This window comes from Helianthus annuus, chromosome 16, assembly GCF_002127325.2.
Source record: "Helianthus annuus cultivar XRQ/B chromosome 16, HanXRQr2.0-SUNRISE, whole genome shotgun sequence".
In the NCBI taxonomy this organism is placed as follows: domain Eukaryota; kingdom Viridiplantae; phylum Streptophyta; class Magnoliopsida; order Asterales; family Asteraceae; genus Helianthus; species Helianthus annuus.
This window is the reverse complement of record NC_035448.2, coordinates 26,275,388-26,347,476: the sequence shown is the minus strand read 5'-3', so window position 1 is coordinate 26,347,476 and position 72,089 is coordinate 26,275,388. Positions and strand designations below refer to the sequence as shown.

At 38.3% G+C, this 72,089-nt stretch overlaps 2 protein-coding genes across 2 annotated transcripts; both read right to left on the bottom strand.

Moving 5' to 3' along the window:
- Window positions 1–32,027: 32,027 nt before the first annotated feature.
- Window positions 32,028–35,171, bottom strand: LOC110919139. The gene is made up of 4 exons (XM_022163419.1): window positions 34,066–35,171; window positions 33,129–33,883; window positions 32,777–33,046; window positions 32,028–32,731 (listed from the first exon to the last, which is right to left on the bottom strand). Exons 1-4 carry the CDS (start codon window positions 35,169–35,171, stop codon window positions 32,028–32,030), a joined length of 2,835 nt encoding a protein of 944 aa, XP_022019111.1.
- A 33,978-nt stretch (window positions 35,172–69,149) lies between these two features.
- On the bottom strand, window positions 69,150–69,718 carry LOC110917110 (defensin-like protein 19). The gene is made up of 2 exons (XM_022161730.2): window positions 69,625–69,718; window positions 69,150–69,535 (listed from the first exon to the last, which is right to left on the bottom strand). The coding sequence occupies exons 1-2, from the start codon at window positions 69,683–69,685 to the stop codon at window positions 69,288–69,290; spliced, it is 309 nt and encodes a 102-aa protein (XP_022017422.1). The 5' UTR covers window positions 69,686–69,718; the 3' UTR covers window positions 69,150–69,287.
- Window positions 69,719–72,089: the final 2,371 nt, after the last annotated feature.

The following is a 72,089-nucleotide window of genomic DNA, read 5'->3' as shown; positions in this document are numbered from 1 at the left end:
TCAACAATGGTGGAAAATTTGCATCATCCATTGCTAAACCTGAATTCTCCTTTTTTACCTCAACCAAAAGCTCCTCTGGTTTTAACGAACCAGAATCATTGCCTGAAGGTGGCTTGTCCGACTTTGATCTGTCAGATTCATCGCCGACCTTCTCCTTTTTCTTCTTTTCCTCTTTAGTCCTCAGATTTGTATCTGATGAATCTGTCTTGCAAGACTTTGCAATCGAGGAAATTGATTCATCAGAACTTTTACTCTTTCTCTTTGGTGAACCCGAGGACAAAATCTTCTCGAGATATTCTCTCGCTTTCTTTCTTTTCTTCCTCAGTCGGTCTTTCTGCCCCTGTGATAGTTTAACTTTCTTTTCCTGAATTGACTGCACTGGAACTTTAGGTTTCAGAACCTTTTGCTCCTGGGGCTTGACTTTGACTGGAATTTTTGCCATTTTCTGAGAATTAGCCCTCAATCTTTCATTCGATTTCCTCGGGCAATCTCTGGCAATGTGACCTTTGATGTTGCAATTAAAGCACCTCATGGTCTCATATCTCCAGTACCGGCAGTTAACAGCAATGTGTCCATGAGAGCCGCAGCTGTAGCACATTCTGTTATCGTACCTATCACCATTTTTAGTCCAAACACTCAGATCAAAACATTGTTTGGCTTGGTGATACTCCTTCCTCAACCTTGCTGGATTTGACTTTGAAGCACTGTGATCTGTCCTGCACCCAACAATTTTTGACTTTTCATTTTTTAAGTCTTTTGATTTCTGATTGTGATTGGATGATTTAACTGATGAGTTTTTTCTTTCATTTTTAAATTTTTGTTTCTGTTTTACAATCTTCTTCACAGGTTTCTGCTTAGAGCATTCTCCCTTTTCAGTCGAGTGTAAAACAGTTTTCTGAAATTTTTCTTTTAATTTCAAAAATTTCTCCTTTTTCTTAATTTCAGCATCAGATTCTGTCTCAGACTCATCTGCTGAATAAAATTCCTCATTTTCATCATCAGTTTTCTCATCACAATCTTCAACTCTTTCACTTATCGGCATAGAATTGATTGGTTTTGGACAAGGAAAATTCAAACCATCAGATTTAGTCACAAAACCTTTCAATTTCTTCTCAAGTTCATCAATTTTGTTCCTCGAATTCTCAGCTTCACTTTCAAGCTGAGATATTCTCCCAAAATGAGACTTGATAGTTTTCTCATTCTCAATCTTCAAATTTTCAAGAACAGATTTTTCATCCATCAAAACTTTTATCTGTTCCTGAAATTTTGATTCATTCGCTTTCAGGTTTTTGTTTTCTAACTTGATCCAGAAATCTTCATCTTCTGATGATTTCTGTTTGCTTTCAAGTTCTTTTTCCAACTTTTTGATTTTCATTTGAGCGTACTCACCTTCTTTTTCAAGTTTAATGATTTTCTGAAGATGGGAATTTAACACTTTCTGTTTTTCAATGTTTTTTTTACTAAACACATTTCTCCCATCTTCAAGAATTTTCATTTGATTTTGAAAATCTTTCTCAATTTTTGATTTTTCAATTTCAAAATTCTTAATTTTCTCTCCAAAAAACTTTTCTTTTTCTTTCAATTTCTTATTTTCAAAAGTCAAACTGTTCAAACCATCCAACAGTTTGTCATTTTCAGCTTTCAGTTTCTCACAAATACTCTGAACCATAAGAATCTGTTTTTCAGCAGCATGCTTCTCGTGTTTCAACTTTTTGACTTCAGATGCCAAACTTTCTGTGTCTCTCATAAGTTTGTCATTGTTTGTCTTCAAGTTGTCACATTTAGAGCATCCTAACGTAGAACTTAAAGATCCAGACTTTACAGATTCTTTGATTTCTGAAGCTTCCTCTTTCCTTTCATCGTTAATTTTCATCTGTTCTTCAATTTTTCCAATGAGTTGACTAATTGTCAGACTATAAAACTCTTCAGAACGTTTTAATTTTGAGATGTAATTTTCCCATTCCTCTTGAGGTAAATCACTGGCAAATTATTCGACCCATTCTTCTGATGCTTTGGTTAAACCAACTATGGACATTGAATGAACAAGATGTTTGTATCTCTCAATTACACATCTTGTGCTTTCTCCTGGAAAACCTGAAAATGAATCAAACTCTTTCGTTAGTACTCTTCTTCTATCACATTCTTCTTGAGTCATGTTAAAGATATTGAACCCCATGATTTGGTTAAGCAAAACTGCACGATATACACTTGGATCAGACTTTGACTGATAAGCGGTCCAGATCAGCGGTTCACACTTAGTCCAAATAAGCGATTCAGAAAAGGTGTTCAAATAAGCGATCCAAATAAGCGATCCACCAAATGTCCGAATAAGCGGTTCAGTATCGGTCCAGATAAGCGGTTCGAGAAGTTGTCCGGATGAGCGGTGCAAGAGCAATCCGACCGAATGAGCGGTCCTTAACACGTACGAATAAGCGGTTCAGGATTGGTCCAATAAGCGATCCGGAGTAATTTCCGAAGAGCGATTCAACTTCGGACAATGATTCGACCCACTATTTCTTTGACTTTCAACCCCAAACTTTCAAGGGTTTGTCATGGTACTATTTTGCACAATCTGTGAGAATTTGAATGAATTCCGACCGTGAAATCTTTCCGAATCAGAAAAAGAAGGTGTAGAAGTAAGAAAAAGTGACAAAATCCAGCTAATTTCTGCAGAGAACCTCCTCCTGAGCTCTGATACCACTTGTAGGATCGTATGCTGACCTGAACGAGTCGTTCAGAGGCTTTCTCCTTGGTTTCAGGTGCGGAATAACAAGAAACTAAGGTAGAAACAGCAGGCAAATCACTTTAACTACTTGTTTTACTGATTTCAAACGTTTACAGCTCAAATCTCGCACCGGCAGAACTTCGGCACGATTTCTACGCAACTGTTACAAATGGAATCGCTCATCAGGCTATTTATAGATATTGGGAACCGCTTATTGGACAGGCCCAATAAGCGGCCCATACATGTTACTCGAGCGGTTCTAACATCTTGTCATAAAAGCGGTCCAGAACACGACCATTCGAGCGGTCCATGTATCTAACTGACTAATGAGCGGCCCAACTATCTAATTTGACTCTAAAAGCGGCCCAACTTCTAAAACCTATACATTTCACTATTTCTCGTATTTCGAGCCCAGATCTAACGTTCTAAGACAATGACTCGATACAAGACGTAATCAGCAGATGTAGTGCACCAACACTTTTCCTCGTGAATTCCCTCCGGCTTGTCCGCTAGATGAACCGGACTCTTTGCCTAGAAAATTCAGTTTTTACAACATGTTTAGAACTCTTTTTATGACCACAATCACATCATTATGGACCATTATCAAATCTGCGTTTTTATCCAAATTTCACATTTAAATCCCCACTTAGGCATTTCTACAAACACCTAGTGGGTCAGATTTTTCTACCTTCATAAACAAGTTCATGACTTTGCGATTCAACATCAAATTTCACTATAATAGTAATTTTTGTATACATCTTAGTATCAATATCGCAGGAGTTACCTCCTATAATGAAATTTATACTAGGATTACATTCAAAATCCTAATGTTCATCATCAACATATAAAACCCATAACCTAGCTTCCATGGATTCATGGAATTTTCCTGAATTGGAGCATGATTTCATATATAGTTGTCTAGGCTTTACTCCTAGACACTATATCATCTTTAATCTAACTAATTACTGTCATGCATCAACAAAATTTCAGATTTGCTTAAATTCATGAGGATTTCAAGTAGTGAATTCTCATAAAATTTTACATACCTCTTAATCCTCTTTCGATGAGGATCACAATTCTAAGCTCGGATTTCGTTTTGGTTAGGATTTGAACCCCCAATTGCAAGAAATTGTGAACTTTAGGGTTTTGGAAGATGGGGGTCGCCCCTTTCTTGCTTCTGTCGACCAGACACACCAATTTGGTGTGTTTGGTTTGGTTTTGTCACATTTAGAATTCAACTTTCGATTTTTGGCATGTTTAGTCCCTTAACTACCATTTTCTCTAAGTTTAAGTATTTTAACCATATTATAAGGTATTTCAAGACTAATTTTAACTAGGTTAAGTTCCTAGTTGGTAAATTCTTGTTTATTAACTCTTTGAATTTTCTAATATGAGGATTTATATTTTCGGGTGTTACACAACTGGATCTGGATCTTAATAGTTTTTATCCTTGATAAAACCAAAGAATTCTGTCTTTGTTGTTGATTCTGGATGTTTTCTATGATATCTGGCCAATACTTTCAAAGTTTCATTATCCATGTGGAACAACGCCAACAAATCATTATGTTCATCTTTCTCAAGATCTGGATAAGCATGATCCAGTATCATCTGTACAAATCTTGGATAAATCCATGTTTTGCTTTTTGATGTAATATTCTCCTTCATGTAATGAAATATAATTCTTGAAAAATTATACTTCTTGTTTAACACAAGTGCCATCACCATGTTCATCTGATAATCGTGCATCACGTCATAACCACCCTTCCTGTGACTCAGTGCATGAACAATTGAATGAATAAAGAACTTGTAAGGCTTTGAAAAATTTGCTTTCAAATAGTTAGCACTATTCAGTGGTCCACTATATCCCATCCTTAGCATACAACCCTTCACCATCCTTTCTGGAAACTTTGTTGGCGAGTTTTCATCGTCAGGAAAGTCCAACACTTCTCGAACAAGTTGTTCTGTAATGATGATCGGTTTATCTTTACCATCCAAGCTCACAATCGAAGTTATTGTTTTGCTTTCTTCGTCATAATTTGCATTCTTCTAGAAATGCTCAATGTGAGGTTGAAAAACAAGATGCTGATTAGTTAAGGCTTTCTGAATAGGTAATCTCTTCATGAAATCCAGAATTCCCTTGAATGCCGCCATCTTTGGTAGCTCCTCATCATACACACAGTAGATGTTGTGTAGTGGATCAAATTGAACATTCGACGCCTGAAAAACAACAACAAACATTCAAGTTAAACATTTTGAAAAAAAAAATCAACACATTGATCATTCATGCGAAATAGTTTCAAACAAAGTATCATTTCAAACGAAATAGTACATTCAAGCGAAATGATCAGGTCAAACGAAATGATTCATTCAAGCGGAATGACTGTTCAAACGGAATAGCCTGATTTCAAACGAAATCAACTTCAAACGGAATAGTCATTTCGTTTGAATTTGATACATTTATCAATATGCTATTTCGTACGAAATAGCTTATCATTTCGTTTGAAGACAGTGAAATTTCAGTTGAACAAAACATGAACAGATGATGAAATTGATTCTCAGTGTTTGTTCTATGATGAATTCCGAGCACATGGGTGAGTTTTATTCTCATTTTAGTCCACAAAACCACCTAGATCTAAGTTCGAAGATCTGGGTATCGGAGTTCAACCAAATCAAGAATTTCTGAAACAAATTGAAACCCTAGATCTAGTTTATAACATATTCCGAGTACACAGACATGATTATCGTTCATTTAGGTTCACTAACAAGCCCTAGATCTAAGTTAGATGTCCTGTTCAACGCCGTTCATATGAAAACAAACAGAAATAGTTCAAATCAGTCACAAATCTCACCTTTCCCATTATCTAAGTTGAGCAAACCAACTTAAATATGGATTACGAGCAATAAACAGGCAAGATTACAGCTTAAATCGATGAACACAGGGATTTCGTGTGAAATCGCCTTTGACAGTGAGTTGAAGCGGAATGAAGACAATGAATGGTTCAAGTGAAATGAGTCTGCTATTTATAGACAGTCTCATTTCATGCGAAATGAGCTAAAAGGCAGTTTGAAATGGAATCAATGTTTCAAGCGAAATCACCAGTTGAAACGAAATGGCTATTTCATGCGAAATAGTCATTTCGTTTGAAATTACAGATTTTCAAACTTTTTCAAAATTTTAACTTTTTGAATTTTTACCATCACACCCAGTTAACCAAGTCCAAGTTAATGACCTTGGTCAACTGTTTAGCCTGCCAAGTCCAAGTCCATGTTAATGACCTTGGCTGACCAAATTATGAAGTTGCTGATTTTCTGACACTAATTTAAGTTCAAATTAATGAACTTTTAAACTTTTCAAGTAATTACCAACACTTTTCCATAAACTTTTGATTATCCAGCCCTCATGATCCAAACTTGTTCAGCACATAAGACTTTGATCATCAGATCCCCAACGTCCGTTGTCGAAAATAAGATGAAAATCAAATCTTTTTGGATTTTAATTTTGCTAAACAAACAACAATCTTTTTGGATTTTTGATAAACAATAAACTGTACAAACAATATTTTTGGTGAGCGTGTTAGGAGATCATATTAGCTGCTGACTAGACACAAGTACCGTTAAGCTTTGATTTCATACTAAGCATTAAACAATTTGCTTTGATTGTCGATATACTGATCCTCTTAAATTTTCACACAACTTCAATCTGTTCAGGATACGAATTTAGTGTTTTAAAGTCTTAACTTTTACGCATGTACCACCTCAGAATATACTCCCGTATCCAGACCACTATATTCAGTCTTATAGGTGAGTGCACACTAATGATATCTGTAATAGGTGAATGCGAGACCATGAGAGCTCAGGCTAGAACTTCCGTTCAATCAGAGAGATGATGGCTCGACTTTCGGTGGGTTCCCTTTGGGAATCTTTTTTACAACAGCACATGATTAGCATTATACAATGTTTCATATTTTTTATGCTAAGGGGAGGCTTTATGAATAAAGTTGTGCAGAGTATTATACGAGGACTAGGCTATTGCTTCCGCAAAATCAGAAGTCCTGGCATAATACCCCAGATATCATCACGTACAAAGACCTAGTATTTCAGAAATAGGATCTGTCAAACAGGATTTCAGGGGTTACCTATATATCCGAGAGATGTTCCCCACGTAAAAGCAAGTTATGATTTATGTTTATATCCTAAACAAACTTACTAAATGTGTAAAAACCTATCGGCACATCATCAGCGAGACTGTTTAACACATTTTTAACTATACAATTCTTTAGCGTACTGCATCTGTCTAGCTGATGTACTATCATTTCCCCTTTTTACACAAACTCTTTTTTACTTTTTCAATGTTTTTGGATTTTGAAATTTTATCATGTTTTTGAATTTTTTGCAAACTTTCTCCCCCTAAAAACAAAAACATATTTTTGTGTTTTTGGTTTTATCAAAAGCAGAAAATAAACTGTACAAAAACTTGACAACACAACGTGGATCACTTCAGATCGCTGTCCTCTTCAGCTTCACACTCAATTACCCTCCCAGAAAACAAATTTTTCAAACCATTTAATTTTAAAAGATAGTTAAATCTCGCTCTATCAAACGGTTTTGTGTAAAAATCAGCCCTCTGATCATCGGTGTGTATATGTTCAATTCGAATCAATTTCTTCTCGTGACAATCACTGATGAAATGATGTCGAATTTCAATATGTTTCGTTTTAGAGTAGTGTACCGGGTTTTTTGTTATATTAATTGCTGCCTCATTGTCCACAAATATAGGTGTGTCCAAGAACTGCAAACCAAAGTCCCTCATCTGCTGCTGGATCCAGAGGATCTGAGAGCAACAGCTCGAGGCCGAAACGTATTCAGCCTCGCACGTAGAGAGAGCGACTGAGGTTTGTTTCTTGCACTGCCAGGTGACTAGTCCAGTTCCAAAGAACTGACAGCCTGCAGTGGTGGACTTTGCATTTTGCTTGCAGCTTCCAAAATCAGAATCAGCATAACCGGTAAGAGAAAAGTCACCAGACTTAGGATACCACAAGCCGGTGCTTCGGCAGCCTTTAAGATACCGTAAAATGTGTTTCACAATTGTCAGATGTGACTGTCTCGGGCTGGACTAATATCTGGTGCATAGACAAGTTGGATACATGATGTCCGGTCTGGACGCAGTCAGATACATCAAAGATCCAATGATCGACCAGTAATACGTCTCATCCACTTTTTCTCCACTCTCATCCGGACAAATCCCATGATTCTGAGCGAGGGGGTTGATGTTGGAGTAGATTCAGACATGTTGAACTTTTCCAGAACATTGTTTACGTATTTTGTTTGGTGAATGAAGACCCCTTTGGGCATTTACACAACCTGTAGCCCTAGGAAGAACTTCATCTCCTCCATCGAACTCATCTCAAACTTATTCTTCATAACGTTCTCAAACTCTTTGCATAGTTTATCATTTGTCGAACCAAAGATTATGTCATCAACGTAGATCTACACGATTAATAGATGCCCTCCAACCTCTTTTGTAAACAAAGTACTATTAACCATCCCTCTAATGAACCCGTTGGCCACCAGATGTTGGCAAAGCGTCTCGTACCAGGCTCTCGGGGCCCGGTGTATTCCGTAAAGCGCTTTGTCGAGAAGATAGACTTTGTTTTTGTGCACTGGATCAGTGAACCCCGGCGGTTGACCAACGTACACTTCTTCTTTGATTTTGCCATAAAGGAATGCAGATTTCACATCTAATTGGTAGACTTTGAATCCTTTCCAGGATGCGAATGCCAGGAAGATTCTTATTGCCTCGAGTATAGTAACAGGTGCAAACACTTCCGTAAAGTCAATGCCTTCTTGCTGACTGAAACCCTGTACTACCAAACGTGCTTTATTTCTCACAATCACTCCTCTATCATCCCTTTTGCACATAAAGACCCACTTGGTCTTTATCAGCTTCTGATTTTCAGGAAGATCCACCAATCTCCATACTCCTAGCTTCTCAAACTGCTGCAGCTCTTCCTGCATAGCATTAACCCAGCTTTCTTCAATTAAAGCTTCTTTATACGTTCTTGGTTTAACCTGCGAGATGAAACATTTTAGTGAGAAATCAACTTGTAAAGGAGCGATAGTTGTATAAAAACATGTAAGAGCTTTGTTGATCTGATCCTGCGTTTTTACTTCACTCTGAAGATCACCAATTATCTGCTCTGAAGGATGATAAGACAAAGTTCTCGGCATTACAGTGTCAGGCACGTTCACTTCCGATTGCAAGTTTGTGATGTCCTGATCACCGGTGTGATCAACAACTTCTGTCATTGCAGTATTTGGTTCCTCGTCAAAAATCGGATCGTCTTCCAATTCTGAGTCGTCGGAGTGATCAAATACTGGAGCTGGTTCTTTTGGGGTTTCGTGTGTCGTTCCACTTGGACCTGCCTTGTGATCATTTGTACCCATGGCGGGTTGCGAAACTACCAACGGTTTTGGCACTTGATCTTGTGACATAGATTGTTGATGTTGGTATAATAAAACAAGTTCCTCTACACTTGGCTCAGTCGGCAGTTGGAAAGACTCCCAGAGTTTGTCGTAGTCGAACAACAATCTTTTTCCGGGAAGTTGTGGTGGAGCAGTATGCTTCTGACAATCAACATGCTAAACTTGAATTATCTTCCCCAAGCATGGAATGAATACCCTCTTAGTGGACTCGCATAACCTACAAAGAAACCCTCGTTACTTTTTGCACCAAACTTACCATCTGGATCAATGAAAGTACAAGGTGATCCAAACGGTTCTAAAAATTTTAAATTTGGCTTATAACGATGAAGAAGTTCGAAACAGGTTTTCTTGTATTTCTTCACTGTGAGAACACGATTCAACGTATAACAAGCTACTGCAACTTGTTGATGTCAGGAACTGTGTAGCTAACGCTATCCAAAGACCAAAAGAACACAAGATGTTTGAAGATAAAGTTACACTATGAAGCTATTGTCAAGGGGGAGTTTGTTGGTGCATATTCTGTGACAACAGCTTAATAGTTGGATTATTTAGTCTTTGGATATTTTGTATTGGGCTTAGCATTATTGGTTAGGGAGTTAAATAGTGCTATGGGCTTGGAAAATGGCCTGGCCCAGACCAAAGCCCATGTGCAAGGCTTGTCCTATATAAACAAGGCTTGGCATTAGGGTTTAGGTTAGACATTTGAGACACTTAGAGGAAGAGAGAGTTAGAGAGAAATCTACAGAGAGTGGCTGAGAGATTTCTTGTGGGTCTCGAGTTGATTGTAAACCTAGTGTTGGATAATCAATAGAAGACCCGATTGAAAGTGATTGTTTCGTGTTCGTCATAATTATTCTTGTTTCTGTTTGTTCGAATGATCAAGGGGATTCCGCACCCTTGATTGATTATCAATCTCGTTACGATCCACACGGATAGGGACCTACAATTGGTATCAGAGCTTTTGTTCTTAGTTGTTTGGTTCGAGATTGATACGGATTCAAGATCTTCGAAGAAAATATTTTTTCCTTGGATTTGCGTTTTTCGAAAGTTAAAGAGTTGTGTAATTGATTTTTATATACATAGTTTGCTAACTTCACTTGTGTTTGCAGATTGTTAAGAAAAAATTTTTTTCGAAATCTTCAAGAAGTTCATCGTGTTCTTCGGGTTTTCAAGTCACAGTTCATCAAGAATTCAAAAATTTTTAATAACTTACTATTCAGATCTTGGTGAAAAGTGTTACAAGATATTTGCAAATTAAAAAAAAGGAAAAAGGAAAGGGATTTACTATAACTTGATTTTTTCCAAAACTGCCGAAATCACAGAATTGTCGGGATATCGTGTTTGACTTTTAAAACAAAATATTTCTTTTGAATTTTAAATTATAGAAAACCTGTCTCTGTCATCGCTAGTTTCCAATTTAAGTTGCAGGTTTCTATTTCTGAGAACTTCATCACGGTTTCGAGTTGCAACGAGTGTTTGAGGTCTCGAGTCATCAACATTCTCAAGGTCTCGAGTCATCAATTCACAGCGGTGTCGAGTCATCATCATTCTGCGGTCTCGAGTCATCAATCTTCACGGTTTTGAGTCTCTCACTTAAAAGGTTTCGAGTCCAACGTCTCGAGTTATCAAGGTCTCGACTCCACGGTCTCGACTCATCATCCTCTACGGTCTCGACTCATCACAGTTCCGAGTCGCAACTGAGATCTAGAGTCTTCAACTTAAATAGTCTCGAGTCGCAAAGGTTTCGTTTTCGAGTCACCGGGTTTTCGTTCTTTGTTCCGAGTCGCAATCATCTGTCACGGTATTGAGTTCTCGACTTCACGGTTTCGAGTCATTCTTCTCGAGTCGCAACCGTTCTGGTCTCGAGTCACAGCCTGGTCTCGGGTCATCTTCTTCCCGGGGCAGTCTCGAGTCGGAACCGCAACGGCATCTACAGTTCCGACTCCACCATACTTCTGATCACTCATCGTTCAACCTCCATAACCACCATCATCATCTTTCTCATCGTGTCATCACCTTCATTTTCAACGTCGACAACCGAACACCATTGGCTATTACCATCTCCGTCGTCCTACCCTGGTCATCTCCATTATCACCGGTCATTGGCGGCTGTCTTTTATTTTGAAATTAGGTTTGGTGGGTTGTTGATCAAAGAAGAAGACAGTGACAAATAGGTTTTCGGTGACTGTTATACGAAGAAGAAGACAGAGAACAGACAAAGTGATTTGAAATTGAATTTTAGTATTTTATTAATATAATATAAATAATCATTACACAATCATTAAACAATCATTAAATAATAATAATAATAATAATAATAATAATAATAATAATAATAATAATAATAATAATAATAATAATAATAATAATAATAATAATAATAATAATAATAATAATAATAATAAATATAAATTAAAAAAAGGTTTGTTTGGTTTGTGGTAAAAGATTTGACAGGTGTTTGACGTGTGGTTCGGAAGCTGGTTCGTGTGTGTTGCAAAGAGATTGAGTCAGCGGAATTTTTGTACGATATTATCAGTACGGTGTAACACCTCGAATTTTTGTGTCCAATGATGTGTTAACACGTGTCATTTGATCACACGTGGCATTGATATTAAATAAAGGACCAATTTTGACAAACCTTGAATGTATGTAAATTCGAGGGTTATAGATGTCAAGCAAGGGTAAATATACTGTATGGTAACCCTAAATGGTGCTTGTACCTTCAAACGAATGAATCATTGATCGTACGGAAGCGAAACGCGGAAGAAAGTGACAGATTACAAGCTACAGGGGTTAACTGTGTCAACATGTTTAATTATACCTCTGAGTGACCCTTTAACGCTCCCGAGGCTTTGTAACAGTATTATACGCTCACTAGAATATACTGTATAAATTCCGCGAAGTTCCGTTTTAAAACGAGAAAGTTATGATCGAATTCGTATGAGAAGGGTTAAAAGCGTCAACAATGAAAGTTAAGGCTTTCAGAATAATTAATAAACTAACCAGGGACTTAACTAAGCGGGTAAATAACACGAGGTCCTTAGTTGTAATTAACCGAGGGCCAAACCGCAAAGTTACCCCTTCAAACCCGAAAGGTCAGGTTAATAATTACGAAAGATTTCGTTATTAATTACCAGGATTTCGTAATGATTATAAAAGATTTTAAAAACCTGAAAATCAAGCCTCTCGCGACCCGCGTTGTGTTTTGGGTTAAGTGGAGGCGGGCCGCGAGCCTTCTAATTGTACGCGCCTGAATTTGAACTTCAGGCGACCCGCATTAAAACATGCATGGAACTCCCATGCGGGCCGCATAAGACGCCCAGATGCAGAATGTTTGGACAGACTTGCCTTTTGAACTTGTGAACGATCATTTGGACAATTAGTGCAGCATGGGTGCCCCCTACTCGACCCATAACCCTCTAGGACACATGCCAACCATCCATGATCAGTTATAGGGTGTTGTGTGATGATCTTGGACCTTGACTTTGGCTATAAATAGCATACTTGTGTTCATAACTTTCATCACAACACAACAACACTTCTCTGGTCATTCTAAAGGCTCTCAAGTGTTCTTCATTGCTCTCTAAGCAAGTCTTAACTTCTGTAAGTTCATTAGATCCTTGGTAGTTCAATTTATGTCTAGAAAATCACTAGAAACCAAACCGTCGTAAACACGGTTTGACTTTAAAATAAATCTGAGATGGTTCAGTCTTATGACGAATCAAAGGTAGTTATGAGTTGGTATTAATGTGGGTAATAAATCCCTAAAAGGGTTCCCTCTGATCACCACTCTAACTATGTCAAATGTCGAGTCAAACGTGCACTTAAAAAGTCAACAGAAAGCTATTTTGCCGTTTTATACATAATCTGTAATGTATATGCTATGAAACCTGTTTTGGCACTCATAAAACATGATATTAAGTGTATAAACTTGTTTACGCTCGTTTGAATCGACCATTTGCTATATTGACCCGGTTCGGAGCCGAATGTCGCAAAAGTTTGACTTTTGCTTTGACTTCAGTTCTGACCCGTTTTAGTGAGGTATAGATATGCCTTAGGACTCTCTTAGGACCAGGTTACATGATGGTATAGACCTCTGTGATCGGTTCATGAATTGTCCGAGTCTTTTACGCATTTCCGTCAATCGCCTAAAAGTTGACCGTAACGGCCTTTTAAAAATAAAACGAGTATTTCGGACACGTGAACGGACCATAACCTTGCTTATTAAATTATACGCATGTCCTTAAAGTTTCACGTCAATCCGAGGTCTAGAATGAGAGTTATGCTAAATAGCGCCTTTAAAAGAAACTTTTGTAATAAACGGCGCAATTAGCATAACGCCTATCTAAACCAAGATTTCGTCACCAAAACTTTTACCCACTGTTATAAAATAATATTTTTGGAATTTTAAAGATTTTTAATAATTTTTACCTTGCTCATAACCTGCGGTTATGGCTACGGTTCGGTAAATACCGAATATGCCCTTTTCGGCCAAAACTTGAGTTCTACAAGGTCTTTTGACCCGATTCCAGTTGCTACTGATTTTAAATAATAAATAAAGTATTTTAGACTTTATAAACTGTTCGGGAAACTCAGATTTCCTGTAGAACTCGAAAAGCCCTTTTAAAGTCTTTAAAATGACCGAAAAGCCCCTACGGGGCATAATATTAACTTAAACTCGTTACGGGCATCACGTAAGGTATCCTACTGATACCACAACCTCTTTAAGGCATATTGACTTAGGAAATAAGCGTAAGACTCTCATGGTTAACCGTTTCGCCTATTGCGCGCACGGTTCGGCTTATGAAACTAGTTTTCATAAATTAGCCGATACGGGTCAAACTATATTATTTTGACCCCAAAATCCAGAGTGTGAACCTTGAACCCATATAAAACAAGTCTCTGAACTTGTTTGGGGCAGAATCACATTCCATTCTCAGTTTTCGCCTTTTCGCGCGATTAAACCATATTTATATTCCGGAACCAACCGGTCTAGGCTACGGCCAATATAAAGACCCGTTAGGATTCTAAGAGGTTAATTAAAACCTTCATTCCAGATTAGGAGCCCAGTAAAAGCTATCGGTGATTTAATCAAATTAAGGAATAATACTTGCAAAGGTAAATACTTTTAACTTATTTCCCCTATACGGGCTTGGGATACGGTATAATAATACCGCTTGATTGAGCATCATATCTTCCATCGCTTAGGTGGTTAATTAAATATTATGATCGGCTCATTTAAACAGTTTTGTTTCTTAAAAGCCTTTGGGGGGTTAATGACCGTTGTCCCGGATATCCTTTGCATCATTTTACGAAATGGCCACGACCATCGACATCCCGGTGTAGGCGTACACCCGGTATATATTGTCGACATTTAATTAAAAGACGTAGCCGTTGGTTTCTATACTACGGTTTTACGCAATGTGGTGTGTCTATTAATCTTTAACCCGGCACGATCCGGGCTACTGAACGCATAAAAGAACATGTAATACGTTCACAAGATTTTAATAATTTTCCCAAGTTATAAAAGAGTTTGTGCCTTGTGCATTCAAATCAATTTTAAATAAACATTTTCAAATGTGTCAGTTGAACGTATTTACCAGTGTAAACTGACGTATTTTTCCCCAAAAGATTAAGTGCAGGTACTATACGAAATTGGCTGGTATTAGCTTCCTAAGCATCACGAATAGTCTCGCAAACTCGATGCTGTATCTGAATGAACAATATTTTATTATTTTGATCTGCTGTGGATACATTCGACTTCTGTAATACATTTGATATTACAACCAGAGGTTGAAATATATATTTATCTTTAAGCTTCCGTTGTGCATTTATATAATTGTGTGGTTTGACTATATTGTTGCCAACTACGTCACGGTAATCCCCCACCGGGCCCACCGGTGATACACGTGGAAATCGGGGTGTGACAGGTTGGTATCAGAGCCAACATTGAGTGAATTAAACACTATCCTATTGTGTTTAATCTCAATGACACAATTGCACATACTTGAGTCTAGACAAGAACTTAGGACAAATTCGAATTGTTATTCCAATTTTGTCTTTTTCTTTTATTGTTGGTATTTAAAGTTTTATAAAGCAGGAAACATGCCGCCAGTGATATTCCGAGGAAGAGGAAGGGGAAGAAGAGGCAGAGGAGATATCGTGACGCATCACGATCACGAAGCTGGACCGTCAGGTACAAGACCTCCTTCAATGACAAGGAGCGAAGAACCACAACGACGAAGAGACCTTTACGAACCCGCGAGGCATTCCACCTCGCACAGCTCGACGCCATCATACCGGCACTCCTTTGGGCCAAACTCAGAGAATGATCCCAACAACCCACAACCTTCCTTCATACCTCTACAACGTTCGGTATCACACCGAAATTACGACGACCCTACTCCATACTTCATAGGTCAGTTTAATCCAGCTGATTACATACAGGAACCTTCAGGCTTTGTTCCATTAGGGCCACAAGATCACTTCTCCGAAGATCATATGGATGAAGATACTGATCCAACAGAACCTGCTCGTGGTACGCCCACGCATCCAATAGAAGTCTCTGATGGGTCATCCTTCCATGGCACACCCTATCAGGGACCAGACAGTTTCCAAGCGTTGTTTGACCGACATGAGTGGTACTACACACCACCTCAACAGACATGACAACAACCGCGACATCCACAGGATCCCTCTGAGGATTCACGCTTTGTGGCAGTTACGCCACCACCTCCGCCACCGGCGCAACCAGTAATGCCTGATCCGCCAAGGCGTAGGAGAACAAATGCTCGTATGTCCACACGAGGAGGAGGGGGTATCCACTTCAGCACCCCTCGACACTCTAGTAGTAGCCACTATCCGCCACTACAAGAAGAAGGACCTTCAAGTCCTATACAGGAGGCGAACTCCGCACCAGCTGCACCAAATTCGCCACCATTTGGGTATGACCAACCCATACCTGCTTACACGGGTCCAACGGCTTACAACCCGTTCGAACTGTCTCAGGCACATTACAACTACAATTATGAGCGCGACCCATATGTGGTGTCGGCTAGATATAATGCACGCTACCCTGACGGAGCACATGGAAACATGGGAGCTCCGGACTACTCAGCTCATGGGTATCCAATACCCCCCAGACCTCCAGTTCCGCAACAAGCGCCGCAACCACGTTTCTCTCCTCCTGAACAGGAAGAGATACTCCATCGACTAGATCGTGTGGAGAGAGAGTTCGAGGAAGAGAAAAAGAGCCACCGAGGATTTCTCAAAGGCTTGGCAAACTTACTAAAGGACAAAAAGAAGAAACGTGACCACTAGCCCTTAATAGTTGTACTAATGTAATTTCTACTTTGAAAGAAGTCCCTGCGTGGACATTTATCGTATTTCAGTCCCTACGTGGACTTATCTTTTAGTCCTTACATGGACACTTATCTTATGTTAGTCCCTGCGTGGACTTGTCACTTATTTTAAACCTCTATGGAGGTATGTACTATTTGAAAGACCCGTTTAGGGCAATATGTGTTTGTATTTGAGATTATGGAGTGTATGTTATGAGTTTTGTTTTAATATGTATGAAATAAATCAAAACCATTCCTTTTAAATTGATCTGCCTAAATAAAGAATCTTACGAGTGAAACCTAGCCTGGTGTCTTTTAAGATCCGGCCAAGATGGTAGGACTTAATTAAAAGATTCAGATTCCCTGTTAACCGCTGCAAGCATGTTAACAATCATGGCAGATGTGATTCGTTAAAATCACGCGCGTCATCCTTATACAATAATCCTTTAAGGATTTCAAAACCCAACTAAATGATTTATAAATCGTGGGTTAAATCACCAATGTAGGTGATCAATCTTATTAAAACATCCATTAGTGATGTAGTGCCTACGGGCCAATCTTATTAAAACATCCATTAGTGATGTAGTGCCTACGGGCCAAATCTTATTAAAACATCCATTAGTGATGTAGTGCCTACGGGCCAATCTTATTAAAACATCCATTAGTGATGTAGTGCCTACGGGCCAAATCTTATTAAAACATCCATTAAGTGATGTAGTGCCTACGTGCCAACCTTATTAAAACATCCATTAGCAGTGTAGTGCCTATGGGCCGTAATAATTGTCTTATAAAGACAAAAGATAGTGGTGGTCTATGACTCCCTGTCAGAAAGAGATAAAAGAACTACGGTTCAAATCTCTATGCCTTTGATTCTCTGAAATCTCGGCTAATAGTATAAAACATCCTCGTGATTAGGCTTTATGCCGCCAATATTATTGATATAGCTAAAATAGGATATATTCAAATCCTAAGATTTAATGAGTAATAAGTTAACCAAATATGGTCTCTGTTACCATGGTTGACAAATTGTCATGAAAGACAATTATATAATAATCTCCTGAATAAAATTTTGTTATCTTCTGTAACAGATTCAAGTTACAATGGCGGATCCCAATGGAGAGAATAGCCATACAAATGAAGATGACTACGACAATGCGCCAGTGCATTTGACAGGCGCACAGTTAAAGGCTCTAATTGACAATGCTGTTCAGGCAGCTCTGGATCGTCAATATACTGAGTCCCAAGGCAGAACCGTGTCAAAACCACCCTCCAAACCAAAGTCACAATCCAAACCACTATCCAAACCCAAGAAAGATGGCGATAATCACTCGTCCACTGAGAATAGTATTCATCGTGAACGAGAATATACTGATGCGTCCGGTGCCAAGGGTTGCACCTACAAGTACTTCGTGTCTTGTAAGCCCCGGGAATTCACAGGGGAAAAGGGTGCTGTCGATTGTATCACCTGGCTGGACGAGATGGACACTATTGTGGACATCAGTGGGTGTGCGGAGAAGGATGTGGTGAAGTTTGTGTCCCAGTCATTTAAGGGCGAGGCCCTGGCATGGTGGAGAGCGTTGGTGCAGGCATCTGGTAAGTCTGCTTTATACAAGATGACATGGGAGGAATTTATTGCTCTCATTAAGGAAAACTATTGCCCTCAGCATGAGGTTGAGAAGATCGAGGCTGACTTTGTGTCACTGGTGATGACGAACCTGGGCTGCCAGGCTTATTTGACGAGCTTCAATACGATGTCTCGCCTGGTTCCGTACCTTGTGACACCAGAGTCTAGAAGAATCGCCCGTTTCATTGGGGGCTTGGAGCCTGCGATAAAGGCGAGCGTGAAGGCCTCTCGGCCAACGACCTTCAGGTCAGTTACTGACCTCTCCTTGTCTCTCACTTTAGATGCTGTCCGTCTGAGGACGCTAAGGAGCAAGGAGGCTGAGAAAAGGAAACGTGAGGATGATACCTCACGAAGGTCAAGAAAGAAGCACCGTGGAAACGGTGATGGCAAAAAGGGGTCGGAGACGAAGAAAGATGGGCAAACTGGTGAAAGACCCAACTGCAAAATCTGCAAGAAACCCCATTCTGGAAAATGTAGGTTTGCGTCGAATTCACAGTCGCAGCCAAAGACTTTTTCCTGTGGACTATGCAAGTCCAAGGATCATAAGACCGTGGAGTGCAAGAAGATCAAGGACGCAACCTGCTATGGTTGCAATGAAAAGGGGCATATCAAGAGTAACTGCCCTAAGAATGCCAGGAAGGCGGAGGAGACAAAGAAGACTAATGCTAGAGTCTTCCGCATGGATGCAAAGGAGGCTGTGCTGAACGACAATGTGCTTACAGGTACTTTTCTCGTAAATAATATATTTGCAAGAGTACTTTTCGATTCAGGCACCGATAAATCCTTTGTAGACCAAAAGTTTTGCCAACTATTAAATATGCCTATCAAAACCCTAGATGTGAAATACGAGGTAGAGTTAGCAGACGGCACGATAGAAACCGTCTCCACTGTTCTAGAGGGATGTGAAATGTCCATTAAGAACCATTCTTTTCCTCTATCTCTACTTCCCTTCAAACTAGCGGGTTTCGACATTGTTCTAGGCATGAACTGGTTATCCCGTAATCAGGCTCAAATCATTTGCGGCAAGAGGCACATAGTATTAAAGACTCCGAGTGGTGAATCGCTTACCATTCGAGGAGATACGCAGTACGGATTGCCCGAGGACGTATCTATGCTCAAAGCTTCTAGGTGTTTGAACAAAGGCTGTGTAATTTACATGGCTCAGGTAATAATTGAAGAACCTAAGCCGAAGATCGAGGATCTTCCTGTTATTTCTGAATATCCCGAAGTTTTTCCTGAAGAACTACCTGGGTTGCCACCAGATAGACAAGTGGAATTCAGAATAGATATCATACCTGGAGCAGCTCCTATAGCAAGAGCACCTTACAGACTAGCTCCGACGGAAATGAAGGAACTAAGAACCCAGTTGGATGAACTGTTGGCAAAAGGTTTTATCAGACCTAGTTCGTCTCCCTGGGGAGCACCTGTCCTATTTGTAAAGAAGAAGGACGGATCGATGCGGTTGTGTATCGATTACCGAGAGCTGAACAAAGTTACCATAAAGAATAGATATCCTTTGCCGAGGATCGACGATCTATTCGATCAACTGCAAGGAGCAAGCTATTTCTCGAAGATCGACTTGAGGTCGGGCTATCATCAGCTAAGGGTCAGAGATGAAGATGTACATAAGACTGCATTTAGGACTCGCTATGGTCATTACGAGTTCCTAGTGATGCCTTTTGGGCTCACAAATGCACCGGCTGTGTTCATGGATCTCATGAATCGCGTCTGCAAGCCGTATTTGGACAAATTTGTCATCGTCTTCATCGACGATATTCTTATATATTCCAAAAGCCAAGCTGACCACGAGAAGCACCTCCGTTGCATTCTCGAATTACTACAGCGTGAAAAACTCTACGCCAAATTCTCGAAATGTGAGTTCTGGCTACGAGAGGTTCAGTTTTTGGGTCACGTTGTAAGTGAGCGTGGTATCCAGGTGGATCCCGCTAAGGTAGAGGCAGTCATGAACTGGCAAGAGCCAAAGACGCCTACCGAAATTCGTAGTTTCCTGGGATTAGCAGGATACTACAGGAGATTTATCGAGAATTTTTCAAGGATTGCTGTGCCCCTGACTTCCTTAACTAAGAAGAAAGAAAAATTTATTTGGGGCCCAAAGCAGCAAGAGTCCTTCGAAGTTCTGAAGCAGAAGCTAAGCAACGCACCTGTGTTGACACTACCTGAAGGTACAGATGAATTCGTAGTTTACTGCGATGCATCACACACAGGCATGGGGTGTGTGCTTATGCAGAAGGGCAAGGTGATTGCCTATGCTTCAAGGCAATTAAAGGTGCACGAAAAGAATTACACCACCCATGAATTGGAGTTGGGTGTCGTTGTATTTGCACTGAAATTATGGAGGCATTACCTTTATGGTATTAAATTTGTGATTTATTCTGATCACAAAAGCCTCCAGCACCTGTTCAATCAGAAAGAGTTGAACATGAGGCAACGTCGTTGGATGGAAACCTTGAATGACTATGATTGCGAGATCAGGTACCATCCCGGCAAGGCGAATGTAGTCGCTGATGCCTTGAGCAGGAAAGAAAGGGTAAAACCTATTTGAATCAATGCCAAGAGCATTGAGGTCAAGAACAATTTAATTGAAAGGATATTAGCTGCACAGCGAGAGGCTGTGTTGGAAGCTAATTATCCTAATGAAAAGTTAGGAGTAACTGAGGAGCAGTTGACTCTTAGCAAGGATGGAATCCTTAGACTGAACGGACGTATATGGGTTCCGGTTTATGGAGGACTACGAGATGTTATCCTCCAGGAAGCCCATAGTTCCAAATATTCTGTCCATCCTGGTGCAGACAAGATGTATCAAGATTTAAAGGCAAACTATTGGTGGATAGGCTTGAAAAAGTCTGTGGCCGCCCATGTAGCAAAGTGCTTGACTTGTGCTCAAGTCAAAGCCGAGCACCAAAAGCCGTCTGGCTTGCTACAACAGCCTGAGCTTCCCGAGTGGAAGTGGGAATGTGTAACTATGGACTTCATAACCAAGTTACCCAAAACCAGGAAAGGAAACGATACAATATGGGTTATAGTCGATAGGCTGACTAAATCAGCTCATTTCTTACCCATCAAGGAGACGTATAGCTCCGATATGTTAGCCCAACTGTATGTTGATAAGATTGTAGCATTACACGGCATACCTGTGTCTATTATCTCCGACAGGGATACTAGATACACGTCTCATTTCTGGAAGAGTTTCCAGCAATCTTTGGGCACGCGTTTGAACTTCAGTACGGCTTACCATCCACAGACGGACGGTCAGAGTGAGCGTACCATTCAAATGTTAGAAGACATGCTACGCGCGTGTGCAATCGATTTAGGTGGTAACTGGGATAAGAACCTACCCCTAATCGAATTCTCCTACAATAATAGCTACCATACCAGCATAAAGGCTGCGCCTTTCGAGGCATTATATGGTAGGAAATGTAGATCGCCAGTTTGTTGGGCGGAAGTAGGAGAGGTCCAATTATCGGGACCAGAGATAGTTTTCCAGACAACGGACAAGATTGTCCAGATACGGGAACGTCTCAAGGCTGCCCGTGATAGGCAGAAAAGCTACGCTGATCCGAAGCGTAAGGACCTTCACTTTGATGTAGGTGAAAAGGTGTTGCTTAAAGTGTCGCCCTGGAAAGGGGTGATGCGTTTCGGCAAGAAAGGCAAACTGAGTCCGAGATACATAGGACCTTTTGAGGTCATTGAACGGGTCGGGTCAGTCGCCTATAAGTTGAACTTGCCTGAAGAGCTCAATGGAATTCACAATGTGTTCCACATCTGCAATCTCAAAAAGTGCTTCGCCGATGAATCATTGGTGATTCCACACACAGATGTGCATATAGATGAGAGCTTAAAGTTTGTAGAAAAACCTTTGTCGATTGAAGATCGACAGGTGAAGAAACTTCGAAGAAAGCACGTACCGATTGTAAAGGTCAAATGGGATGCTCGTAGAGGTCCCGAATATACGTGGGAAGTCGAAGCCACAATGAAAGAAAAATACCCTTATTTATTTGAGTAAATCTCGGGTCGAGATTTATTTCAAGGGGGTGAGGATGTAACACCTCGAATTTTTGTGTCCAATGATGTGTTAACACGTGTCATTTGATCACACGTGGCATTGATATTAAATAAAGGACCAATTTTGACAAACCTTGAATGTATGTAAATTCGAGGGTTATAGATGTCAAGAAAGGGTAAATATACTGTATGGTAACCCTAAATGGTGCTTGTACCTTCAAACGAATGAATCATGGATCGTACGGAAGCGAAACGCGGAAGAAAGTGAGAGATTACAAGCTACAGGGGTTAACTGTGTCAACATGTTTAATTATACCTCTGAGTGACCCTTTAACGCTCCCGAGGCTTTGTAACAGTATTATACGCTCACTAGAATATACTGTATAAATTCCGCGAAGTTCCGTTTTAAAACGAGAAAGTTATGATCGAATTCGTATGAGAAGGGTTAAAAGCGTCAACAATGAAAGTTAAGGCTTTCAGAACAATTAATAAACTAACCAGGGACTTAACTAAGCGGGTAAATAACACGAGGTCCTTAGTTATAATTAACCGGGGGCCAAACCGCAAAGTTACCCCTTCAAACCCGAAAGGTCAGGTTAATAATTACGAAAGATTTCGTTATTAATTACCAGGATTTCGTAATGATTATAAAAGATTTTAAAAACCTGAAAATCAAGCCTCTCGCGACCCGCGTTGTGTTTTGGGTTAAGTGGAGGCGGGCCGCGAGCCTTCTAATTGTACGCGCCTGAATTTGAACTTCAGGCGACCCGCATTAAAACATGCATGGAACTCCCATGCGGGCCGCATTAGACGCCCAGATGCAGAATGTTTGGACAGACTTGCCTTTTGAACTTGTGAATGATCATTTGGACAATTAGTGCAGCATGGGTGCCCCCTACTCGACCCATAACCCTCTAGGACACATGCCAACCATCCATGATCAGTTATAGGGTGTTGTGTGATGATCTTGGACCTTGACTTTGGCTATAAATAGCATACTTGTGTTCATAACTTTCATCACAACACAACAACACTTCTCTGGTCATTCTAAAGGCTCTCAAGTGTTCTTCATTGCTCTCTAAGCAAGTCTTAACTTCTGTAAGTTCATTAGATCCTTTGTAGTTTAATTTATGTCTAGAAAATCACTAGAAACCAAACCGTCGTAAACACGGTTTGACTTTAAAATAAATCCGAGATGGTTCAGTCTTATGACGAATCAAAGGTAGTTATGAGTTGGTATTAATGTGGGTAATAAATCCCTAAAAGGGTTCCCTCTGATCACCACTCTAACTATGTCAAATGTCGAGTCAAACGTGCACTTAAAAAGTCAACAGAAAGCTATTTTGCCGTTTTATACATAATCTGTAATGTATATGCTATGAAACCTGTTTTGGCACTCATAAAACATGATATTAAGTGTATAAACTTGTTTACGCTCGTTTGAATCGACCATTTGCTATATTGACCCGGTTCGGAGCCGAATGTCGCAAAAGTTTGACTTTTGCTTTGACTTCAGTTCTGACCCGTTTTAGTGAGGTATAGATATGCCTTAGGACTCTCTTAGGACCAGGTTACATGATGGTATAGACCTCTGTGATCGGTTCATGAATTGTCCGAGTCTTTTACGCATTTCCGTCAATCGCCTAAAAGTTGACCGTAACGGCCTTTTAAAAATAAAACGAGTATTTCGGACACGTGAACGGACCATAACCTTGCTTATTAAATTATAAGCATGTCCTTAAAGTTTCACGTCAATCCGAGGTCTAGAATGAGAGTTATGCTAAATAGCGCCTTTAAAAGAAACTTTTGTAATAAACGGCGCAATTAGCATAACGCCTATCTAAACCAAGATTTCGTCACCAAAACTTTTACCCACTGTTATAAAATAATATTTTTGGAATTTTAAAGATTTTTAATAATTTTGACCTTGCTCATAACCTGCGGTTATGGCTACGGTTCGGTAAATACCGAATATGCCCTTTTCGGCCAAAACTTGAGTTCTACAAGGTCTTTTGACCCGATTCCAGTTGCTACTGATTTTAAATAATAAATAAAGTATTTTAGACTTTATAAACTGTTCAGGAAACTCAGATTTCCTGTAGAACTCGAAAAGCCCTTTTAAAGTCTTTAAAATGACCGAAAAGCCCCTACGGGGCATAATATTAACTTAAACTCGTTACGGGCATCACGGAAGGTATCCTACTGATACCACAACCTCTTTAAGGCATATTGACTTAGGAAATAAGCGTAAGACTCTCATGGTTAACCGTTTCGCCTATTGCGCGCACGGTTCGGCTTATGAAACTAGTTTTCATATATTAGCCGATACGGGTCAAACTATATTATTTTGACCCCAAAATCCAGAGTGTGAACCTTGAACCCATATAAAACAAGTCTCTGAACTTGTTTGGGGCAGAATCACATTCCATTCTCGGTTTTCGCCTTTTCGCGCGATTAAACCATATTTATATTCCGGAACCAACCGGTCTAGGCTACGGCCAATATAAAGACCCGTTAGGATTCTAAGAGGTTAATTAAAACCTTCGTTCCAGATTAGGAGCCCAGTAAAAGCTATCAGTGATTTAATCAAATTAAGGAATAATACTTGCAAAGGTAAATACTTTTAACTTATTTCCCCTATACGGGCTTGGGATACGGTATAATAATACCGCTTGATTGAGCATCATATCTTCCATCGCTTAGGTGGTTAATTAAATATTATGATCGGCTCATTTAAACAGTTTTGTTTCTTAAAAGCCTTTGGGGGGTTAATGACCGTTGTCCCGGATATCCTTGGCATCATTTTACGAAATGGCCACGACCATCGACATCCCGGTGTAGGCGTACACCCGGTATATATTGTCGACATTTAATTAAAAGACGTAGCCGTTGGTTTCTATACTACGGTTTTACGCAATGTGGTGTGTCTATTAATCTTTAACCCGGCACGATCCGGGCTACTGAACGCATAAAAGAACATGTAATACGTTCACAAGATTTTAATAATTTTCCCAAGTTATAAAAGAGTTTGTGCCTTGTGCATTCAAATCAATTTTAAATAAACATTTTCAAATGTGTCAGTTGAACGTATTTACCAGTGTAAACTGACGTATTTTTCCCCAAAAGATTAAGTGCAGGTACTATACGAAATTGGCTGGTATTAGCTTCCTAAGCATCACGAATAGTCTCGCAAACTCGATGCCGTATCTGAATGAACAATATTTTATTATTTTGATCCGCTGTGGATACATTCGACTTCTGTAATACATTTGATATTACAACCAGAGGTTGAAATATATATTTATCTTTAAGCTTCCGCTGTGCATTTATATAATTGTGTGGTTTGACTATATTGTTGCCAACTACGTCACGGTAATCCCCCACCGGGCCCACCGGTGATACACGTGTAAATCGGGGTGTGACATACGGTTACGGTCAAAGCTAGATAACGAACAACAGTCAAGTTAGATTTGGATTTTGACACAGGTTACCAAAGTCCATTTAAACTTTTCGCTGCGTGATGGCTAAAATGGATAAGGTCAGGGAGACTGTTAAAAATTGGCCAAAGCTTAAAAACGTCAAAGAATATGCTAACTGGAAAGAGAAGTTTGAGGCATATGTTCAAAGTGAAGATTCTAGAATGTGGAGTTGTATGATAGATGGGTACATTGCTCCCACACGTCGTGTTGAAGAAAGAGTTAAAGTGATTTCTTATGAGAAAATGGATGAATCTGAGAAACTTATGGTTGATGCTGAGAAGAAAGCTTTAGCAGCAATAAAGATGTCCTTGCCTGAGGGTGTTAAACATACTTTGAAGACGTATGGGACTTCTAGAGAGCTGTGGGAAGCTTTGGAAAAACGTTATCAGATCTCATCAAAAGTGAATACTTGTGATCAAGCATTGGTAGCTGAGTTTGCAGCTGTGAAGATAGGAGAAGTAGCTGCTGAGGTTGAAAAAATGAAAGCTGATAAGGAAACTGCTGAGAAGAAGGATGCAGAAGTTACAAAGGGCTTGAAGGATGTGAATGGACTTACATCAGAGGTTAAGGTATCATCAGAATCTGTAAGTCATACATGTCTTAATTGCACTGAACTACAGGGTAAAGTTAACAGACTATCGGAGCAAAAAAAAATTCTGTTAGCCGATTTGGAAACCGAAAAGAGTTAAATGTTCTTTTGATTAAAAGAGAGTCAAATTGTTTAGATAAACTCAAATCAAATGAACAAGAAATTAGCAACTTGACAAGCAAAATCAATGAACTGTTACAGGTCATTGATTGGGCTCGTGAAACTGTGAAAGAAAAGACTAACGAGCTTTCAGAAAAGTGCACAGAATTGGCTGATTCACAAGCCAAAATTGTAGAACTTCAGGGGAAGTTACACAATTTTGGAAATTCTTCGTTAGTCAGGACTCATATTCAAAAAGGTTTAAAAAGGAGTAATGATAAAACATGGGGGGTATACTAAAGCTTCATCTTCTGGAAATCAAGACTACTCATTTTTACCAACTGAAGATGAGCTAACTGATTTTGTAACCACTGCACAAGTAGTAGTGGATCCGATAGCTGTGGACTTGCCAAATAGTCCAGTTTCTTTGAAAGAATCTGTTGTGTCTAACAGTACACCTCATAAAGTGGATGAGGATACTGAAGACAAAAAGACCAACACATTTAAAAAGGGATCAAACAAAAAGAAAACCTATAAGAAAAGATCCTGTTTTAAATGTCACAACAAAGGGCATGTGGCGAGTTGTTGTCCTTTGAAGAAAGGTAAACAAAAGGTTGATGAGGTTAAGGATGGGAATCAGGTTGGGTCAAGCAACAGTGTAAAAACAAGTTGTCAGACAAAGAAACCTGAATTTCAATCAAAACCTTCAACTTCGAAAAGATTTGATAGACCAAGAAGTATTTCTCCTCAATTTAGTCATTATAATGGTAAATCAAATCGGTTTCAAAGTCAAAATAAAAATTTTGGATATCAAAATCGATACCAGACTTCTGGTAATCGAAATTTTCAAGGAAGAAACGGACATAGGAGGTTTAGTAACTCAAATGTTCACCAACATCCAAAATTTGTCCAGAATTCATGGTATGAAAATGGTAAAAGAAGGTATCAAGATAATAATTTCCAAAGGTCAGAAAATCCAAGAGGTTATTGGAACTCTCGCATTCAAAGACCTAGTGGATATTATCACTCTTGTTCAACAATGGGTAAGCAATCCAAGACTCCATTGAGGAGTGATGGATATTGGATGGATGTTCCAGTAACAGATGAATCTGGAAAACCCAAGACTGTCAGGGCTTGGGTTCTAAACTTTAACTGAGTTGTTAAGTGAATGCAGGATGATCAAGAAGGACTGTTGATGTGTTCGACAGTGGTTATTCCTGTACAACATCTGAGGTGAATAGTCGGTTAACATGGGTAACAAACTATTTACTTTTTTGATTGTTTTGATGTGTTAAACGTGAAAAACTTTAGTCAGATTTAAAGTGGGGAGTCTGTTTGTGTTTAAATTTGTGTTTATAAACTTACTCTATAGAAACAAAAATTTAGGGGGAGAATCACCCTAAGCCAAAAAGAGTTTAGATAGTGCGTGTGTTTAGGGGGAGTAAGTTATAAAATTTGAAAAATACAAAAACATTGAAAAAATAGTGCGTGTGTTTAGGGGGAGTAAGTTATAAAATTTGAAAAATACAAAAACATTGAAAAATCAAAAACATAAAAAAATAGAAAATCAAAAATGAGTTATCACTGTGTGAAAAAGAAGAAATGATAGTACATCAGCAAGTTAGACTGTCACACTCAAACTGAATTAAATTGCTTAAGTGTGATAGCAGCTTCATCATATGATGTACCAGTAGGCAAAAGCATGAAATAATCAACTTACCAAAGTGATATAAACCTAAATGCACTGAGTATGAGTGGGTAACATATCAGTGGTGTATGGTTTAATGACATTAAATCTTGCGTTGATAGATTGCCAAAATCTGAGGTTTTGGGTCTTTATACTGTTATTTCATCTTGGGATATCAAGGTTGTCCTTCTGCTGCATCCAAATACATGCTGACCTAGGCACAACCAGGATATTTTAAAAGAGCAAAAAATGCCAAATCCCATAAATGAAGAAGCTCTCCTAGAGAGTCATTCAAAAAGTGCAAAATGCATAAATCGTACCAAAAATGGTCACCAATTATCTAAACGTTGAAAAACAAAACGGATGAATTCAGTATACTCACCTACTACGATAAATTTTTGTGCATACCTTGATCGTGGGGGTATATCCTGAAGTGGGACACACTAGTATATCAGAAATAATATTACCTTAACGTATCATACGGTAATGGTACTTGAAATGTTCATGCATTTTGTTTATGTGGACAAACATACTGGTAATCGTCTTGAACTACTTTTCACGAAAAATTAAATAAAGAATTATCTAATAGTGTGAAAACAGTTTGATTGTGCTGATATGATCTTCTTGCACATGATACTCACAAAAAGAAGTATTGTAAATATTTTTCAGTTTAGTTTTGTTAGATTAGCTTGTGTTGAAAAATATCAAAAATACCAAAAAGATTTCTTTTTAAAAGGATCTCCCATTTTGAATTGACAAGTTGTTGTTTTTGCATGATAAGATAAAATATTGGTTTATCTTTAAATGTGAAAAAGGCTAATGGTTTTTCGAGATACTTGCTTGTGTTTCTAAACAGATTGATGCAGTTATCAAAATGAAGTGCAGAATACAAGTAAAGTGCGGATTGAGAGTGAAGTGAAGATGTGTGAAGATGCATGGTAGGATCCTTCTACTACTTTGCAGAGAAAGAGATATGGAAGATTTGAAGATACTTGCTTAACCAAAGATTGCTAGTTCAGATCTACAACGAATGAAAGTTTTGGAGATTGGAAGCATCAGCTAAGGGGGAGTTTGTTGATGTCAGGAACTGTGTAGCTAACGCTATCCAAAGACCAAAAGAACACAAGATGTTTGAAGACAAAGTTACACTATGAAGCTATTGTCAAGGGGGAGTTTTTTGGTGCATATTCTGTGACAACAGCTTAATAGTTGGATTATTTAGTCTTTGGATATTTTGTTTTGGGCTTAGCATTATTGGTTAGGGAGTTAATTCGTGTTATGGGCTTGGAAAATGGCCTGGCCCAAACCAAAGCCCATGTGCAAGGCTTGTCCTATATAAACAAGGCTTGGCATTAGGGTTTAGGTTAGACATTTGAGACACTTAGAGGAAGAGAGAGTTGGAGAGAAATCTACAGAGAGTGGCTGAGAGATTTCTTGTGGGTCTTGAGTTGATTGTAAACCTAGTGTTGGATAATCAATAGAAGACCCGATTGAAACTGATTGTTTCGTGTTCGTCATAATTATTCTTGTTTCTGTTTGTTTGAGTGATCAAGGGGATTCCGCACCCTTGATTGATTATCAATCTCGTTACGATCCACACGGATAGGGACCTACACAACTGCTTCACTCCAGAAGAATATCGGCAATTTGGAATCGACTAGCATAGTTTGAGCTATTTCAATTAGTGTGTGATTCTTTCGTTCAGCTACACCATTTTGTTGTGGAGTGTATGGTGCACTAAATTCATTAAGAATGCCTTTCTCATTGCAATACTCAAGCATGCGATTGTTTTTGAACTCCGTTCCGTTGTCGCTCCGAATTCTTCTGATCGGCAGTTTGTATAGCGTCTCCATCTTCTTGAATAAGATCATCAACGAATCAAATGTTTGATCTTTTCTTTCCAGGCACATCACCCATGAAAATCTAGTGAAGTCATCAGTGACTACTAGACAGTACAAATCTCCACTAACGCTCTGCACATTAACTGGTCCAAAGAGATCCATGTGGAGTCTCTCGAGCGGTACCCTGATTGAGTTCAACAATTTATGTGGGTGTGTCTTGTTTGTTTGCTTTCCCTTCTTGCATTCTACACAATAATCATTCAAGTGAAAATTTTTCAGATTTACTGTTGGATCTGAGTTTGATTTTGATTGTATTTTATGTTTGAAAATAAGATGAAAATGGATGAGTGTGCAGCGGAAATTATAATGAAAACAAACTTTGCATACAATCAAACGAGAGTAATACTTTTATCAAACATCTTTACACAGAGAACCGAAAGATTGAATTTATTTCAACTACGATTACAATGTTTGATGTAAGAATGCAAACTCCCCCTCAGCCAGAGCTCAGTAGTTTGTTCGTGCAAAGAAGACGAATGATGCAAAGAGCTAATAGAACAGTACCAAGTACTGAACTATTTATAGGCACTTGCAAACTACTGAGCATCTTTGCTGACGTCACCATGAAAGTGACATCTAACCTCCTAACAAACTCTAACCTCTGATCTATACAGACACTGCTTGTGTTAACTACTGCTAATACATTCTATTACAAAACAGACTTTAGAACAGCTGCTGCAACCTTCTACTGCTGTGAACCCAGCAGCACTTGTCCGGATCAGCAGTGCTTGACTCAAGGCAGTAGATTGAATCAGCAGGACTTTAGTCTTCCATCAGATCTTTAGTTGAGCAGCAGTTATGGGTCAGCAGTTTAGCAAGATCAGCAGATAGGAGGTCATCAGTAGTTGTAATCACTTTCAAGGGGAAAGATTTGTATATCAGCATCTGCTTATTTAGAATCCACTACTCTGATCCAGTTTTGGCTTTAATTATCTGTTCCTCTGATAGGGTTCAATCCCAACATTTACACCTTCAACAAGATCATTGTGCACAAGAAATTCATTTTCCGCACATGAATGTGGCCCATCTTACGATGCCACATTCTTGACTCTTTTTCTGTTGCTTTTGTTTTTGTTACAAAACATTGTTTCGTGTGATCTGTTGTTGTTGCGACGCTTATGTCGAGGACATACAAATCATTTTCTCATGGAGCTCGCATCAACACCATGTCTTCTGGAATTTTAAAACCAGGTTTTATTATTAAACACTCATTTTTTGTAAAGTGTACTGTAAATGACTTGTCACAGATCTGTGATATGCTCAATAGATTGCTTTCAAGTTCAATGATATAGTTCACTTTGTCAAACGTTACTACTCCATTTGTCAGAGTTCCTTCACCAACTATTCTGCCTCCTTGATTTCCTGCAAATCCAACATATCTTCCATTGATTGATTTAACACCCATAGAGCAAGGCCAACATTCCCGTCATATGCCTTGAAGCTCCGCTGTCCATGATCCACTTGGATATTATCGATCTCGGAAGTCCCTGCATATATCAAAGAAATTCATTCAAACAATGATGCCCATGATTTCTTAACCTTTGGAACACTACCAAACATAATATCATGATCTACATCAACTTTTGGAATGTTGAAGATGACGTTGGGAACAACAGGTTTCGGTTTTGATTTAAGATTTTCCCCTGTGATTGGTGGAAATTCCTTCATCAATTTGTCCAATTCAAATTCCAGTTTTTCAATATCAGATGCAAACATTTTTGATTCAGATTTCAAGACGTTTTCCATCTTCTTTTCTTCAACTGATTGTTTTGGTTTTGCCACCCATGATTGGTTTTGCAAAATTTTTATCTTCGGATAAATCTTTGAAGTCTTTTGAGTTTTTGAAGATTCACCAATCTCAAATGTTGATTTCGGCTTGTCCTCGGACTTCAAATATTCACCTCTTTTCAAAATACGAACGGGGGAAATCATTGGTGTTTTACCCTTAACATCAGTTGGAGTTTTAGGTTTGGGTTTTTGAAAAAACTGGTTTTTCAATCTTTTTCACACACTGCTTGGCCATGTGACCAATTTCGTTGCAGCGGTAACAGATTCTTTTGTCATACTCAACAAAAGTTTATCTGTTGGTCTCTTCTCTCAACTTTTTAGCTGCATTGAAATCGTCAACGGCTTTTTGACTGAAGATATAATCCTTTTCAGCATCAACACTAGGACCAGCAACAAAAACATCACTCATCTTTTCTTTTGGCTTGACATTCTTCTTAGCCATTTTCTTTTCAAAACCAACACCTTTGTTTTTGAAATTGTTTCCAATTCTCTTGTTATTACCACCATTGCCCACCCACTCTTTCTTTCCTGGTATATTCAGTTGTTGTTTCACAAAAAACTTTTTCAGTTTGGATAAAAACACATTGTTGTTAACCTCTGAAATGTCAATCTGAACAAGTTTAAACACCTTCTCAACATTTTCCATTCTGGCATTTTGAATTGGATACTCAAAATCAGAATAGAGTTTGTCAGTTCCGGTCATTGTGTAAACCACAATGATCGAATCATCATTCACAACTTTATCTGAATTTGGTATGAACTTATCCAAAAAGTTACCCTCATCTTCAAAATCAGAATTGGAATTTTCCAACTGAGTTTTCACAGTACCGAAATCTGAGTTATCACTTTCTTCATCTAACACTTGGTCAACAACAGTTTTAATCACTTGGGACTTGTTGCCAGTGTCGAATGGAGAAAATGTAACATCAATGCTTTCAGGTAACTCATTCTCAACAGTTCTCAATTTGAGATTCAAAGCTGCTTCCACCCCATCTGGATATTTTTGTGTATACTGATTCCACATTGGGGGTGGAACACTTTTGAAGACAGGTGTATTATCAGGTTGTAGTGGAACAATTTGATCAATCACATAAGATGACGCAACATAATTGATTAATTTCTTATCAATTCTTTCATTTTCAATTCTCATTAATTCAAGTTCCTTTTTCAAAGAAGCAATTTTGTCCAAAAGAATGTTGATTTCCATCTGTTTATCCATGACAGTTGCTTTTAACAAATTTGTAGCTTTATCATTTTCAAAACTTTCGTTTTGAATCATTTTGATCGAACGTGCTAAAGTGTCATAACCTTCTTTAACATCAATAAGATCAAATTTTACTTCGTTAGTGTATTTTTTTTAATTCCTGAAAGTGTTTGTCTTTTTCAATACAATCCATGCATGGTGTTAAGCAGTTTTTGTATGGAATTTCATGAATTGAATCAACCTTTTCAGAAACCTTTTCTTCTTTATCATTTTTAAGATCCGTTTTACCAAACCCATCTGACTCTGACTCTGAGTTTTCTCCAGGTTTGATCTCCTCATATTCTGATTTCTCGTCAGACTTCTTTCCAACTGACTCTGTTTTGACAGACACATTTTCAACTGACTCTGTTTCGACAGGCTCCGTTTCAACAGATTCTATTTCTACCTTTTTTAGCTTGCCCATCAACGCCTTGTCAGCAATCTCTTTTAGAGTCTCTTCATTCATTTCTTTGGAAACGTCTATGATTTCTTCAACTGGAACTTTCTCAACATTGTATTGTGGACAGAAACCAGTGGTTGGCTCACTGAAGAATCCTGCAAAAGAATCAAACATGTTAGGAGGCATTATTGATTTAAGAGAACTAGCAATAATCTCCTGTTTAGATTGATAGTAATAAACTTCTGCAGCTGCTTCTTCAAGATCAGCCAAACTCTCTTCAATCATGACTTCACTGACATCTTCAGTTTCAACACCACATTCTGGCTCTTCCACAATCTCTGCCATCATAGCCAAACCATCACCCAGACTATATTTATCCCAACTAAACCCTTCTGCAACCTTCTCATCATCCTGATTGACTAAAAGAGCTTTTTCAGGTTTGTTTTCAATTTGAGGTCTTTGGTTGAATGGTTGTTGACTAGTCTTGTGATAGATTGCTTGTCTGTAATAGTCATTCGCGAATGGATTTTGATGATTGTTGACTTCTCTGTTAGGACACTCTCGTTTGAAATGGCCCTTTTCTTTACAGTTGAAACATGTGACTTTTGTTTTGTCAAACCCAAGCTTTTGATCAGGTCCTGAAAGACTATTTCGACCAGTTATTTCATAAATCTTTGAGCTCACCTCACCAAGCTTGCCATTCCCCATTTAATATCTATCAATTCCAGCTCTTCTGGATCAATTTGATCATAGTCTTCCTTTGTCATATCAGGGTTTCCAATTCTACCAGCAAGAAGACTCTCATATGATTCAAGAACTGATGCAAGTAGTGAAATATGCTGTTTTGCTGTAGATTCAGTAAACTCTTGCCCATTCTTGATGTTCACCGCTATGTTGCACAGAATTCCTGGACCTTGACTTTGACTGTTTGATCCTGACGAACTTTGGGTATAAGCTTGATCTGGTGAACTTTGAACCTTAGTATTTGGTTCAAAACTTGCAAACAGTGAATGATTGTTGCTTGGTGTGCTTGGTGATGTAGAATCAGCACTAAATGTTGTTTGAATTTTTGGACTCAGGTTAGATGTTACTGACGAGCTTCCTTTGTAGTACAATGAGACATCTTGTTGTACAGTTGAAGCTTTCATTTTTCTTATCTTTTTCAACTCAAGCTCATGTGATTCTATTTTCTCGATGAATGAGCTTAGATTTAATCCAATATATTCCTGATTGTTTTTCAACACCAACAAATAAGTGCCCCACTCATCATACGGTAACGCATCTGCCAGCTTGTCAACCCATTTTTCATATGTTTTCTCAATGCTCAAACGCTTCATTTCAACAACCAAATGACAATATCTTTCAATCAACTGATTTGTTGTTTCAACCTTCATACCCGTAAACATATCAAATTCTTTCTTAAGCAATGTTGTTTTGCTTTTTATCATTGAAACACTTCCAAGAAACTTTATCTTCAATGCATTCCATACTGACTGCGAGTTATCTTGATGTTGTAGCAGAACTAGAATATCCTCTTTGATAGCTTGCTGCAAGATACTCATCATTTTCTTTTCAGCTTTGAAGTTGTCCTGTTCAAGCGGAGTAAACTGATGGAGTGCTTTCTCAATTCCCGAAGCATTCATTGGAGGTACATACTTTGACTCGATCTTCCTCCAACACTCGAAATGGTTTGCTTGCACCCAAGTTTTAAACCTCCCTGACCACCCAGAATACTCGTCAATGTTCATCAACTTCGGGGGTTTTTGCATCGTACCAAGTTCATTTTCCATGTTCACATTTTGCGATACTGGCTGCGGTTTGAGATGCTGTCATTCCCCCTCCAGCAAACATGTTATAAAACTCTTGATTATCCATTTTACGAAAACAATTCCGAAAAATTTTCAAGTTTCCGAAAAACAGTCACTTTCAAACGAAATAGCTTCTACGCGAAATGGACTTCAAACGAAATAGCACAAACGAAATGGACCTTTAAGCGAAATGAACTTTCAAACGAAATACCTCCTTCAAACGAAATAGGTTGTCATTTCATGCAAAAATGAGTAAACAAAGTGTCTTTTCGTGTGAAATGATGAAACAGAAAGATATTCAAGCGAAAAGGCCCGTTTCGTACGAAATGGACAAGTTTTTCAAACGAAATGGTGATGTTTCACACGAAAAGGTTCATTTCGTACGGAATGATCTCAGTTTTACAAACGAAATTAGAAGATCTGTCCATTTTGTCCGTGAATTTGGCCCATTTTTGTCACTTTTAGTCTGAATTTAGGTCTGAAACTTTCAAGGGTTTGTTAAAACTCTATTTTACACGTTATATTAGAAGATCTGTCCATTTTGTCCGTGAATTTGTCCAGAAATCCAAGAATGAGTAGAAAAACAGAATTCTAAGCATTGATTCAAATGAATTGACTCAGCCTGAGCTCTGATACCACTTGTAGGATCGTTTTCCGACCTATATAAGTCGTTCAGAGTCAAATTTAAGTCGTTTGAGAGGCGGAAACACTCAAACAACTAAGAATCGGTAATACAAAGGTGTAGAAATAGATATTTATACTTAAAGCAGGTTTTTCGTTGATTTTAAACGTCAATACACAGAGAGAAACTGGAAGCACTTCGTTACACGTTCTCTGACTTCGTACCAAATGAAAAACCAAACAGCCCTATATATAGGCAACTGATTGTGACAACTGGCACCAAACCGGTAATTTCCGTACACTTTAATTATTATTTAATGACTGCAATTATGTGCTTTAGTGTCAACATTATTTGATTTCACACAATACAAGTGAATTCATGCACGTTTTATACTACAAGAATTACATTATACATTAATGAACTGTGTTGCGCCAGAAATACAGGTAAACTCACCGGTAACACAAATGTGTCAACAGAACTGTAGAAAGCAGTCAAACATTAAAATTAGGGCCTAGGTGTAGGCCAATGACAAGAACACATTAAAACCCAAGAGTACATACAAGGGTTTACATTTATACCATCCGGAAGCCAAGATACGCACTAAAAAGCACCCGAAACGCACTTTAAGTGCAGAAATTTATTAAATTCAGCTCAAATCAGCTTTTAAATACATAAATATCATGCAGAAAATTCGTTTTATTATTCAGAATACTTCCTTAAGTGTCGGAGTTAAAAGGGTTACAAAAGGGCACTTGAAAGACACTAAACGGTGCAATTTAGCACTTTAACGAACCGGTATCCAACCGAACAACCGGACTTTACCTGGAACACAAAAATAATGTCAAACGCATTGTTTTTATTTTTCTAAGCTAGTTAGGGTCCCCGAACACCCTAACACACTATATATTCCATAACACATATAAACCACTAATTATTTCACTAATCTCCTAACTAGCTTATGTAACTAACCATTGAAGTTCAACTAATACCCCCCCCCCACATTAGGACGGTTCACTATGGGGTCCCACATGGGATTTCTTTGATTATTTAATTGGATCATGTTGGGAAAGTAATGGACATTAGAACCTAAAGACTAAAAGATGTTGGAACTTTTTCTATAAAAACCAAGGGATAACCACATATCATTCTCATCACCTTCAACCTTCACTAACCTCCTCTCCTTCCTCCATTACCTATGGCCACCACACACCACCACACTACTACCATTTTTCAATCCATATCCATCCATTCTAAGGTGATATTAAGCTGTAAGAAGGTCACTAACGAAGCTCGGTGCAAGCGGATCTTGAAGGACCTTCTTCATTTGCTTTTATCCACTTCATTTACCCTCTTGAACTTCTCTAGCCTTGTGCTAGTAGTAAGTGCTTTAAATCTTCATCTTGTTCTTATTTTTAGTGGTTAATAGGTGATTTAATGGATAAAAATTAAGAACACTAAAGAACTTCCATAAAAGTCTTGAACATAAGTGATTAATGGTGGATAAAGAGTAAATATGTGTGTAAATCATGTGAATCTTGTCTAGTTGTGATTATTTTATGTTGTTTGTGTCTAGTAGTGGGATGGATCATCATCAACCACACTAGATCATGTTCATGGAACGTGAACTAGTAATATGTTAAGAGTAGAAATTGTAAGATGATGAACTCTTCCACTCACAAAACATGACCTTGTGTAAACATAATTGTTCTTGTAAAATAAGACTCTAAACATGTAGATCTAAAGATCTACAAGTGGTTTTTCAAAAAAACCAAGTTAAAAATACAAGTTTTACTTAATCTTGGTTCTTAAACAAATAGACCCTATTTTTGGTGGTTAACAAAGCAAAGATACACATATGTAACAAGAAAAATACAAGAAGTAATATTTTTAGAAATTAATGTCACAAGTTGTAAAGAACTAATTTCTTTAAAAATGGAACTTTTAAAGAAACAAACACACTTTAGAGAGTAACAAGACTTACTAATAGTAAGTTACTACACACTTTTTGTAAATTTTCAAGTTCATGAAATAGAGAAATTAGTGATTGTTGTTGATAATTGTTGTTGATGATTGTTGTTGGTGATTGTTGACGATTTAAAAGAAAATAAACACATGTTTAAAAACATGGGAAACCTCTATTTTTAGGGGAAACTCTGTCGAAATTTTAATAAATTTAGACACTTAGAAAAATATATAAGTTTTGAGAAACTTATCCCCTAAAAATGTGTCTAGACAATTTACCCAGGGTTTCTCTAAATTTTCGTGATAAGAAAAGATGATTTCTTCAAGGTTAAAGATTGACAATAAGTATGTATATTGTTGAGAGAATATATATATTATTTTGTCACCAAATTTTGTGCTAAGTGTATGTAGTATGTATTATACGTGCAAGTGTATTAGGACTTGAAAATACACTCAACACCCGTAAGAAAGGAAAATACAAAACTACACATACAACCACGCTTAAGCAAAATACAAGAAAATATATTATTTGACAAGATAAATAACTTGGACAAGTTTTGAACATAAACTGAAGTTTTAAACAGAAATACATAATTCGGGTGCAAAGTGCAAAATACAAAATACTTATGTTAATTTTTGAGAAAATAATATAAGTAAGATACATAGTTAAAAATATAAAATATTTTTAACACAACAATATATATACAAAAGATAGTGACTTGTGCTTGTACGATAAAAGTCTAGTGACTAACGATAATAAAACACGTTTAGGTCACGACGCACTATAAGCAAATCCGGTGAAGTTACGACGCAAGGAACGCAAAGTTGTGAGTTCATGCTCCCCCTTTTCTTTAACTTTTTTTGGTTTTACAAAATGTTACAATGTTTTTGATGGGTACAAAAACATTCAAGTGAAACATTCTAGATCATGTCTCGAATAGGGTACCATAAGCACCATTAATCAACGTATACATTCAGACCGCGGAACAAAAGGTTAGATCTAATGGGTTTCAGGCAACCCCACTCTTGGCCTACTTCTACCAATGAGTGCTTCTGTGTCTCAGTCAAAGTTGACAAAAATGCCTAGGTTTGGTGACTTCCTATGTCGTGACATATGTTAGTAGCCTTGCAAACCACTAGCAATCTCACACATTCAAACAGTCATAGTACCCAGTTACAGATACGTTTTACAAGTTACATTCAAACATTCATACAATCTACAAGTTTCATATTATGTTTTCATTCGAGTATATTAAACATTCAAAACAATCACTGCATGAATTCACACCAACATTATGTTGACGTTTTTTTCAAAACTCACATGTATTTCAGGTAACTAAAGGTGGATGTGCGCGCGGTCCTACTCATGCTTATGGATGTCGTCTATGTTTTGTTTAAATAAAGTTGTAAACTTTTAAGACAATGTTTTATGCTATCGTCGTGATGTAGACGCTAAACTTGTGTTTTCAAATTATGAATGGTTGGTATTTAAAGTTATTTTTGTGAGCATGTAGTATATTTACCATTCGTATGCAATGAGAATCATTCATGATCACACCTCGTGCTTCCACCGCAGAAAGGGGTGTGACAGATTGGTATCAGAGCTGCGATTGTAGTGAACCAGGATTCCTTCTCGAGTCTAGTCTACAATCTCTAGGATCCTTCACGGAAACAATTTTCCAAAGAGTTTTCATTGCATGAAACTTCCCGCGACATCCACTGCCTGAAACTGTTTACACAAGTCTAGAAAAGACACTATGAGACTTAGGGTGCACAGGAGTAGCACTTGTCTTTAACTAAGAAATTACTTGCAATTATGTGTGATAATTAGCATGTACATGTACTAGAAGTGGGATACCGCTAGTATAGATGACTTTACCTGAAAACAATGGCCTATCTGAGGGAAGTGATACGAGGACAAAACGAACTGTGCGGACTGTACAAGGAGTTACGTAATTATGGATGCATACATAATTATGGAACTCAGTGCACAGAAACCACAGCAAGTCTTGTCGTGCATGCATTCCCTCAGTGAAAGAAAAAGGTCAAACGTACACTCTTTGGAGTGATGGCCTAGGGTATAAAGACAAGAACCACCAACGTGAAGTAAGGTGTTTACCTAATTATACATGCTTGTTGTTGTATGAATTAATTGCGCGAATTGTTTGATGTCACTTATGTGGTATATGCATGCGTATATATATATACTACTACTATCTCGTACGACGATATCAAACAAATGTCTAACCCTATTATGTTATGTTCTGTCAGAACATGGCACCAAGAAGAGCTGTGAACGCTCGTGATCAACCTCCCCCTCCCCCACTGCCAAAGCCTGCTGAAGAGCTGAACGCTCTACTAGAAGAAAGGATCTCTGCTGCTATCGCCCTGTACGAGGCGAACTGTACTCAAGACAGTGGAGGACCAAGCAATGCTAGGCGTAACGGACATGGAGATTCATCTGGAGGACACATAGCTCAAGGTAACCATAAGAAAATTTGCTAAGCATGGGGAAATTTATGACCGGTCTTTGTTTCATTATTTCTTCGATTGCTCACAAATGAATTGGTTGGGTCAATTACAGGCTACACCTTCAAGCAGTTCCTTGACTGCAAACCAATGAACTACGATGGCACTGGAGGAGCAGTAGCGTTTGTGCGTTGGACGGAAAAGACTGAAGCCACAATCCGCATGAGCAAGTGTACCGCGGATCAACAAGTCACTTTTGCTACTGGGCTGTTTGTCGACGAAGCACTGACATGGTGGAATTTGCAAGTTCAAACGCTGGGTGATGATGCCGCGTATGGCATGACTTGGGATGAATTGAAAGAGAAGATGAGAGAAAAGTACTGCTCTCGTGCCGAACTCCAAAGGTTGGAGACGGAATTCTAGCACTTGACTATGGTAGGTGCTGACATCACTGGGTATACTCGAAGGTTCCATGATTTGTCTAGGGTGATTCCCTACATGGTGACCCCGAAATTCAAACGCGTTGAACGCTACATTTGGGGACTGGCCCCAGAGTTTCGCGGCATGGTGACTTCAGCCAAACCACAAACAATCACCGAGGCTGTAACTCTGGCCGTCAGCCTTACTGAAGATTGTGTTCGTATGTAGAAGCTATCACTGAACCCAACAGAAAATACCGAGGCGCATGCTGAGTCGTCTGGTGACAAGAAAAGAAAGCATTCAAATCTCAGCCAAGCAACCCGCAGCAACAAGGGTTCGAACAACAAGAAGCGTGACACTAACCCACCTAGGGAGGCAAAAACCTTCGCAGCTGCAAATGAGTCTGGAGCTAAGAAGTATCAGGGCACTCTGCCCAAGTGTAACCGCTGTGGTTTTCATCATGTGGGAAATTATCGCGTTGGGAAGTGCGAGAACTGCGGAAAGTCAGGCCATCGTACCGAAGATTGTTGGGGTAAAGGTATTGGAGGCCGCAATGGTAATGGTAATAGGAACGGGAATGGAAACCGTAACGGTGCTGGTAATGGGAACGATGGCGGAAATGAAAATGGCAACAATAACCGGGTTGGAAATGAAGTTGGGTGAAACCAAGGATGCTTCAGTTATGGAAGCAATGAACATTTCATGAGAGACTGCCCGAAGAAAAACAACGCTCAGGCTCGAGCATTTGTGAGTGGAGCAAGGGACGCACGCGAGGACCCTAACGTGGTCACCGGTACGTTTCTCGTTAACAATCACTTTGCATCCATATTATTTGACACTGGTGCCAATTATAGTTTCATGTCTATGGAATTTAAACGTAGGGTAAAGTTCTTGTACAAATAATCTTAACATACTAAACATACAAATTGAAGGAAAACTCAAAAAGACAAGGTGGCATTTTTGTAATTATCAATAACTATCAAAGTTACTCTACAAATATACCTAAAAAAACCTAACCACTCCCCCCACCCCCAAAAAAAACCTAAACCCCCCACCCCCCCCACCCCCCAAAAACCTAAAAAAAACCTAACCCCCCCCCCCACCCCCAAAAACCTAAAAAAACCTAACCCCCACCACCCAAAAACCTAAAAAAAACCTAACCCCCCCCCCCCACACCCCCCAAAAACCTAAAAAAACCTAACCCCCAACCCCCAAAAACCTAAAAAAAAACCTACCCCCCCCCAACCCCACCCCCAAAAACCTAAAAAAAACCTAACCCCCCCCCCACCCAAGCTAAAATGCTAAAAACTAAACCCCCCAAAAAACCTAAAAAAATCTAAAAAAATAAAAAAAAAACACAAATTATTTATTTTATTTTTTTAACATTTTTTATTAAAAAATCGCTACTTTTAGTAGCAGCCCAAATTTTTTTTTTTTTTTTTTCTAACGAAATGTAGCGATTTTTAATAAAAAATGTTAAAAAAAATTTTGTGTTTTTTTAGGTATTTTTGGTTGTAACTTTGATAGTTGGTGGTAATTACAAAAATGCCACCTTGTCTTTTTGGGTTTTCCTTCAATTTGTATGTTTAGTATGTTAAGATTATTTGTATTTGATCTTTTGCCTTTAAACGTATGCTTGGGATAGAGTCTAGTAGATTGGATATTCCTTACTCCATAGAACTAGCGAATGGTAAACTTGTCGAATCAGGTGAAGTGGTTAGAGGTTGCTCATTAAAACTTGGCGAACAAAATTTTAGCATCGATCTCTTACCTATTCAATTGGGTAGCTTCGATGTAGTGGTCGGAATGGACTGGTTGTCCAAGAACAAAGCTGAAGTTATTTGTCATGAGAAAATCATTCGCATCCCTTTGGCGAATGATGAAACTCTCATCGTACATGGAGAAAAACGAGACGCGCCTCTATGAATCATCAGTTGCATGAAGGCACAGAAGTGCTTAAGGAAAGGATGTGTTGCTTTCCTAGCGCATGTTGTAGATAAGAAGGCGGTGGAGCCGAAGCTCGAAGATATTCCAGTGGTGAAAGAATTCCCTGATGTCTTTCCTGAAGATCTGCCAGGACTACCTCCGCAACGACAAGTCGAATTCCGTATAGACTTGGTTCCAGGAGCCGCTCCGGTAGCCAAGGCACCCTATCGACTTGCACCATCCGAGATGCAAGAATTGTCTACACAACTCCAGGAGTTATTGGATAAAGGATTCATAAGGCCAAGCTTCTCACCATGGGGAGCTCCAGTACTGTTCGTGAAGAAGAAGGATGGAACACTGCGGATGTGTATAGATTACAGAGAACGGAACAAGCTCACTATCAAGAATCGGTACCCACTACCGAGGATTGATGACTTATTTGATCAATTGCAAGGATCAAGCTACTATTCCAAGATCGACCTTCGATCTGGATACCACCAGTTAAGGATACAAGAGGAAAGTGTACCAAAGACTGCATTCAGAACACGCTATGGGCATTATGAGTTCCTTGTGATGCCATTTGGACTGACGAACGCGCCAGCGGTATTTATGGATCTGATGAACCGCGTATGAAAACCATATCTCGATAATTCGTGATAGTATTTATCGATGATATCCTGATCTACTCACGGACGATAGAAGAGCACGAGCAACACCTCAGAACCATACTGGAACTACTGAAGAAAGAGAAACTCTATGCAAAATTCTCAAAGTGCGAATTCTGGATTCACGAAGTTCAATTTCTTGGTCACGTTGTGAATAAGAAGGGCATTCACGTAGACCCATCCAAGATTGAAGCCATAAAGAATTGGGAAGCCCCCAAAACCCCAACTAAAGTTCGTCAATTTTTGGGATTAGCGGGCTATTATCGACGGTTTATTGAGAATTTCTCAAAGATAGCTCAGCCGCTAACTACCCTTACGCAGAAAGACAAGAAGTATGACTGGGGTGTTAAACAAGAAGAAGCTTTTCTGCTACTCAAAAACAAGCTATGCGATGCATCAATACTGTCACTACCCGAAGGCACAGAAGACTTCGTGGTATACTGCGACGCTTCATGACAAGGTCTGGGTTGCGTGCTTATGCAACGCCAAAAGGTCATCGCTTACGCTTCAAGACAATTGAAAGTACATGAAAGGAACTACACCACACACGACTTGGAGCTGGGTGCGGTAGTATTCGCCTTGAAGATCTGGCGATATTATCTATATGGTACTCGATGTACAATCTACACAGATCACAAAAGCCTACAACACATACTTGATCAGGAGGAACTGAACATGCGACAGCGGCAATGGGTCGAGCTGCTAAATGATTATGACTGTGAGATTAAGTACCACCCTGGAAACACAAACGTTGTAGAGGACGCATTAAGTCGAAAAGAAAGGGTTAAGATCCTAAGAGTTCGAGCACTGGAAATGACTATTCGAACGAACCTCACTACACGCATTCGTGACGCATAACAAGAAGCCCTTAAGATGGAAAACCGTAAAGCTGAATATCTCCGGGGTGCATTGAAGTACATAGCGCCAAATGAAGAGGGAGCCTTATACTTTAAGAAGCGTATTTGGGTTCCGCTCTATGGTGGCCTACGAGAAGTCATCCTTGATGAAGTCCATAAATCGAGATACTCGATCCATCCAGGATCGGACAAGATGTATCAAGACTTAAAGGAATACTATTGGTGGCCGAGACTCAAGAGTGGCGTTGCTGTCTACGTTGGAAAATGCCTAACCTGTGCTAAGGTTAAGGCTGAATATCAGAAACCGTCCGGCCTATTACAACAACCAGAGATTCCCATGTGGAAGTGGGAGCAAATCTCGATGGACTTCATAACGAAATTTCCAGGACCCCAAGAGGGCACGACATGATATGGGTGATAGTCGATCGGCTAACAAAGTCTGCGCATTTCCTACCAATCCGAGAGAAGGATATCACTGGAAAGCTTGCTGAGATATACCTAAAAGAGATTGTGACACGTCATGGAGTGCCTATCTCAATCATTTCAGACAGAGATGGACGCTTTGTCTCAAGAATCTGGCGATCCTTTCAGGAAACCTTTGGGTCTCAGCTAGATCTAAGCACGGCATTCCATCCACAAACAGACGGCCAGAGTGGACGGACTATACAAACATTAGAAGATATGCTTCGCGCATGTGTCATGGACCTAGGCGGCAGCTGGGATACTCATCTATCTTTAGTTGAGTTTTCCTATAATAACATTTATCATACAAGCATCAAAGTCGCACCGTTCGAAGCTCTGTATGGCCGCAAGTGCCGATCGCCTCTATGTTGGGCAGACGCTGGAGACAAAAGAATGGTTGGTCCTGAATTGGTACAAGAGACGACCGACAAGATTACACAGATCCGAGAGCGCATTAGGGCGGCTCGAGATCGACTAAAGAGCTACGATGATCGAAGACGTAAACCATTAGAATTCGAGGTGGGAGACAAAGTTTTTTTGAAAGTCTCACCTTGGAAGGGCGTAGTCAGATTTCGAAAGCGTGGAAAACTGAATCCACGATACATCGGACCATTCAAGATCCAAGAATTGGTACCGTAGCGTACAAGTTGGAGTTACCGGAGGAACTTAATGGAGTACATGATACGTTCCATGTATCCAACCTCAAGAAGAGTCCAACACAGGAAAACGTGATCATCCCTACTGATGAAGTGCATATTGACGACACTCTCCGGTTTACAGAACAACCCGTTGAGGTTACAGACTGGAAAGTCAACAAGACCAGAAGGAGCAGTGTCAAGCTTGTCAAAGTACGTTGGAACTCCAAACACAGACCCGAGTACACGTGGGAACGTGAAGACCAGTTCAAAGAAAACTATCCCCACCTGTTCAAGAAGACTCTTGCGAGAGTTAGTTCAGCCTGAATTTCGGGACAAAATTCTTTTAACGGGGGGAGACTGTGACAACTAGCACCAAACCGGTAATTTTCATACAATACAAGTGAATTCATGAACGTTTTATACTACAAGAATTACATTATACATTAATGAACTGCGTTGCGTCAGAAATACTAGTAAACTCACCGGTAACACAAATGTGTCAACAGAACTGCAGAAAGCAGTCAAACATTAAAATTAGGGCCTAGGTGTAGGTCCAATGACAAGAACACATTAAAACCCAAGAGTACATACAAGGGATTACATATATACCATCCAGAAGCCAAGATACGCACTAAAAAGCACCCGAAACGCACTTTAAGTGCAGAAATTTATTAAATTCAGCTCAAATCAGCTTTTAAATACATAAATATCATGGAGAAATTTCGTTTTATTATTCAGAATACTTCCTTAAGTGTCGGAGTTAAAAGGGTTACAAAAGGGCACTTGAAAAACACTAAACGGTGCAATTTAGCACTTTAACGAGCCGGTATCCAACCGAACAACCGGACTTTACCCGGAACACAAAAATAATGTCAAACGCATTGTTTTTATTTTTCTAAGCTAGTTAGGGTCCCCGAACACCCTAACACACTATATATTCCATAACACATATAAACCACTAATTATTTCACTAATCTCCTAACTAGCTTATGTAACTAACCATTGAAATTCAACTAATACCCCCCCCCCCACATTAGGACGGTTCACTATGGGGTCCCACATGGGCTTTCTTTGATTATTTAATTGGATCATGTTGGGAAAGTAATGGACATTAGAACCTAAAGACTAAAAGATGTTGGAACTTTTTCAGTAAAAACCAAGGGATAACCACATATCATTCTCATCACCTTCAACCTTCACTAACCTCCTCTCCTTCCTCCATTACCTACGGCCACCACACACCACCACACAACCACCATTTTTCAATCAATATCCATCCATTCTAAGGTGATATTAAGGTGTAAGAAGGTCACTAACGAAGCTTGGTGCAAGCGGATCTTGAAGGACCTTCTTCATTTGCTTTTATCCACTTCATTTACCCTCTTGAACTTCCCTAGCATTGTGCTAGTAGTAAGTGCTTTAAATCTTCATCTTGTTCTTATTTTTAGTGGTTAATAGGTGATTTAATGGTTAAAAATTAAGAACACTAAAGAACTTCCATAAAAGTCTTGAACATAAGTGATTAATGGTGGATAAAGAGTAAATATGTGTGTAAATCATGTGAATCTTGTCTAGTTGTGATTATTTTATGTTGTTTGTTGCTAGTAGTGGGATTGATCATCATCTAACCACACTAGATCATGTTCATGGAACGTGAACTAGTAATATGTTAAGAGTAGAAATTGTAAGATGATGAACTCTTCCACTCACAAAACATGAACTTGTGTAAACATAATTTTTCTTGTAAAATAAGACTCTAAACATGTAGATCTAAAGATCTACAAGTGGTTTTTCAAAAGAACCAAGTTAAAAATACAAGTTTTACTTAATCTTGGTTCTTAAACAAATAGACCCTATTTTTGGTGGTTAACAAAGCAAAGATACACATATTTAACAAGAAAAATACAAGAAGTAATATTTTTAGAAATTAATGTCACAAGATGTAAAGAACTAATTTCTTTAAAAATGGAGCTTTTAAAGAAACAAACACACTTTAGAGAGTAACAAGACTTACTAAATACCCTAGTAAGTTACTACACAATTTTTGTAAATTTTCAAGTTCATGAAATAGAGAAATTAGTGATTGTTGTTGATAATTGTTGTTGATGATTGTTGTTGGTGATTGTTGACGATTTAAAAGAAAATAAACACATGTTTAAAAACATGGGAAACCTCCATTTTTAGGGGAAACTCTGTCGAAATTTTTATAAATTTAGACACTTAGAAAAAATATATAAGTTTTGAGAAACTTATCCCCTAAAAATGTGTCTAGACAATTTACCCAGGGTTTCTCTAAATTTTTGTGATAAGAAAAGATGATTTCTTCAAGGTTAAAGATTGACAATAAGTATGTATATTGTTGAGAGAATATAAGTATTATTTTGTCACCAAATTTTGTGCTAAGTGTATGTAGTATGTATTATACGTGCTAGTGTATTAGGACTTGAAAATACACTCAACACCCGTAAGAAAGGAAAATACAAAACTACATATACAACCACGCTTAAGCAAAATACAAGAAAATATATTTGTGAAAATATATTATTTGACAAGATAAATAACTTGGACAAGTTTTGAACATAAACTGAAGTTTTAAACAGAAATACATAATTCGGGTGCAAAGTGCAAAATACAAAATACTTATGTTAATTTTTGAGAAAATAATATAAGCAAGATACATAGTTAAAAATATAAAATATTTTTAACACAACAATATATATACAAAAGTTAGTGACTTGTTCTTGTACGATACAAGTCTAGTGACTAACGATAATAAAACACGTTTAGGTCACGACGCACTATAAGCAAATCCAGTGAAGTTTACGACGCAAGGAACGGAAAGTTGTGAGTTCATGCTCCCCCTTTTCTTTAACTGTTTTTGGTTTTATAACTTCAGGGGTGAAATACATGTTACAAAATGTTACAATGTTTTTTATGGGTACAAAAACATTCAAGTGAAACATTCTAGATCATGTCTCGAATAGGGTACCATAAGCACCATTAATCAACGTACACATTCAGACCGCGGAACAAAAGGTTAGATCTAATGGGTTTCAGGCAACCCCACTCTTGGCCTACTTCTACCAATGAGTGTTTCTGTGTCTCAGTCAAAGTTTACAAAAATGCCTAGGTTTGGTGACTTCCTATGTCGTGACATATGTTAGTGGCCTTGCAAACCACTAGCAATCTCACACATTCAAACAGTCATAGTACCCAGTTACAGATACGTTTTACAAGTTACATTCAAACATTCATACAATCTACATGTTTCATACTATGTTTTCATTCAGATTATATTAAACATTCAAAACAATCACTGCATGAATTCACACCAACATTATGTTGACGTTTTTCCAAAACTCACATGTATTTCAGGTAACTAAAGGTGGATGTGCTTGCGGTCCTACTCATGCTTATGGATGTCATCTATGTTTTGTTTAAATAAAGTTGTAAACTTTTAAGACAATGTTTTATGCTATCGTCGTGATGTAGACGCTAAACTTGTGTTTTCAAATTATGAATGGTTGGTATTTAAAGTTATTTTTGTGAGCATGTAGTATGTTTACCATTCGTATGCAATGAGAACCATTCATGATCACACCTCGTGCTTCCGCCGCAGAGAGGGGTGTGACACTGATTTCACACGAAATGGCAACATGCTATTTCGTACGAAATGCCAAAACCTCATTTCGTACGAAATGGCCAAACTCCCATTTCGTGTGAAATGACTACAAATACAAATAACTTTATGCTTTTGACACTTTTAACCCTATTACAAGCTACCAACATGACCTAGATTGTTGACGTAGGCGATAGACATCGTGCACTAACAATAGACCATGAAGTCATCGGTACTATCGGATAAGGATAAAATGGGCGCATCACAAAGTTTATCTTTCAGTAGCTGAAAAGCCGCCTCTTGCCTTTCGCCCCAATCAAACTTCTTATCCTTTTGTGTCAGGGACGTTAGTGGTTGAGCAACTTTTGAAAAGTTCTCTATGAATCATCTATAATAGCCCGCTAATCCCAGAAATTGTCGTATCTCAGTAGGGGTCTTAGGCGCTTCTCAGTTCTTGATCGCCTCAATCTTAGCCGGGTCGACATGAATTCCCTTCTCATTTACCACATGACCTAGGAACTGTACCTCGCGAATCCAAAATTCGCACTTCGAAAACTTTGCATATAGTTGTTCCTTTTTCAAGAGTTCCAAGATAGCTCGCAAATGTTTCTCATGTTCCTTCTCGGTTCGCGAATATATTAGGATATCATCCGTGAACACGATTAAAAACTTGTCCAAATACGGTTTGCACACACGGTTCATGAGGTCCATGAATACCGCCGGTGCATGCGTTAAGCCGAACGGCATAACAAGAAACTCTTAATGTCCGTAACGAGTCCTAAAAGCCGTCTTGGGGATACTTTCCTCTTGTATTCTTAGTTAATAGTATCCCGATCTTAAATCGATCTTAGAGTAATAACTTGATCCTTGTAGTTGATCAAACAAGTCGTCGATTCTCGGTAGAGGGTTTCGGTTCTTAATAGTAAGTTTGTTCAATTCCCGATAATCTATGCACATGCGAAGACTACCGTCTTTCTTTTTAACAAATAATACCGGAGCTCCGCAAGGGGAGAAACCCGGTCTAATAAATCCTTTTTCTAGCAACTCTTGAAGTTGCATAGGTAACTCTTGCATCGAAGACGGAGCTAATTGGTACGAGGATTTCGTCATTAGTGCGGCTCTCGGCATCAAATCCATGCAAAACTTAACTTGTCGTTGCGGAGGTAATCCATGCAAGTCTTCTGGGATAACTTCAGGGAATTCCCTCGCAAAGGGTATTTCCTCCAGTTTTGGCTCCTCCGTTTTCTCGTTGACCACATGAGCTACAAAGGCTACGCAACCTTTTTGGTAGGCACTTCTGGCCTTCATGCTATTGATGATTCGTCAAGGTGTCTCGCGCTTCTCTCCGCGTGCTATGAACATCTCTTAATAAGACAGGGGAAACACAGATAGTTTTCTCTTAATAACCACTTTCACTCGATTGTCGGACAACTAGTCTGTGCCAAACAGCTACGTTGTGACAACCCAATTGAGCGGGTAAAAGGTCGGTATTAAATCTCCGTGCTCCAAGTTCAAAAATGCATCCCTTTACACCTTCTCCCGACTCAACTAATTTTACCATTTTCCAATCCTATAGAATGAGGGGACGTCTAGCTTACTCGATGCTGGCCCCGTATCTTTTTAAATTCTATGGAGATGAAGTTAAGAATCGGCACCGGTATCGTATGAAATGGTTGTGAAATGTTGGGTGATAGGAAACGTACCAGTGACCCATAATGATTCCACATGGGTCAGCTAAACCCCCAAATCTTGTGCTTAATACATTGAATTCGATCTTTAACTCTTGAAAAGGTACCATTAATGGGTCGTCAGCATAACACTTCTTTAACTGTGATACGTGGAATACGTCGTGAACATTGCCCAGCTCAGTAGGTAACTCCAACCTATAAGCCACCTTACCGATACGCTCCAAAACCTTAAACGGCCCAACATAACGTGGGTTCAGCTTGCCACGTTTCCCAAAGCGTACAACCCCTTTCCATGGTGAGACTTTCAGCATGACTCGGTCATTCACTTCAAACACTACCTCTTTGGCACGCTTGTCCGCATAGGCCTTCTGGCGGTCACGAGCAGCTGCCATACGTTCTCTGATTTTCACGATCATATCTGAAGTTTCGAGTACCATCTCAGGACCTGTGATCTGACTATCACCCACCTCAGCCCAGCAGAGAGGTGAACGACACTTCCTCCCATACAGTGCCTCAAATGGTGCCGCTTTGATACTGGTGTGGTAGCTGTTATTGTAGGAAAACTCTACCAACGGCAAGTGCTTCTCCCATCCTTTCCCAAAATCAATAACGCATGCCCGCAGCATATCCTCTAGTGTCTGAATGTTCACTCTGACCATTCGTTTGTGGGTGATAGGCCGTGCTCATATCGAGACGTGAGCCGAACGACTTATGCATAGCCTGCCATAACTCCGAAGTAAAACGAGGATCTCGATCAGAAATAATAGAAGTCGGCACCCCGTGCCTAGAAACCACCTCTTTAAGGTACACTGCTGCAAGTTGCGAATACTTATCTGTCTCCTTGATCGCTAGGAAGTGTGCTGACTTTGTGAGACGGTCGACAATAACCCATATAGTATCGTTCCCAGCCTGTGTTCTAGGTAACCCCGTAACAAAATCCATAGCGATCTGTTCCCATTTCCACATGGGTATCTCTGGCTGCTGAAGTGGTCCCGAAGGCTTCTGGTACTCTGCCTTGACCCTAGCACAGGTCAAACACTTACTCACGTAGGTGGCAATAATAGCTTTCATGTTCGGCCACCAATACAAAACCTTGAGGTCCTGGTACATCTTATCAGACCCTGGATGAATAGAATATCGTGACTTGTGTGCTTCGTCCATCACAAGTTCTCGAAGATCACCAAGTGAAGGAACCCATATCCGTTCCATGAAGTAGTAGATATTGTCAGACCGTTGCTCGAACTTCTTCTTGTGTAACCCTCGTAATCCCTCGGCTTCGATATTTTCTTCCTTTAACGCTTCAATCTGAGCTGAATGAATCCGGGCAGGTAAATCAGAGTGAATGGTAAGCTGTAGGGCACGAACACGCTTCTGTTTCGGTTCCTTGCGACTGAGGGCATCAGCTACAACATTAGCTTTACCCGGATGATACTTGATAGCACACTCATAATCATTGAAAAGCTCGACCCAACGACGTTGCCGCATATTTAATTCCTTCTGGTCGAAGATATGTTGAAGACTCCTGTGATCGGTATATATGGTACACTTGGTACCGTACAGGTAATGCCTCCAAATCTTCAACGCAAAGACTACGGCTCCTAACTCCAGGTCGTGTGTCGTATAGTTCTTCTCGTGTACCTTCAACTGTCGAGAAGCATAAGCTATCACCTTGTCTCGCTGCATCAACACACAGCCGAGACCCTGAATAGACGCATCGCAATAAACCACAAAATCTTTAGTACCCTCTGGTAGCGATAAAATCGGCGCGCTGCACAACTTCTGCTTTAAGAGCTGAAAAGCTTCTTCTTGGTTCGATACCAAACTGTCACACCCCCAAATTACCACCTAGGGTATGTCCCTATTGGAGGTGCAACGATCCAACAAAGAGCCACCAATCATATCAAACACAAGTCATAATGTATTAAAATACCCAATTGAAAGAAATGTATCGTTTGAAAGTTAAACCAAAACCAAAGTAATGAGCGGAAGCATAAATGTATAAGTGTGTAAATGTATCAAAACCAAATCAATGTAATCGTTTATTATGACCATAACCACTCCAGCAGCATCAGACGGCAAGTTCCCAAGTTCCTTCAATAATTACCTACAAGCATGTAAACAAGTGTGTCAGACTACGCTGGTGAGTTCAAGGTTCGTGTTTGTTTACCAAGTAGTGTTACCAATCAGGTGAGCAAAACAGTTTACAAGACATTAGGTTGTTTGTTGTTAAGATGTTTGATGTTTCGATGTTGTTATTACTCGATTACCGAACGGCCATATGATATGTGATTGCCAACCCCAATGCCTCTATCAAAGCATTGGTCATGTTTTAAGGTAATTAGTTCACGCCCGTTCTCCTCGAACGTCGTGAGGGTGCCAAACCTAATAGCGCTATCAACTAATAACCCCCGTTGCCCTACAAGCAACGATCCGGTAGATGTAGTGGTCTTATAATGATAGAAAACTGAGTATGATAACCAACATCCCATTACCCATGCATTCCTCCTCGGAACGTTACCCGTTATCCCTTCCCTGGGATCCATGCTTGAGAAAAGAGCAATGAACTCACCTTTGGTTTGCTCGGTAAGATTATCTACGAGTCTACCAGTTAATCAAGTACGCCCTAAAGAAGTTACCGATATCAGTCATTTTTACGTACATATGAACCATAGTTCTTACATTCAAGTAATTCACGTACTCATTGATCACATCAAACACATTCACGGTACATGTAACGCACGCCCGTAATTCAGAGCATGACAGTTATACATTCCTCTAGAGCCACCGAGCATTTGCTTAACATGTAATCTCTCAAACATGCCACATAAATACACACATAATTTACTAGTATTCACCTCAAGCCCAGTTGTTAAACATGTGTGGCCCAACGGTTTAAATGGGTTCATTACAAGTGTTCTCTACAATATCATGTCTCAATACCTATTTAATAATTTAACTCCTTAGACACTTACCCATGTGGTCCGGTTGCAATATGTGGCCCAATCAACACACAGGCCCAAGTTATGAATGAAAACCAATTAATAGATCTGATATGGGCGAAGGTGTGGGCTTGGCTGATGACCCGAAGTCATGCAGCCCAGCCATGTTCGAAAGAATTTAAGCAGGCCTTCCCCCACTCTTCGGCCCCCATGTTTCAAATATTTTCAGCCAACCAATTGCAACAGTTTACAACTCTAAATAAATTTCCTACTTTCCATGACTTATTATATATTTCTTGTGCATCATCAAAGTATCATAATAACCATTCGAACTGTTATACCTTTAACATTAGACCACAGCTCATACATCATACAGTTCAACCAATATCAATAAAGTTTAGCGTTAACATCAGCATTTAACTAATCAGTCGCACACTATACCAGGAATTATGTAACTGTAATATATCGTTACGCATTACCGACTAATATTTCTAGCAGATTTCCCCCGCATCCGATCATTATTATGAAATCATGAATTCAAGTATCACAAATATTCACATGTGATCATTCATACTGTTAATGGATCGAGCCCATCCTTTGTTCCAGATTTATATTCAAACCAAATCAAGTAGTCTAATCTAGCTACTGTTATCATTATCTAACATTTATTCACATACAGTTATGCAAGCACCAATCATTCATTATTAAAACACCACTTACAATTCACATAAAATCATGAGTTCAAACACATAAACGTCCCGTCTGTTTTAGTGACCGATTAATATGTTATCGACTTGCGATTCACAAGAAAATCCTATATTCATGATCGCTAACATACATCCCGTTCCTAAGCAATTCCCAAATCGCAGCACCATATATCAATAATATATATATTATCGTTAGCATTCGATCGCTATCACGTACGAATCACAATATGCAAAAAAAAGAATAATCATCAACCAGGAAGTACTAACCAGAGTTTGGGTCGAACAAGATGAAAGGGGGGGGGTTTACTGCCGTCGTGCCACAAGTGGGGAAGTAGGGTTTTATAAAATTGTGTTGTTTGCTCCTTACCATCTACGTACATATGCATATATAAAAGAAGGATAGGAAAAGTTGGGCTGAATGCACATGAGTTGGGCCGAGACCCCATGCTAACACAGAATAGTGATTAGGCTATTTTTTTTTTATATCCATAACTTAAAAGTGATAATACTCCTATCATGCATTCTCGGGTCTGGTTATGATGTGGGCCTAAGGAAAGAGAGGCCCAAGTGGCCATGGAGTGTGATACGAATAGTTTTGCGGCCCAATTCGAAGAACTAAACAATTCGCCTAATGAGTTCGTAATTTAAGTATGCCATGACTATCTCCTATTCAGATAATGAGTTCATGAATTACTACACACCCACACACGAGCATTTATCAAATTGAACGTAATTACACCGGTTAACATTTGTGAGATTGGTGTAGTGCTAACCTGAGGATTCGGGATGTCACATCATCCCCAACTTGAAAGAAATTTCGTCCCGAAATTTGACAAGTAGGCACGAAAAATTGAAGTGATAATCAGAATTGTTGCGGATTTTGCTCAGGTGCTATATCATCCCCAACTTGAAAGGGAATCTCGCCCCGAGATTCACCCGTTGTGCTTGACTCTGCCTTGTCTTTGGGAAAGAGGTGAGGGTACTTTAGTTTCATCTGATCCTCGCGCTCCCACGTGAACTCCGGTCCACGTCTTGAGTTCCAACGAACTTTAACAATCGGAATGCGACTATGTTTACGCACTTTGACCTCACGGTCCATGATCTCGATGGGTTCTTCAACAAACTGTAGCTTGTCGTCGATCTTTAACTCTTGAAAAGGTACCATTAATGGGTCGTCAGCATAACACTTCTTTAACTGTGATACGTGGAATACGTCGTGAACATTGCCCAGCTCAGTAGGTAACTCCAACCTATAAGCCACCTTACCGATACGCTCCAAAACCTTAAACGGCCCAACATAACGTGGGTTCAGCTTGCCACGTTTCCCAAAGCGTACAACCCCTTTCCACGGTGAGACTTTCAGCATGACTCGGTCATTCACTTCAAACACTACCTCTTTGGCACGCTTGTCCGCGTAGGCCTTCTGGCGGTCACGAGCAGCTGCCATACGTTCTCTGATTTTCACGATCATATCTGAAGTTTCGAGTACCATCTCAGGACCTGTGATCTGACTATCACCCACCTCAGCCCAGCAGAGAGGTGAACGACACTTCCTCCCATACAGTGCCTCAAATGGTGCCGCTTTGATACTGGTGTGGTAGCTGTTATTGTAGGAAAACTCTACCAACGGCAAGTGCTTCTCCCATCCTTTCCCAAAATCAATAACGCATGCCCGCAGCATATCCTCTAGTGTCTGAATGTTCACTCTGACCATTCGTTTGTGGGTGATAGGCCGTGCTCATATCGAGACGTGAGCCGAACGACTTATGCATAGCCTGCCATAACTCCGAAGTAAAACGAGGATCTCGATCAGAAATAATAGAAGTCGGCACCCCGTGCCTAGAAACCACCTCTTTAAGGTACACTGCTGCAAGTTGCGAATACTTATCTGTCTCCTTGATCGCTAGGAAGTGTGCTGACTTTGTGAGACGGTCGACAATCACCCATATAGTATCGTTCCCAGCCTGTGTTCTAGGTAACCCCGTAACAAAATCCATAGCGATCTGTTCCCATTTCTACATGGGTATCTCTGGCTGCTGAAGTGGTCCCGAAGGCTTCTGGTACTCTGCCTTGACCCTAGCACAGGTCAAACACTTACTCACGTAGGTGGCAATAATAGCTTTCATGTTCGGCCACCAATACAAAACCTTGAGGTCCTGGTACATCTTATCAGACCCTGGATGAATAGAATATCGTGACTTGTGTGCTTCGTCCATCACAAGTTCTCGAAGATCACCAAGTGAAGGAACCCATATCCGTTCCATGAAGTAGTAGATATTGTCAGACCGTTGCTCGAACTTCTTCTTGTGTAACCCTCGTAATCCCTCGGCTTCGATATTTTCTTCCTTTAACGCTTCAATCTGAGCTGAACGAATCCGGGCAGGTAAATCAGAGTGAATGGTAAGCTGTAGGGCACGAACACGCTTCTGTTTCGGTTCCTTGCGACTGAGGGCATCAGCTACAACATTAGCTTTACCCGGATGATACTTGATAGCACACTCATAATCATTGAAAAGCTCGACCCAATGACGTTGCCGCATATTTAATTCCTTCTGGTCGAAGATATGTTGAAGACTCCTGTGATCGGTATATATGGTACACTTGGTACCGTACAGGTAATGCCTCCAAATCTTCAACGCAAAGACTACGGCTCCTAACTCCAGGTCGTGTGTCGTATAGTTCTTCTCGTGTACCTTCAACTGTCGAGAAGCATAAGCTATCACCTTGTCTCGCTGCATCAACACACAGCCGAGACCCTAAATAGACGCATCGCAATAAACCACAAAATCTTTAGTACCCTCTGGTAGCGATAAAATCGGCGCGCTGCACAACTTCTGCTTTAAGAGCTGAAAAGCTTCTTCTTGGTTCGATACCAAACTGTCACACCCCCAAATTACCACCTAGGGTATGTCCCTATTGGAGGTGCAACGATCCAACAAAGAGCCACCAATCATATCAAACACAAGTCATAATGTATTAAAATACCCAATTGAAAGAAATGTATCGTTTGAAAGTTAAACCAAAACCAAAGTAATGAGCGGAAGCATAAATGTATAAGTGTGTAAATGTATCAAAACCAAATCAATGTAATCGTTTATTATGACCATAACCACTCCAGCAGCATCAGACGGCAAGTTCCCAAGTTCCTTCAATAATTACATACAAGCATGTAAACAAGTGTGTCAGACTACGCTGGTGAGTTCAAGGTTCGTGTTTGTTTACCAAGTAGTGTTACCAATCAGGTGAGCAAAACAGTTTACAAGACATTAGGTTGTTTGTTGTTAAGATGTTTGATGTTTCGATGTTGTTATTACTCGATTACCGAACGGCCATATGATATGTGATTGCCAACCCCAATGCCTCTATCAAAGCATTGGTCATGTTTTAAGGTAATTAGTTCACACCCGTTCTCCTCGAACGTCGTGAGGGTGCCAAACCTAATAGCGCTATCAACTAATAACCCCCGTTGCCCTACAAGCAACGACCCGGTAGATGTAGTGGTCTTACAATGATAGAAAACTGAGTATGATAACCAACATCCCATTACCCATGAATTCCTCCTCGGAACGTTACCCGTTATCCCTTCCCTGGGATCCATGCTTGAGAAAAGAGCAATGAACTCACCTTTGGTTTGCTCGGTAAGATTATCTACAAGTCTACCAGTTAATCAAGTACGCCCTAAAGAAGTTACCGATATCAGTCATTTTTACGTACATATGAACCATAGTTCTTACATTCAAGTAATTCACGTACTCATTGATCACATAAAACACATTCACGGTACATGTAACGAACGCCCGTAATTCAAAGCATGACAGTTATACATTCCTCTAGAGCCACCGAGCATTTGCTTAACATGTAATCTCTCAAACATGCCACATAAATACACACATAATTTACTAGTATTCACCTCAAGCCCAGTTGTTAAACATGTGTGGCCCAACGATTTAAATGGGTTCATTACAAGTGTTCTCTACAATATCATGTCTCAATACCTATTTAATAATTTAACTCCTTAGACACTTACCCATGTGGTCCGGTTGCAATCCGTGGCCCAATCAACACACAGGCCCAAGTTATGAATGAAAACCAATTAATAGATCTGATATGGGCGAAGGTGTGGGCTTGGCTGATGACCCGAAGTCATGCAGCCCAGCCATGTTCGAAAGAATTTAAGCTGGCCTTCCCCTACTCTTCGGCCCCCATGTTTCAAATATTTTCAGCCAACCAATTGCAATAGTTTACAACTCTAAATAAATTTCCTACTTTCCATGACATATTATATATTTCTTGTGCATCATCAAAGTATCATAATAACCATTCGAACTGTTATACCTTTAACATTAGACCACAGCTCATACATCATACAGTTCAACCAATATCAATAAAGTTTAGCGTTAACATCAGCATTTAACTAATCAGTCGCACACTATACCAGGAATTATGTAACTGTAATATATCGTTACGCATTACCGACTAATATTTCTAGCAGATTTCCCCCGCATCCGATCATTATTATGAAATCATGAATTCAAGTATCACAAATATTCACATGTGATCATTCATACTGTTAATGGATCGAGCCCATCCTTTGTTCCAGATTTATATTCAAACCAAATCAAGTAGTCTAATCTAGCTACTGTTATCATTATCTAACATTTATTCACATACAGTTATGCAAGCACCAATCATTCATTATTAAAACACCACTTACAATTCACATAAAATCATGAGTTCAAACACATAAACGTCCCGTCTGTTTTAGTGACCGATTAATATGTTATCGACTTGCGATTCACAAGAAAATCCTATATTCATGATCGCTAACATACATCCCGTTCCTAAGCAATTCCCAAATCGCAGCACCATATATCAATAATATATATATTATCGTTAGCATTCGATCGCTATCACGTACGAATCACAATATGCAAAAAAAAAAAGAATAATCATCGACCAGGAAGTACTAACCAGAGTTTGGGTCGAACAAGATGAAAGGGGGGGGGGTTTACTGCCGTCGTGCCACAAGTGGGGAAGTAGGGTTTTATAAAATTGTGTTGTTTGCTCCTTACCATCTACGTACATATGCATATATAAAAGAAGGATAGGAAAAGTTGGGCTGAATGCACATGAGTTGGGCCGAGACCCCATGCTAACACAGAATAGTGATTAGGCTATTTTTTTTTATATCCATAACTTAAAAGTGATAATACTCCTATCATGCATTCTCGGGTCTGGTTATGATGTGGGCCTAAGGAAAGAGAGGCCCAAGTGGCCATGGAGTGTGATACGAATAGTTTTGCGGCCCAATTCGAAGAACTAAACAATTCGCCTAATGAGTTCGTAATTTAAGTATGCCATGACTATCTCCTATTCAGATAATGAGTTCATGAATTACTACACACCCGCACACGAGCATTTATCAAATTGAACGTAATTACACCGGTTAACATTTGTGAGATTGGTGTAGTGCTAACCTGAGGATTCGGGATATCACATATCACATTCAGGATTTTGGCAGGTTATTAGCATACTTCTTGGTGCCATCATTGTCTATGGCAGCAATTGCCTTCGTTTCGCTCTTCGCGGGAGTTTCCTCTTGTTTGTCACTCACTCTTGAACCTTTCCTATGGTGTGAGTACTTTTGCTTCCAGTCGCTAGTACATTCCACATGTATTTCCTTTTTCTCAGCACCGTTCTTTGACAATTTCTTCATTCTCACTGCATCCTAGGTGAGGTTAACTGCTAGAGCTACTACTTGAGTGATCGAGGTAGGGTGGAATGATGTGATCATGCTTCGGATCCCAGGGGCTAAACCCCCAAATCTTGTGCTTAATACATTGAATTCGGGCGTTACCTAGTATGAAATAATTCTTGAGAGATTGTGGAGGCGTCGAGTGTAACCAACAACATTGGCTCCAATCATGATCGAGTTCTAGAATTCGTTTTCCAATCATTGAATTTCAGTCGGCAAGCAATTCACTTCTCCCAAAAGGTCCTTGAGTTCTTCCCACGACAACTTCTTTGTTGTATCACTCCCTAAAGTTCATTCTTGGAGATTCCACCAGGTTAGTGTTGCATTCAGCAGGAGACTCTTCGTTTACCTAATCTTGTACTCAGGAGTACATTTACTAGCACGACACTTTATTGTCTTTATTTAGCGGACATAACCTACCGCACCTCTTGTACCAACGATGTCTCACAGCTTACAGTCTGGGAAATCCTTAGAATTAAAATCTTGTGTGGTCACATCTTCGGCTGTGACATTTCCAATCATTCATAGTCTATTGGGATTTGGACTGCTTGAACTACCGGTAACATCAGTACTGTCACTAGTGTCGTCTTAATAACCTTATGTTGTACAATCCTGCAACCTCATGTTGTCCCATAAGAACTCTAGTTCGACTTTCCTTTTAGCGCCATGTTCCTTTTTAATACTCCATATTAAGAGAACCTTGACAAATATTTGGATAAATATAGTCCATCATGCGCCTCTCGCGTATATCGGTCACATGTCTAAGTGGAAAAGAAATAATTCATCAAACGGCCGTCTCTAATCTTACAGCATGCATTCCATACTTGATGGACCTCGTTCATCCAAAGTAGGCAAATCCTTCGTCGCCCTATCCCATGTGGCGAATACGTTGATACACCTTGAGCTCCACGAGCTCCAATATGATTGCTATAATTTCCATAGATGTCAAATAAAATGTGAAGGGGGAGTTGCAGCATGGCTCATGCCATACCATCCCTTGAGACAAGACCACTATCAAGAGACGGAATTTGTTTTAACTATTTCCAATAACTATGATAAGACGAGGTGTCATAGACACCAAGGAACCAACCAATGTACTAGAATCCTAGAATGTTGAGGAAAATCCTCTCTGGGGGGCTAACAAATTTTGTTTGTTTAGATGACTAGTCTCAACTGTCTCGTGATATAGATCGAATGCTAGGTGTGAACAAGTACGTGTGATCTTCCAATGACGTTGGGTGTTATAGTACCACCCCGGTTAGTGTTCTACCAGATAGAGACCTGAGCAACTTAAGAATTTCGAATAGATAATGATCATTAGCTTGACTCGTAGAGCCCACCAGGATTTCCATGCACTGCAAGTTATTAATACGTGGGCCCCCGTAATAATAAATTGCCTTGCATGGTCACCCTAATTTTCTCTCATTCAAAGCAGACGATCAGTCAGAAAGGGGACACTACTGTCTTCATACCTTCAACATAGAAGGGGCTTTCATGATAGTCCACGTGCTAACACCCGTTGCTATTACTCGCGAATTGGCATAACGTTAGACGAAGTAGAAATAAAGAGAATTTGTGACAATAGTAGCTGGAGGGGCACCTTCAAATTGAGTACTTCAGCTTCCTTGTTTGGATAAGAGTGTCGTCAATCATGATTCGTAAAAGCCACAGGGACCTCGCCCCATAAATAGAGTTGTTGTCCAGGGTTGCCTCCTCCGCCTCGTCGTCGTCACTACCGAAGTCAGGCATCTCCACTTTCAAGGGAAGAATAACCATCTTCTACGGCATCAAGCTCAAGGTTACACTTAGTAATTACATCCGACATAAGCTCCGCAATAGACGCGAGGTCGATATTCTCATTGTGCGAGTCAAGAATAATAATAGAATTCGAAGTCGAAGGTTTTTCGTTCTTAGCAAAATACTTCATACAACATGTATATATATCAATAAATAATATTATTACTTATGATATATATATATATATATTAATGAATATAACAAATCAAACATAATCACGTTGTTTTGTGCGAATCAATCTAGTTTGACAAGTCTATCCCATATAGACTATGCCCCCAAATAATGTCCTCGCATTATTTTCTTCTTGAAAAGAGTTTTATTGGTGGATCTTGGCATTTTTGTATATGCAATGAAAACATCTATTTTTGTAAAAATGTTTTCGTGAGAGGATCCTAGTGATTGTAGACTAGACTCGAGAAAGAATCCTAGTTCACTACAATCGATGTTCTAATACCAATATGTCACACCCGTTCATTAGCGGAAGCGCGCGGTGTGAACTTGGTTAGTGTTCATTGCATACGATAATAGTAAACAACTATATGATTAAGAAAATACGATGTTCATCCATTGACATAAGTTAAAAGATACACAGTATAAGTTGTTTTAGTACAAGACACCATAGGTTATAAGTTTTTACAAAAGACTAGTTCGACATAATTTAGAGATATAAGGCTTTGCTTCCTATATCCCATTGAAGACGGGATATATGGAACAAACCCTTCAAAAGGATGACATCGTTAACTTGATAACCCCAAACGCTTCTTGAGTACCGACAACACTAAGATCCATTCATTTGCCTGAAATACATGTAAGTTTGAAAACATCAACAAAAGTTGAGCGAGTTCATGTGTTTTGAGTGAGTTCTAATTAATTCTTAAAACATTTGAGAGTCCGTATATAAAAAAGTGGTATGTTAAGCGTCTATGAACAGATCATTAATGTTTTGCAAGGACATTAATATATGTGACGACATAGGAAGCACTCAACCCGGTAGACGATTTTAAGTGCCGATTAGCCTCGACTGGGAAACAAAAGCACTCTAAGTGGTCTCACAAGGACCGGAGAGTGGGGCTCGCCCGTACCCGATAGATCTACCCCTTTTGTTCCATGGTCCTTAAAAGGATTAATAGTGCCTAAGTTAGCACCTATTCGCACATGATCTAACAGTTCATTCCCTAGCTAAACCATACCATCGAGACATGTATCTCACCCCCGAGAGTTATAAATCCGAAAATAGTTAGGAGAAAAGGGGACATGAACTCACAATAATGCGTCCAACAATAAGTTCTAGCAACCGTGTTCTGTAAGCGTGAGCCAACCTATGAGGGTTCTAACTCATTAGACACGTCGGTCTTTCCTAGACCTTGTACTCGTTGTTCATCTTGAACGTTTATTATTTGTGTTTTGTTTTTGGAACATTGGTGTATTTTTAGTAATTTGTTGGCATTTGTTTTAGGTGTATGCTTTGATTCGAGGCGTTATACTTGTTCCTCAATTATAATTGTATATCTTTTATAGATATAGGTGTTAAATATATTTATTTTTAACATCTTGAATACGTCGTCGTACGTGTACGACATCCTTGTGAGAGTACACTTTAACAAGTGTATGTGAATACATCATCATGTACTTGAGTCTTTTATCCGTATACGTATGCCGTATCTATACGTGTGGTATACCGTATTTATACGTGTAGGTATATCGTATTTATGCGTGTGGTATACTGTATTTATACGTGTAGGCATACCGTATTTATACGTGTAGTACATCGTATTTATACGTGTGGTATACCGTATTTATACATGTAGGTATACCGTATTTATACATGTAGGGTTACTGTATTTATACGTATAGGTATACCGTATTTATAATGTATTTTCACAATACATATTTATAGAAATATACATGTATTTTTCATGGGATTTGTGTCTTTGGGCTTAGTTCATGCATTTTGTCATTGGGCCTAGCCCATGACTTTATGTTATTGGGCCTAGCCCATGTTATTATTGTATTTGAGCCTAGCCCATATTATTTATTATAAGTAGGCTTATTTGAGTGTTTAGCGAAATGGGCCATTGCGTATGTATTTAGGATGTTGGGCTTAGCCCAATATCAATTTTAAGATCCCAACGTTTTGTATTTTAGCCCAAAATTTATGTTCTTGGATTTGTGATAAATTTTTACTAAGTGTAATATAACATACTAGTAAGCTTTTTATAATTACACTTGGTGTTATTCTCGTTATTGAACTTTCCGATTTTTCGTTGTCATTGATATATATGAAGTGTCTATATAGTTTTTGTGTCGAAGTTGTCCGTTTCGCCGACGAAGCATAAAGTGTCATCTGATGTCCGTCGCTCGAGATTCGTCGTCCGATGCCCGCATTTTTTTCAAGATATCTCATAGGTGTGTATTTAAAGTGTTAGCGAAGGTTCTTGGCCAATGTCATAATCGTGAATATTTGTGAAGTTTCGCTCATAGTGTAAGTGTATATTTTTGTAAGTATTGTATGTATTATTTTAGTAGTATTCATAATACTAATACATACACATAGTTATACACATATTATACACCAATTAGGGTATTTGAAGTATATATATAATTTTCTCAAAAATTATTTTGATTGTTATACTTATAATTTTACCCCTTTATTTAATAAAAATAACTCTTAGTGTTTAAATAAACTGATGGATGGTTAAGACTAACCCTTGTCATTAGAGTTCGTCTAATCACGATTAAGGTTGTTAATCACAATAAAGGTCAGTAATCGCGATTAACCATGCTAATCACCTCGTTAATCTCTTTTTAATCGCGATTAGATTTTTATATAATTTCGCCATAGCTTCCCCTAAACTATGGCGTTTTCTCATGTTTTCAAAACGCATTTAAAACCATTTTTCAATTTTCAATCATCATCAACCTATTAATCTCATCAAAATACAACTTTTCAAGTAATAATACTACCATAAATTCCATAATTGATGAGCTCTTATATATATTAATTTCCTAAAAATTTCAAGGCTTCTATGTCTTGGAATTTAAGACTTTTTATGTGTGGTTTTTGTAACCATTTATTTACTCGCTTGTTTTATTTAAAATTCACACTTGTTAGTCTTTAATCATCAATTTTAGTCCATTAAATCATTTATCTTTCAAGTATGAAAACACACACACACATATATATATATATGTATATATATATATGTGTATATATATATATATATATATATATTTATAAAGCTCATGAATACAAGGGTGATGATCTTTCTTGATTTAAACCTCTATGTGTTTAAATCACATTTTTAAGACTAATCTAACAATATCATCACTAATCTAGTTTACTACACTAAACATACAACATGATCATCTTAAATCCTAAGCTAAACAACTTACTTTAACTAAACTCAACAAGATCATACAACTTATTCAACCCTAAAACACATAATAATCACATAATACTTCATGATTAGTAAGTTGTTAAGTTATGTTTAGGGTTTTAAATTAGATTTTTCTTGATTTTCAAGATGATCAATAAGTACTTTCTTAATCTATTCTTAATAACAAGCTTAAAAATGGTAAGAAAGTAGCTTACAACTTTACACAATCTTATAACGATGATTAGGAAGTGATTGAGCTCCAAATAAAGCTCTAATGATACTCCATAACTTGGTGATGCTTAGATGGTCTTGTATAGGCTTAATTTAGGTGAAAAAGTAGTGAATTTGAAGTGTAAAAGGAGGGTGTTCTTGGGCTTGCTTTGGCCGTAAATGGGGAAGGAAGAAGGATTTTTGAGTGTTACACTTTAGGTGAAATGATAAGATATGAACACATGATATGGTAAAGTGTTGTAATAAATCAAGATGTTCTCAAATCCTTCCAGCCCCATACTTCTAATAGATTTTAAATTGGTAGGTTGACATGGTGGGGGACCCACCTTGACCGATTTGGGGGGGGTTGTTTATATATATATATATATATATATATATATATATATATATATATATATATATATATATATATATATATATATATATATATATATATATATATATATATATATATATATATATATATATATATATATATATATATATATATATATATATATATATAGGGAGAAGATCATGCGAGAACCACCTCTTATTGCGAGAACCGCGAGAACCAATGTGAACATACCAAAAATGCCTAAAAATAACTAAAAATCACACAAAAATTTTTTTTTTTAATATTTTTATATAAAAATCGCTACTTTTCGAAGAAAAAAAATTAAAAAAAAAAAATTTTGGGCCACTAAAAGTAGCGATTTGAGCATAAAAAATATTAAAAAAAAATTTAGATTTTTTTTATTTTTTTAGGTTTTTTGGGGGTTTAGTTTTTAGCATTTTAGTTTGGGGGGGGGGGGGGTGGGGGATTTAGGTTTTTTTGGGGGGGGGTGGGGGAGGGGGGTTTAGGTTTTTTTTTTTTTTTTTGGGGGGGGGGGGGGGTTAGGTTTTTTTTTAGGTTTTAGTTTTTAGCATTTAGCTTGGGGGTTAGGTTTTTTTAGGTTTTTTAGCTATTTTAGGTTGTGTTCACATTGGTTCTCACGGTTCTTACAATATGGGTGGTTCTCGCATGAGCCCCTCCCTATATATATATATATATATATATTAAAGTTATAAAATATAAGTTGTAAGATTTAATAAAAGTTTAGGGGTTTGGGGGTCTTAGATAGGTTCTTGCACCATTAATGTTTCGGCAATATTTTTGATGCCAAAATGTGGCTAACTAGTTCACTAGGATATTAGTTTAGCTGTTCGGGTGGCGAAAATGTAGTTAACTAGTTCGTTGGCGCAAAAACGACGAAGTTGTCATCGTTACGACGTAGTACCGGAAACTTGTGATTCAGATATTTCATTGGTATCCACAAGCCTTTTTAAGGTGCATTCACTAGTTATAAGTCTTACGGAAACTAAAATGATAGATTCTAGTGTCGCGGACATTTTATTTTAGCTATATTTTGGCGCAGAACGGACAAAGTGTAGTTAAGTGCATTTACCGGAAAGTTAGTGTGTTTTAGTGTTTAGTGTCCCTAATTAGGGATTTTTATTTGTATTCCATCTACCAAGTGCATTCATGCCCTTCATCGCTCGTTCAGACAGTTTTCGGAACTTGCTGGCATGAATAGTGTGTTCTGGTGTGGCGATTGTATTCATATGATTGAACATATTTACCCATGTCCTATGATTGCTAGACGTTTCACGACCTAATCATGCTGTAATTAAATCGTAACGAGAGAAATTAAATATTTAAAGCGTTTATATTGTAGGGAATTGCCATTATTTTTGCCGGTTGTCACATCCCACCCCCACCATCCTAATATCATTGATACAACACAACAATATCTATGTAAATTGCGGAAACCAAAAATAGATAATGTATATCGTATAGTTTTCATTAGATCTTACAACTAAAATGTGATTCAACACACCGAATGAAAATTCAAAATTTGCGGCAACATGCATGCATATTGTTATTGTTGCCATGACGCCTAGTCAACAACAATTTCTATATATAGTCAGTCGATTCTAACTTTTCTTCCTTCGCATTTATATATAGAAACATAAAGATTGCAATTTACAAGAGCCGAATGTTAAAAAATAGAATTAAAGTTTCTGGAATGTGGTGTCATTGTATCTCGGGCGAGTCTGAAAATTCACAAAAACCCTGACCTAAAAATATCCTAAACCAAAGCGCTATGTTTTACTAGACTTGGTCAGGGGTTAACATATTTTTCCATTAAGCAGCTACAACTTCGAGAGTTAACGAAAAAAAGTTATTAAAATGAGTTTCAAGTTTTAATCTTAAGTTTGGATTATATATCTGATTTATTTTAGTTTTATCTAAGTTTCCTCCCACCTGAGAAGAATTAGACATAGACATTTCGTATTGGCATTTTTCTTGAAGTTAATTATCTAATTTTCATATCAGACAGAAATTAATGTTGTAAAAAACTTTTGGAAAAGACTTACTATCGTTAGGATGGATCTGATCCTACGTAGGTACTCTATACCTTAGTGGATCAACTCTATTACATATGTGGATACCTAACGTTTGTCTTGTGTCATGACATAAGTGTAAGAAGTTTCTTGTTGTAGGCTAAAACATCACTGATTGATCTTTATGTTACTTACTCTATCAGTCTTGATTCTTTTCCCATACACTTAGATACCTAAACATGTCTATTTTTCATATTTCAAAATCTACGAAGTTTCTTCTCGTTTTTTTACCGTGAACGATATAAAGCCCCTTTTTCTAGTATTTACTAGCGAATTTGAACTTTCTCTACTTTTGTCTTTCTATTGTATAGATAGTCGAACATAATATAAACATGGATTAAAATTTTAAATTAAGATATTTCTCATAATTGATGTGTTACACACATCATTCACTTGACTGTGAAATTAAAAAAAAAAATTAGTATGAATTGTGATCTACCTATTTTGTAGAATTTGGCGTGGAAATTGTTTAAAAAATGATACGACAAAGAGGAACTTTAGAAGTTTTCCATGATAATCTCGCTAAGGGTAATTAAAGTTATGAGCTTTTTAAAGTAGGTTGGGAATGTAATGAAAAACTAACCGAATTACTTAATTTTTTTTAAAGCGCAACAACATGTTTATCGAGAATTTATTGTCCCACACGTTGTTTGAAAATGAAGTTAATGAAAAAAGATGATAGTTCAAATGAATGAAAATTTAAAAAAAAATGACGGCAACACTTGCACGTGAAGTATCAAAACACAAGAGGGTTTTCTCTTGATCTTATCCTATATATATTAGATAATTCACAAGAAAAAAAAGTTTTAAGCCCTTCAAAACTCCGTTTTACCCATTTTTTGTTTCATATATAAAACTTGTGCAAACTGTGTTACATATTGCATAATGATATTTTTACACCACGTGTAACACTTACGTGAAAAAAAAATTCGCTTCATTTTTTTAGTTAAAAGATCTGCATCATTGATTGTATACTTTAAATGTTATCGTTATTCTTAAGATGATTATGTTTAATGGATGTGTACATTATTGAGAACTACTTTCCAGAGTTAAATACTTATGAATATTCTTGAATAACCAAATAAAGTTGACTCAGATGTCGAATTGAAGAATTGTACCTCCATGGATCTAACTAGAGCTAAAGATACGTTCACCAATGCAAAGTAGTATACAAAATCAATATGTGACATAACAAACTAAAGATGTGATCGATGTAGTGATGGAGGACAACAACCCTAAACTCAGTTGATTGTAAACCGATTTAAAAATAACAACTAAATTTTCACAGTTATAGTTTCGGCTAAAGCTTGATAAGCGTCGTAGAATATGAAGGACAGTGCTAAACTCACCTTTTTAAATATAATATATTTTACCATTAAATGTAACACACGTTCTGGAGTTCATTTCTAATTTAAGTAACTTGTTATCATATTTATTCCATTTATTACACAAGTTCATAACGTTTCGATTAGCATACACTTTCTACTTTTATTCCCACTTGTGTTATTAGAGTATCTATTTAAAGAAACCGACCCTTTCATGGATGCTCAACATTCAGAACAGCTTTCTTGGCATCGCGATCAAGATTTTGGGCATTAAGCTTGTCTTGAGCGAGTTTTTCAGCCTTTGAACAGTTGTAGTAGCAAAGACACGTACCCGTCCGACAAGCTCCACCAGCTGCAGTCTCCCATGATCTACATTGCTTGTTGCAGCCGTCATAACGGCATGGGCCTGCCCATGTCTTGCTAACTCTCCTACATCGTTGTCCTCTCACACTTGCGATATCTGCGCAATATCCAACGTGTTATGCAACATAAAACTATAAAAAAATTTAAATACCATTATATTCAACAAATAACGGATAAAATGATCACCAGAGATGGTGAGCACAAAGAGGATCAAAAGTAACGCGGAGAAAGCAACCGATCTGTTCATTGTTTTTTATTACAAAGAAACTCAAGAACTTTGAGATTTTGGTGAAGAGAATGTTATGATCATGAAGGTTATTTATAGGAGAAGAAGGAGCTTCAAGATAACGATTCTACAAGATAATATATCATTTTTCAATTTTTAGCCGTATTTACGTCACTTAAAAATGAGTATAAAATAATAAATGGTTTATATAATGCAATATATTTTAATTCTGAATCTTCGCCTTTGGAGGTGTAAAGACATTAATGACATATTATTGCAGTTTTTTTTAATATTGTACACACATTAAATAAAGCGTAAAACTTTATTTACTTATGTGTTGATGTCTATTTGTAAGTCATAATTTTTTAGATAAGATTAATGTTTAAATATCGTTTTATTTACTTAAATTTATAGAACTATGAGAAACTTAACCTTTCTCGTATTGTTTTACTGAATATTGATAAAATTACATATTAATAAATAATTCAGTTTAATATGTTAATATGATTTAATGTGATATTAATTGTCTTTTTTATTTTTTGTATTGTTACATGTAATAAACATCAAGTTTTGTTGGACTTCTGTTGGGCCTTTTGAACTTATTAATTGGACTGGGCTTGGAAGCTAAAGATATATTAGGCTGGTAGATTCAAGAAGACTGGGCTTGTTGCTGTTCCTAGAAGACCGGGTTGTTGTTACCATTTAACAACCCGGGTATGGATCTATTATAAAAGACAAAGTCACCTAACATAGTTCATTATTCAGATATTTGGTGTCACTTGTTCTCTTGTTTGCTTTCTCTAGATTTCATTAGGGTTTTTAGGGTTTCTTCATTGATTCATCTTGAATCAGTGAGTTAGTTGTAGGATCTTGTGAATGTGTTGAAGATTATCATGTTGATAATCTGTTAGTAGTGAGGGTTGAGAGTTTTATGAGATGTGTGTTGTCCGAATCGTTGTAAGTTTGTAATCTTCAGTTCATTGATAGTGATATTCTTCGATCTAGTGTTCTTGTTGGTTATAAACTTGATATCATGTTGTTCACAAATATATCCCTCCATAGCTACTAAATCAGTTAAATCGTCACTCTACTTTAGGGTGAAGGGGACACATTGATAGTGATATTCTTCGATCTAGTGTTCTCGTAATGCTTAAGTTTAGCCTAACCCACATTTAGGGTGAAGGGGACACATAGTTAGATAAACTAACTAACAAAATTATGTCACATCAAAACTGCTTTAATTAAGTACCCAAGTTTTGTAGGGGCGTCTACGCAAATACCCCAAGGCATTTTTATTAATTAAAAAGACAAAAATACAATAACAATAATAATAGTAATAGTAATAGTAATAGTAATAGTAATAGTAATAGTAATGTTAATAATAATAATAATAATAATAATAATAATAATAATAATAATAATAATAATAATAATAATAATAATAATAATAATAATAATAATAATAATAATAAGGGGAATTGGCCTGTAATAATCCCACCTAGACCTTATTGGCATTAATAATCCCACCTCAGAATATTCCCCCTACCAGTCTCACCTTTCACTTATTTTTCCTACAATGGTCTCCCGTTAAAAAAACTTAACGGACTTAAGCTTTTTTCCAAATTGCATACAAATTTTTAGGGCTTTTGATCAGAACGATAATACGAGTCCATGATGTAAAACTTATTTCGAAATGGTGCTCCAAGTGACTAGATTTTGGTTAATTGGAAATTTAAACACCCGAATTGAAGCGTCGTTTTCATCGTTTGGAGCACCGTTTCGAGGCAAGTTTTACATCAATGGACTCGTATCATCATTCTAATCAAAAGCCCTAAAAAATTTGTTTGTAATTTGGAAAAAAGCTTAACTCCGTTAAGTTTTTTTAACGGAGGACCATTGTAGGAAAAATATGTGAAAGGTGGGACTGGTGGGGGGAATATTCTGAGGTGGGATTATTAATGGCCAATAAGGTTTAAGTTGGATTATTACATGCCAATTTCCCTAATAATAATAACAACAATAATAATAATAATAATAATAATAATAATAATAATAATAATAATAAACCATAATTATGTTGAAAAGAAATAAAAATCAAACCAGAGAATATAATAATAAAAATCGACTATTAAATGAAACTAATCGTCAATGTTCTAGGTAGGGTAATAACGTGTTCCACAAGATTATATCAAAGTCTAAAGTGTCTCTTCTTCCCGCAACTCAAAAATTACCTCACCCCTGTGACTATATATGTCGTAGGGTCCAACATGTAATCGGGTGATGTTGCATTCCCGTCATACTTTAAAATTATATTGTGCAATATGATGCATGAGTACATCAAATTCCGTATTTCTTGCACTTCATTGCCCATACAATATGAATCATTGACATCTTATCTTGCCTACTCTTGCACTATCTTGAACTT

Bases quoted from the DNA above. Each gene is read 5' to 3' on its own strand.
- LOC110919139 (XM_022163419.1), bottom strand. From the start codon at position 35,171: ATGGAAAATGAACTTGGTACGATGCAAAAACCCCCGAAGTTGATGAAC. The intron at 33,047-33,128 runs GTATTGAAAAAG...ATGTTAAAGAAG, and splicing joins CTTAACACCATGCATGGATT to GTTATGACACTTTAGCACGT. The intron at 32,732-32,776 runs GTGTTCCACCCC...AAAAATATCCAG, and splicing joins TAATACACCTGTCTTCAAAA to ATGGGGTGGAAGCAGCTTTG.
- LOC110917110 (XM_022161730.2), bottom strand. From the start codon at position 69,685: ATGAACAGATCGGTTGCTTTCTCCGCGTTACTTTTGATCCTCTTTGTG. The intron at 69,536-69,624 runs GTGATCATTTTA...GATATTGCGCAG, and splicing joins CTTTGTGCTCACCATCTCTG to ATATCGCAAGTGTGAGAGGA.